At 37.2% G+C, this 72,089-nt stretch overlaps 2 protein-coding genes across 2 annotated transcripts in view; both read right to left on the reverse strand.

Moving 5' to 3' along the window:
* Positions 1–21,873: 21,873 nt before the first annotated feature.
* On the reverse strand, positions 21,874–47,621 carry LOC141550460 (eukaryotic initiation factor 4A-III-like). The gene is given in 16 exon segments (XM_074281141.1): positions 21,874–22,085; positions 23,859–23,986; positions 24,076–24,183; positions 25,597–25,627; positions 25,630–25,708; positions 32,756–32,894; positions 33,285–33,426; positions 35,514–35,594; positions 37,611–37,743; positions 43,631–43,693; positions 44,035–44,101; positions 44,909–45,004; positions 46,430–46,567; positions 47,059–47,141; positions 47,254–47,336; positions 47,390–47,621. Coding segments are annotated over 16 exon segments (1,635 nt in total). The 3' UTR covers positions 21,874–22,053.
* A 24,091-nt stretch (positions 47,622–71,712) lies between these two features.
* The window catches only part of LOC141550310 (eukaryotic initiation factor 4A-III-like), a 1,756-nt gene continuing 1,379 nt past the window's right edge, over positions 71,713–72,089 (reverse strand). The window contains exon 1 of the mRNA XM_074280823.1: positions 71,713–72,089. This exon is cut by the window's right edge and continues 1,379 nt beyond it. The gene's annotated coding sequence lies outside the window, so the exon portion shown is untranslated.

Genomic DNA, 72,089 nt, shown 5'->3' on the forward strand with positions numbered 1-72,089 from the left:
AGGCAAACAGAGGGTAAGTATCTTGCCTAGGGTCATATAACTGGTAAGTGACTGAGGATGTCTGACTCTAGGCCCAGTATGCTCTTCACAATGATTTGTGGAAAATAATACTTAACTACCTACCTCATAGAGTTGTTTTGATGAAAGTATTTTACAGACCACCAAGACTAATATGAATGTGAGGTTATTATTGTCATCACTACTGCTCTTTGAGGGCAACCTGTGCCAGAGGTGTCAGAAGCATAAAGGTCCCCTTTTGGGTGCCAGAAGGGTCTAAGAGTTGAAGGCACAAGTTTACATATATCTTTCAGAGACATGGCTTCTTCCCAATGTAAAACTCACTCTAGTATAATTAGTTAACTTGGACTCACACTCTCAGTTTGAATTCCTGCAGGCAGCTGATACCCTTTATTTCTGGTGAGTGGGAAAAGGGATCCTATGGTAACCTACTGCTATTATTATAACTTATTACCTCAATTAGAAGTTTTTGCATTAATAGTCAACAGACACATCTCTTGGAATTATTTATCTTAGTAAATGTGCTAATAAGTAACAGTAGCTATAAAACATTCCTCCCCAGAAATCAGAGATACACTCCCCCACAAAATCACAGTGGCTGTGGGAAGAATTGGCATAAACTTAAAGTACTGTGGTGATAAGGCATGTGGCCAAGACAATTAACAGTTTTAGAACAGCAAAGTCATCATGCTCTTTGCTGATGAAATCCTCATAAAGTATTAGCCAGGGCTAAATATTTCTGTAAACTGGATTGCGCAGATCTCTCAGGATTTCCTCTTTGCAACATTCTTGTCTAGCCAGGGCCACAACTCCCTTGTGTCCATAGTTAGTAGTACTCTTCTTTATGGCCAGAAGTTGTGGCCTCAAATGACTGTCTTTGGACTTTGTATGTCTATTCTCTCAATTGTATGTCTATCTCAAATAGCTATAATGCTTGATTCTGTGGCTTTTTTTTTTTTTTTTTTTTTGCTACTAAATCGGCATACACAGTAATAAGGATAACCACATAACATTCCTTTCCCTCCTATACAAAAATAGCTGACTGCTCTCCTATTCACTCTTCCCCCTTAGGTCTCTGCATAATTTATTATTTTTTAAATTGACTTTTTGTTTTTGTGTCCTAGGAACAAACTTTGTGTCTTAGCAGAGATCCAAAATAATGTTCTGTCTTGGAGTAAAATTAAATTGTGGATTCTGAGGTTGAGGCAGGTTCTCAAGAAGTAATTATGTCTAGTTTTGTGTTTTCATACAGAGCTACAGAAGAAGTTGCCAGAAGGGAGAAGAGCTAGTACTCTCAAAGAGCACTATTTTCTAACTTGATAATAAATAGGACTATTTGACTCCTTAATATCAAGTGGGGAATTGACAACTAAAATAGCACTGTCTTCATAGGCTATGGTCACTGCTGCCTTTTTGATCCCTTTTGCCAACTTCTGGTTTCAAACATGGTAGATGAGGCGTTATACTTGACCAGCATGATTTCTTCTATCTGTAGTTTACTCTACTAGGAAGGATGTGGCCTATTCAAAGTGGAACAGCCTCTCCAAAAAAGTCTGTCACATACCCCAGAGGCCAAAATCCTTTGCAGTGTTCCAAGACTTGAGCCACTACTATTCTTTTATTTTTTGGAAAACAACAAAATGGTTGATTTCATAGCTATAAGACTCCAGAGGACAGCTGAATTGTTCACTTTGGAAACATTCTCCTAGTGTATATAGGTACTCTCGGATTCCTCTGTTTTCCTTAAGATTCCCCCTGGCTCATACCCCCTGGATGAGCTATCTTAATAGAAAATCTTGTTCTCTGTCTGGCAGGCTGAATACAACTATTGGACCCTGTTCTTTGCTGACAGAATTTCCAGATTATTATTTCTCTCCCATTCCAGTTCATCTCTGGTCTTGGGGAGCATCAGATCTCTCTAATACTCAATACCAACTAGAACAACATCACCTTCTGGAACAGACATGGCACATATGGTGAGTGGGGAGGGCTGTGAAAGAAAGACTTTTTTTCCTTTTTCTTTTCTTTCAGTTTGACCAGAAAATAGGAGGGAAGAAAAGATAAAATGTCTATTGCTTAATGACTTGTAAACACTGTTTCTCTAAACTATTAAGATCATATTGTTTTCATTATTATTTCTCACTGTTGCCTTAAATTGAGTCTACTAAAAGCCTCTGCTCTCTTTTACATGAATTGTGTTTTTTTCTTTTCTTCTTATTAAAGCTTTTTCTTTTCAAAACATATGCACAGATAATTTTTCAACATTGATCCTTGCATAGCCTTGTGTTCCAAATTTTCTCTTCCTTCCCCCCACCCCCTCCCCTAGATGGCAAGTAATTCAATATATGCTATATATGTAAAATATATGTTAAATCCAATATATGTGAACATATTTGTATAATTTTCTTGCTGTACAAGAAAGATCAGATCAAAAAGGAAAGAAAATTTATAAGAAAACAAAATACAAATGAATAATAACAAAGAGTGAGAATCTTATGTTATGATCCATACTCAGTTCCCACAGTCCTCACTCTGGGTGTAGATGGCTTTCTTTGTCACAAGCTCATTGAAGAATCACGTTCATCAGAAATGATCATCATATAATATTGTTATTGCCGTTTCACATGAAATGTTATCTAGCCAAATATTTCCCCATCCATCATTTGTATTTCATGGTAACTGGTATAATCTGGGAGATGATTTCCATTTAATAAAAGAATAATGGCAGCTTTCTCACACTAGCCCTCAGAGTACACATCTGGATGTGGTTCAAGAGGGCTTGAAGGAAATAGTAAAGTAAAACTGAGTAGAAGTAGTCCCTCTTCCCTTCACTAGGGCTAGGCTTTTTTTGTGTGTGTAATGGATTCCTTTGTCTGGTGAAACTTATATATACCCTTTCTCAGAGGTAATCTAAGTAATTCTCGAACAGGAATCATCTTCATATTCTTGTTCACTGGTGTTAGTGAGCCCAATACCAATTCCACTTTTGGATAATTCTAATTGTTAGAAAGTATGCAAGGCCCCTGTATCCCAAGAACTAGCACAGTGTCTCCCACACAATAGGAATTGGTTCTAAAAATCTGCCTTTCTGCAACAATAAAGCTATCTATCCCTCCTCTATTTGACAGTTCTTCCCTCTCCCTCTGCCAAGTCATCTCTTTCCTTGGGTCTCAGAGCTTTCATCTTGTAAGGAGCTCCTTATATAGCATAATCTCTAGTTCCATTGCCATCCCAATCACATTTCTCTAGATGCATCCAGTTAATCAATGATCATATAACTTCTGAGTTATATATAATACTAAGTATTTGATTGGACTCAGGAAAAGTGGAGCAACAATTTTCCTCTTTCAAGAAACTATGTTTCTATTAATGCTGCATTTAATTAGAGGATGTATAGAGGAAATTCCCCTCCAATCCCTTTGTCCTTTCTTAATCCCTCACCAGACACTCATAGGGTTTGGGGTTTTGGTCTCTAAGATAACCATTTATGTCATCTAACTAACTGCCATGTTGAAAAAGATCCAGCTTTTGAGATCTGGATCTCGAACCCAGGTTCTCTAATTACACAGCCAGAATCCTTTCCGTTGTACCCATGGGCTGTCTCTGGGTGAGAAAAATTTAGAATTGTATGCCTACCCATTCCTTAGTAGGGTTCCTTATTGTTGGAGCAGGAGTTATATTTCTTAGTTTCTCTCCCTAACTTCATCACTGCTTTGTTCTAATTGGCCAGCACATTCTTCTCTACCCCATTTTCTTTTGTCAATTGAATATGAGCCTATTACCAGTTAGCTGCTTTATGATGTTGAAGATCAATAACAATAAATGTATCTGAAGATTCCAGGCCTTTATAAGAGAAGGTTCTTTTTCTTAAAGATAAGAACTGTGCTCAGTATACCCAGGAGTAGAGGGAGTGTTCATTTGTGATATATTATTAGGAAATGAAGTTTTGGTTATGATGGAGACACTCAAAGAGTATGGCCATTTCTGATCCTTTATTCCTCATTCTATCTAGGAAGACAAAATATTCCACTTACTTAACAGACCACTGATCCAGTGAAATTCATATCACCCTCTTTTTCTTATTTCTCTGTATTTCTGTCTTTCTCCTGAAGAGTTTCTCAGTTTTCTCTTCAAGAGACTAAGTACACCAGGAAGGTGATGACCATGGCTTCAGGGCACCATAAGGTGTATGAATATATTTGGAGACAAAACAATTCACTCCAAACCCAAAGATTGAACTCTTATCTCAGCTATACATCTGGAGTAAATAACTTATCCTTTTCTAGACCTGCAATGCCTTGTTTGATGTTACTTTGTGAGTAAAGCCTAAGTTGAAATGTGCCAGGTAATCATCTCTCCTTCCTGCCCCAGCTGAGGATCCTTAGGTGCCCAGACAAAATCCATCTAGAAAATTGTTGTTTTTCCACTCTTATCCACTGCCCCAGATGCCAACCTAGTTGAGTTTAACCTACATTGGATAACCTGGGAATAGTCCAAGTGATTGAGACCTATGAGATCAGAGAGCTAGGAAAGGTGGTGAAAGCTTTAAAATGCTCATCCACAGAATATGCTTTTGGTGGACATGAATTGCTGAGTGAAGGTAGCTAAGTACCATAGTAAATAGAGCCATCTATCTACAAAGAACAAGTATTTTATTAGTAATCATTGGGGAGTGGGAAATGAAAGAAGGAGAGAGAGAAATTGAGAGAGAATGAGGTCATACTTTGTCTTTTTTTGGTAAGTCTTAAGGAAGTTTAATTCATCAGATAAACATTCTTTAAGTATGTTTAGGGGTGGGAAGAGCCTGAGGTAGTCTACAATGGAGATTCTTGGGGATAAGTCAGTTCTTCCCTTGAATAGCTCAGGCATCCTGTCTTAGTTGTTGTTTTTTCTCACTCCCTAAAGCAGTGCTACTCTTTATCTTGTATAAGGTACCTTTGGTGGCTTCTTGAACAGTAAGAATTCTCTGTGATGGACCTAGCTAGGGGGTCTTCTATCCCTTCATGCCAAACCACAGTAACATATAACCGAGTAGGGAGGATAAGGGCAGCTAGGTGAGGCAGTGTGCCAGGTCTGAAGTCAGGAAGGCTCAACTTCCTGAGTTCTAATATGGACTCAGACACTTAATCTCTGTGTGATTTCTGTTTGTCTCAATTCCTCCTCTGTAAAATGAGCTAGAGAGCAAAGTGGCAAACCACTCCAGTGTCTTTGCCAAAAAAATCCTAAACTGGGTCATGAAGAATAACAAAAGGGAGGATATGGCCTGAGCCAAAAGACTTTCCTATGCTTTATTCCTTCCAAGAGTTTACATTACATGCTCCTGCCTGATCTCTATACCCTGTTCCACAAAACCCATTCCCAAGGAGACATGGCTTGGCTACTGTTTTTGGAGTAAGTATTCCTGAGGAGGGTAGGAAATAGATTGTGTGAGACACTGATTTCAAGGCAATCCTGTGTTCTGGAGCCCTGTTATACCATTTTAGGTTCCTTTCCACGTCTAGTAGAGTTGATGACCATTTTTACAATGTGGTATGTTCCTGGTAATCATATTAGAAGGTTGATCACAGCACAGCAAGCCACTGGTTTGTATAGCTATGTTCATATACCACCAATGAATGGTGGTATCATTGGCAAATTACTGAATGAGCAGGTAAAGATCATGAGATGTAATTTACAAACACTGAAAAGGCAGATTCAGTGAAACAGGAAAGTAGAACTGCATAAAGCAAGGACTTCTCCAATTCCCCATTTCCATTTTAAAAATTTAGGCCTAGAAACATAGAATATCTTGTGTACCTTTTATATATTCATTCATGCTTTGGGTTTTTTTTCTCCTCATTCCTTCCACAGCATATTTTAAACCCTTCTTTGTTAAAAAAAAAAAAAAATTAAAAGCCCATCTGATAGAGCAACTGTTTTTGACACTGCACCAGTGTATTTGACAGATACACTAGTGTACCTACTATCCTTGTACCTCCATCAAATGGAGGCAAATTATATTTCCATAAAGACTAAATTCATCAAGGCAATTGGTATGATACAGCTACATTGTATTATTGTTTTTATTTATATTTTTATAGTCATATTCTTTGCTCTGCATCAGTTCATATAAATCTTCAGGTTCCTCATTTTCATTGCTTTTTTTTGTATTTATCTGGTTATAGCATTTTAAAATAGCCTATTTTTCAATTAAAAAGAATTTTTTTCTCTCTTCTACCTCACCTTCCCACTTCTACCTCACCTCTCCCACTAAGGAAGAAAGCTTTAACATTCTGATCCCAAGTTTTACTTTTTGATACTGCTTTGCTTTTCGGAACAAAGAGTCACCCTCCTGTAATTAAGGACCTTACCTGGTACAAATATCACTGGTATAATATAAAGAGTTAATTAAACAAGAGGAGATAATCAGGGAAGGCAATCTCTAAGATTATATGTTTCATCTTCCAATCTGAAGTGATGCTAGAAGATTGGCTCTTACATATACTAAAAGGTATGTTAGATGGATTTTCCTATTATTAACTGTTTTCTAGTCTTGTAAAGGTCATGGCAGGCATGAAATCTAGCCACAGTTGTGGCAGTGGCTCTTATAGCTGTTTGTTGGACTTTGATTCTAAACAACTATGTGATGTTATACAGTTCATGGAACTCAGGGAATTCAGTTTAATTTATAAGATACTGGTCATCAGAAGCAGGGCTGAGATGGCAAGAAAAAAAAAAAAGGTAGTGACTGGCCCGAGTTCTTCTCCCAAACCCCTCTGAGGTACCTTTAAATAATGCCATAAAACAATTCCAAAAGCAGCAGAACTCACAAAAGGAAGGGATAAAATAATTTTCCAGCCAAAAATAACGAGGATGGTCTGCAGGAGAGGACTGTTGCACCTGGATGAGAGCAGGGTACAATCCATGCCATGCCAGTATCACCCAGCCCTAACCAACCAGGAGCAGAAATTGAGAGCCACTGCATCAGCAGCCCCAGTTACTGCTCCTAGAGCTCTCAGCCCACAGATAATAGAGAGGTTGAATGAGCAGAAGGAGAGGGTCCCTTTCCTTGCATTGGGGGCAGGACTCTGTTGCTTATCTTCAGATCCAGATAATAGTACTGGGTGGCAGTCCCAAGGCAAGGACTTGTTTACACTGTATCTGCAGTGGAGCAGTAGACCCTCAACACAGTTCTAGTGTAGAAAAGTGTGCTTGTGTGGATCACTCACAGACCAGAGCACAAGCCAGGAGACTAGTAAATGCACCTCTCCTTAGATCACATCATCTTGGAAGAATTAAGTACTTAACATGTCTCTAGAAGTATTTCTGAAAATACCTTCACAAAACCCCTGAAGATTGAGACAGTGTGCCCTCCAACCTGGAAACAGAGCCTGGAAACAGATAGTTAAGCTAAGAAATAGATTGAAAACAATGAGCAAGGGGTATTATGGTAACAAGGAAGAGCAAAACACAATTAGAAGATAATAAAGTCAACCCCCAAAGCCTCCAAGAAAGATATGAATGGTGATTTTGAAAATCAAGTAAGAGAGGCCGAAGAAAAATTGAGAAGAGAACTAAGACTGATGCAAGAAAATCGTGAAAAAAACAGCCAAGTTTGGTAAAAGGAGATCAAAAAACACTGAAGAAAATAACACCTTAAAAAATAGAATTAGCAACAATTACTATCTCTATGATCCTGGACAAGTCATACACAAGTAGAATTGGCCTAGTGGCAAATGAGATACAAAAGCTCACTAAAGAAAATAATTCCTTAAAAATTAGAATTAAGCAAATAGAAGCTAAGGATTTTATGGGGGGAGGAATGCCACAAAACCAAAAGAATGAAAAAAAAAAGACAATGTGAAATGTCTCATTAGAAAAACAACTGGTCTGGAAAAAAGATGCAGGAGAGGATTTTAAAATTTAAAAAAAAAAAATTAAAAAGTATTGGTCTACCTGAAAGCCATGATCAAAAAAAAAAATCTAGATGTCATCTTTCAAGAAATTATCAAAACAAACTTTCTAAACTGAAACTGAAAAGACTAGAGCTAAATAGAAAATTTGATTGTCAAATACAAGATTCAAAAAGAAGCATCAAAAAGTAATCAGGAATACCCTTTGATCCAGCAGTATTTCTACTGGGCTTAAATCCCAAAGAGATCTTAAAGGAGGGAAAGGGCATGTGCAAAAATGTTTGTGGCAGATGTTTTTTACAGTGAAGAGGAAGATTGGCTCAAAGACGGAATAATGCACACACTCAAATGAATATATAATTTATCTTACATGGAAGTAGGATAGGAAGGGTCTAAGAGAAAGGAATGTATGTGATAGAAGGGAGGGCAGATTGGGAGAGGCAGTAGTCAGAAGCAAACCAAAACACTTCTGAGGAGGAAAAAGGTGAAAGAAAATAGAATGAAATAAATGGGAAGAGATTAGGATGGAGGGAAATACATTTACCAACTGTAAATGAAAACATTTTTGAGGCAAGTTTCTCTGATAAAGGCCTCATTTTTCAAATATAGAGAACTGAATCAAATTTATAAAAATAGAATCCATTTTCCCCTTGATAAATGATAAGATATTAACAGCTTTTAGAGGAAATATCAAAGTTATCTATAGTCACATGAGAAGATTCTCAAAATCGCTATTGATTGAAGGACTACAAATTGCAACAATTCTGAGATACTACCTCAGAATTGTCTTCAATCACTGTGTGCTGAGAATATTCAAGTGATTTACAACTGATCATCTTAAAATATTGCTGTTACTTTGTACACAGTACATTTTACTGTACATCAGCTCATTCTTTCTAGGTTTTTCTGAGAATATCCTACGCATTTCTTATAGCACAATAGTATTCCATCACAATCAGCACAATTTATGCAACCATTTCCTAATTGATGGGTATCCAACCCATTTCCAACTCAAAAAAAGATCAGCTATTAGTACTTCCATATATGCAGGTCCTTTTCTCTCTCTTTTTTTTTTTTATTACCTCTTTTTGAATATAGATCTAGTAATGGCATTGCTAGGTCAGAGTATATACAGTTTTACAACCTTGTGGGCATAATCCCAAATTGCTCTAAAGAATAATTAGATCAATTCACAACTCCAATAGTGTATTAACATCACATCCCTGCCAACATTTGTCATTCTCCTTTTCTGTCCTATTAGCCATTCTCTCTTTTTTCATTTAGTTTGATTTTTTTTTTAATTAAAGCTTTTTATTTATCAAAACATGCGTGGTTAACTCTTCAACATTAGCCCTTGCAAAACCTTGCATTCCACTTTTCCCTCCCTTCTCCCATGCCCTCTCCTAAATGGCAAGTAGTTCAATATGGTAAACGTGGCAGAAATGTTAAATCTAATGTATGCATACATATTTATACAAGTATTGTGCTGCACAAGAAAAATCAAATCAAACCAATAAAAAAAAGAAGCAAAATAAAATACAAGCAAGTAACAACAAAAATGAAAATGCTATGTTATGAACCACATTCAGTTCCCACAGTGGATCTGTGGATGTAGATGGCTCTCTTCATTGCTGAACAATTAGAACTGGTTTGAATCATCTCATTGTTGAAGAGAGCCATGTCCATCAGAATTGATCATGGTATAATTTTCTTGTTGCCACGTATAATGATCTCCTGCTTCTGTTATTAACCAATCTCAATCTGCAAAGTATCAATATTTTTCACTGTTGTTTATCCTTCACTTTTGAAGAGGATCAGGGACATCAGGAGGATGATGTCTTGAGTTGTAAATGAATTGGATTTAAGTGAGGCAGGGCTGTGCAAAGTCACTCTCCTCCAAGGTCATTGGAATGCAATGACAAGATATAGATCAGTATGACTGGAGATGGCCCTGAATGCAGTGAGAGACCTTGGTCTTCTTCGAAGCTAAGGTCTTGGCCAGGTTTCAGTTTGTCTGAGACAACACCTATTCAGTAAATAAAGGCTAGGTAAGCAAAAGGTGGCCTTCTTTGCCTTCATAAAACAATCAGCCTGGGAGGGTAAAACCCTCAGAATTTCTAGTCAGAAATATACCCAGCTGGTTGAAAAGTGGTTAGATGTAGAATGTATTATTCTAGCATAAGGCAATGACAGAAAACTAGACTTGAGAAAATGTATATTCCTGTTTGGATACTATATGCACTTGGTAAATTTGTTTCTAGGCTTCGATTTCCTCATTTGTAAAAATTAAAGGATTGCAGTAGACCATCTAGCTCTATGATCACATAAGACTAAAAGTGAGTTAAAAATTCAAAGAATTCTCTCCTCTATCTCGGAAATTAGTCATTAAAGGTAATTGTTGTTTCCTTTAGGCATCTTTTAGAGCATTTCATTCAATAACAGATTTAATCATCTCCCTATGAATAAAATACTGATGATAAATAGCAATTGCTTCACTCTATATATAGCCATGATCAGGGCAAATTATACGGCTCCATATTCACCAACAGATGTATTAATTGGCATTTTATTCACCAGCATGTTTATAAATTAGCTCTGGAGTACTAGCTTGTCGTTATATCATACAAAGTTCTCTTTGTCAAAGAAGACTATCTTCTGAGAAAGCAAGGAGTGAATCATTTGAACGAAGTTTAAAATCAGTTCAAATCCCATTTTCTTCAGGAGGCCTTTCCCATTCCCCCTACTAGTGTCTTCCATCTGCTGTATTATAAAGTTATTTATATGTTATCTCACTCAGGGAAGGGTTTTTTTGTTTTGTTTTGTGTTTTTTGTTTTTTTTAAACTTCCTTTCTATCCTTAGTGCTGAGCACTGAGCTGTTATTTGTTTCTAAACATGTTCCTTGTTCAGCACAGAACCATTGCCCAAAGCAGTGACTGCTTTTCTCTGTCCTTCCCAGGCATAAATTCTCTTCTGTCCTGGATTTGTGTTCTGGAATTGGGTGCCAGAAGCATCCATTTATGCTCCATGTGCTAGTTCAAAGATCCCCTGGAACCTCCAGTCCCTTGTCCTGATGCCCACTAGAATATTCCAAAAGCCTGGAAATTCTGCCAGATGGACTGTACGGTCCATGACCTTACTTTTGTCTCCTTAAGCCATTATGGGCTGTATACATATACACATACATATGAATCAAAATTTATGGAGAAGGTATGATGAGAAGCTGGCCTATACTTCCTTCCACTTTCTACCATCTTGATTCCTTCCAAATCCAATTTTAAATTGCTTTAGTTCTTATAAGTACAAACATATCTCCATCCTACCTGTTTATCCTTGAACTTATTCTTCTCCATTTTTATCAGATTTCATTTCTCTTATTTGACAGAGAAGTTTTTCTTTCTCATTTTTCTTTCCTATTCAGTATAAAATTTGATGTCACTTTCTTCCCAACACCACCAACTTAGACGCTGCTGTTTATAAATAACAATCAAGAGAACAAAACCCTCTCACAACATTTTTTTTTTTTTGGGGGGGAGAGTGAGGTGGGAAGTTCCCTACAAAATATTCCTAATTTCCTAATGTAGATTCTGTAGGTGTTAACATGGAAATTATGTCCCTGTGGCACCTGAGATTTGGAAAAGCTTCTTGGATGGTGTATCAAGCAATAGTTATACAGGCACTTGGAGAGGTCAGAGAATCATAGTTGAAGAAATACATATAGTATGTGACAGGGCTAGAATATGAATCTAGGATTTCTCTGATTCCAAAAAACCTGCTAGCACACTTTCCATGGTATTACAGTGCCTCATCAAGCCTATTTTGCTTGATTTCAGGAATTAGCTAAACCATAGAAACATAGATTTAGACCTGAAAAATCTCAAGAGGCCACTCAGTCCAAGCCACTTATTTTACAGATAAAGAAACTGAGCCCTTACTCAACCTCCTTCCTGATCCATATATCAGAAAAGGAAGAAAAATAGGGAAGAAGGTGTAGGGCCTAATAAGCTTGAGTGACAGCTGTACTGCCAGCTGCTAATCTATTTCCTTAGAAGGGTTGAAGGAAGGATTGATTGTAGGCAATATTTTTTAAATAGGTGAAGATTGTAGCCTTCCATTACCCTGTCTATGCTTAGCAACTAAAAGGTGCATCTATGTTCCTTGCAGTTATAGTTCACAATGTCACATGCTCCAAAATTATTTGTATCCATCCTTTATTTCCACATTCCCTGGGGCACTAATTTTTACTTTTCTGCCTAGCTCTGTATTCCTGATTTTCCCTTTCCCATTTTTTGGCTTTCTTCTTTTCCCCCTTACTGGACTCATCTACAGTTTTAATCATCTCACTGGTAACCAAAAAATTAGTCCTTTCATGATGCTCAAATCCCCAAGTCAATTAATCAGGAAGATCAGGCTTCAATTTTAGCCTCAATTACTTACTAGGTGTGTGATCCTGGCAATTCTCAATCTCTGCCTGATTCAAGTTTCCTCATAAAAACAGGAATGGTTGTTATAATTATAAAATTAAAAAAAAATAAAACAAACAAACAAACAAAAAAAAACAGGAATGGTTGCTGTGAGGATTAAATGAAATAATACATAAAGTATTTGCAAATTTAAAGAACTATACAACTGAGTGCCATAACTCAGAAGTGAGACTTGATCCAGGTGTTTTTTGGCTGGTTCTCGCTATATATGTATGTATGTAATTCCTGAGGCCTTTTTCTTGTGAGTAAACACTTTCCTTCAATATTTAGGGAAGTAATCTGATTAAAATAATTTGCACCAAATAGCAAAGAACCCATATTTGGTAGACTTTCATGCAGTATAATTTTTCTGTAAGGGAATTTTCCTAGTGTCCCTTAACCATCATTCTTCACTTAAACATTTATATGTAAGCTTATGCCTTAAATTGGACATACCTAAGTGGGTGCTGTATTTGAGGGTTTACTTCCATCAGTTTCCTGGCTGGATTTTTCAGACCTGACCTATCTTAACCCGGATCCTTCACAAAATGAAGTTGATTCTCATAGCAGAGGGTCCTCTCCTTAAAATACGAAGAACAGATTTCAGTTTGTTTTCAGACTGAAAAAAAAAAAAACCTCCCTTAATTAAAGCCAGGTCACTCCTCTGAGGGTATGAAAATCATAGTATAAGACTGAGCAACTGTATCAAATTAAAGATGAATTACAATTATAACCACATTCTATTAACTATTTCCCTTTTCCATCTTATTCTTTTTACTTTTCACAGAAACCTGTTTTCCTCTATGAAGATACTGTGTTCCCTTCTCCAATTCTAGAGATGCTCTCATTCTCCAAACCCTGGACACAATGGGCAAGGACAAAGTCATGCTCCTACATTGTTACCACTTCCAGATCTTCCTTCATCCGTCAGCAACTTTTCCTTCTTTCAAGTTCTCTCCATTTATCCACATCACCAACTCTAAGTGAATACCTAGTCTCTAGGACATTATTATACTTTAAAGAATTTAGTATTTAATTTGATCTTCTCCACTCCTGTTTTTTTTTTTTTTTTACTTGGACCTTGGTACATAGAAAACACTTAAACCATTTGCTGACTGGAGGCTTAAAATACACATGCTGAGATTTGGAATTATGCTCAAAAAATTATCAAACTCTCCATACCCTTTGATCCAGCAGGGTTACCACTGGTCTTATATCCCAAAGAGATCTTAAAGAAGGGAAAGGGACCTGTATGTGCAAGAATGTTTGTGGCAGCCCTCTTTGTAGTGGCCAGAAACTGGAAACTGAGTGGATGCCCATCAATTGGAGAATGGCTGAATAAATTGAGGTTTATGGATATTATGGAATATTATTGTTCTGTAAGAAATGACCAGCGGGATGATTTCAGAAATGCCTGGAGAGACTTACGTGAAATGATGCTGAATGAAACGAGCAGGACAAGATTCTCATTATATACTTCAACAACAATACTGTATGATGATCAATTCTGATGGACGTGGCCCTCTCCAACAATGAGATGAACCAAATCAGTTCCAATAGAGCAATAATGAACTGAACCAGCTACACCCAGTGAAAGAACTCTCGGAGATGACTATGAACCGCTACACAGAATTCCCAATCCCAATCCGCCTGCATTTTTGATTTCCTTCACAGGTTTATTATACATTATTTCAAAGTCCAATTCTTTTTGTACAGCAAAATAACTGTATGGACATGTATACATGTATTGTATTTAACTTATACTTTAACATATTTTACATGTATTGGTCAACCTGCCATCTAGGGGAGGATGTGGGAGAAAAGAGGGGGAAAACTGGAACAAAAAGTTTTGCAATTATCAATGCTGAAAAATTACCCATGCATATATCTTGTAAATGAAAAGCTATAATAAAAAAAAATTTCCTTCACCCCCCCCAAAAAAATACACATCCTGATTGATGCCCCTTTAAACATGCTAGTCTCCCAGTTTATTAACCTCTATTCCCATTATCTATATTCCATTTAAACTGCAAAGGAGTATCTATCCATACCCTGCATGGTGAAATGGAGATAGGTGTGTTGAATCTGGAGTCATGAAGTTCTGAACACAAATCTGGCCTTAGATTCTTACTGGCAAGTTATTTAATCTATGTTGTTTCACAAATTGGGATATAAATAGGCATTTATGTTTTACCCAGGTAACATAAATCTTTATAAAATGCTAAATAATTGCTATTATCATTACTATCTCTTAATCTTACCATCATCTACAATTCACTACCCTCTATAATCAAAACATATCTCTCTCTCTTACACTTAAATATGTTCTTCATTCTATGTCGTCCTCAAGTTAGTTGCTTTACACATCCCTGTTCTCCCAGGTTCTGTTCTTACTTTTCCCATGGCCCTATTTAGTCAAGCACTTCAATCATACAGTTCTCAAATCTCTTGTCCCATTGCTGCTTGTCTCCTGATTAGGGATTGTTCCAACTCGAGTGAGGCAACTGACTGTTATAGCTCTAAGTTGTAATTACTACAGCCTTGAGTCCTATTCAATAAAGAAGTTGGAGGAGGGGGGGCGAAGCCAAGATGGCGGAGAAGATACACGCCACTGTGTAAGCTCCTTTCTTCCCTCACAACCAACTAGATTTAATCAGCCTCAGAAATAGCACTGGACTGATAGAATCCACAAGGACTGGAAGCACAACTTACCAGCTGAAGAGAATCTGGAGTTTCAGCAGGAAAGGTCAGCTCCCAGGGGAGGAAGAAGAGAGGCCAGCACAGACGGTGGGGTAGTGGCACACTGCGCCGGTCGCGCTGGGGAGGGCTCTGGGATCAGAGAATCCACTGACATGAAAGAATCTGGCACAGGCTGTTAGCTCTTCTCTGCTTATAAAACAGCAGTTCAGAGGAGAAATATAAGCCACTCTAAAATTTAAAACTATATTGGATCTTCCCAGATCCCAGGGGTGACTCAGCAGATCTCAGGAATGTGTGGGTGTGGCCAACATAGGCAATCCAGGCTTTCACCTCGGGGTAGTTAAGAGATTGAAGAGTGGGCGGGGCAGTAACTCCTAGTGCCTGGCTTGGCTGGCTGGAGGCTGTGGAACAGAAGTCCCAGAGAAGCAGAACCTTTGAACTAGGGACCGTGGTTTCTGGCAGACACTTCCCAGTTTGAGCTCAGGGGCTTTTCACGTCACCTGCTGCAGACATCCACGCCCCACCAGGACGCATAGGCTGGGCTTTGAGTCGCCTTTAATGTTCAGTCTCAACCTCAGGGAAGCCGCTAAAACACAGCGCCCTCAAAGCACAGCAGTGCTAGTCACCTCTGAGGCACTTCTGGGGAGGGGGTGGGGAACTCTCTCCCAGAGCTCTCTCTTCGCTCAGGCCCAGGGGCCCCTGCATCCATCCTGTAAGGGAGGAAGCTGGTAAAGAAATAAATAAATAATTTCCTACCCTAGTATTTCTGAATTGGAGAAGATAAAAAAGTCCCAAGAAAATAAGATTTCTGAATTGGAAAAAGAAAATAATTCTCAAAAAATAAAAATTAGGGAAATGGAAAAAAATTCAATAGAGCAAAATAATTCATTTAAAAACGAAATTGGGCATTTACAAAAAGAACTAAAAACTGTGAAAGAAGAAAATAACTCCTTAAAAGTCAGGATGGAACAAATAGAAATGAATGATTCACAGAGAAACCAAGCATCAGTCAAACAAAACAAAAAAAATGAGAAGCTGGAGAACAACGTCAAATACTTACTGGGAAAATCTATAGACCTGGAAAATAGATCTAGGAGAGATAATCTGCGGATCATTGGACTTCCCAAAAATTATGACCAAAAAAAGAGCCTAGATTCTATTTTACAGGAAATCATCAAAGAGAACTGTCCAGAGATAATAGAAACAGAAGGGAAAGTAGATGTGGAAAGAATTCATCGAACTCCTTCTGAAATAGACCCTAAAAAAAGAACACCACGGAATATTGTGGCTAAGCTGCAGAATTACCACACAAAGGAGAAAATCCTGCAAGCAGCTAGAAAAAAACAATTTAAATACCAAGGTGCCACAATAAGGGTCACACAAGATCTGGCTGCCTCCACATTAAAAGATAGAAGGGCCTGGAACCTGATATTCCGAAAGGCAAAAGATCAAGGATTGCAAACAAGAATAAACTACCCAGCTAAGTTTAGCATCTTTTTCCATGGAAGAAGATGGTCATTCAATGAAACAGAGGAATTCTATATGTTTCTAAGAAAAAAACCAGACTTAAACAAAAAATTTGATCTACATCCACAAGACTGAAGAGAAACAGAAAAAGGTACACAGAACCCTTGAGAACTGTAACTGTTGTGGGTATATAGAAAGTACGCATGGATAATTTGATTTTACTAATATAAAAGAAAAAAAAAAGAGTGGGTGCAGTAAAGGGAAGGGGATAGTATCAGAAAAAGGGGAGGGAGTGATAAAAAGAGGGAAACTACATCCTAGGAAGAGGCATAGAAAATACACCATATCTGGGAATTTAGATAGGGGGAGAATCATTGTGTGAATCTTACTCTCATCAGAAGAGGCTCAAAGAGTAAATAATTGTCATATTTGTTTTTCAGAGAATTCTCTCTCACCTCATTAAAAGGGGGGAGAGGAAAAGGGAAAAGGAAAAGGAGAATAAGGGAAGGGACGTGGAGGGAGGGGGGAAGGATACTAAAAAAAAAGGGAGGGCTGTGCATCACAAGTGGGGTCTATAAATTGAATATTGGGGAAGGGGTTCAGGGGGGTCAAGGGAAAAAGCATAATCTGGGGATAATATGATGGCAGGAAATACAGAATTAGTAATTTTAACTGTAAATGTGAATGGGATGAACGCTCCCATCAAACGGAGACGAATAGCAGACTGGATCAAAAATCAGAACCCTACAATATGTTGTTTACAGGAAACACACTTAAAGCAGGGAGATACATATAGACTAAAGGAAAAAGGTTGGAGCAGAATCTATTATGCTTCAGGTAAAGCCAAAAAAGCAGGGGTAGCTATCCTTATCTCAGATCAAGCAAAAGCAGAAGTTGATCTAATTAAAAGAGATAAGGAAGGAAACTATATCCTGCTGAAAGGTAGCATAAATAATGAAGCCATATCGATACTAAACATATATGCACCAAGTGGTAGAGCATCTAAATTTCTAAAGGAAAAGTTAAGAGAGTTGCAAGAAGAAATAGACAGTAAAACTATAATAGTGGGAGATCTCAACCTTGCACTCTCAGATTTAGACAAATCAAACCACAAAACAAACAAGAAAGAAATTAAAAAAGTAAATAGAACATTAGAAAAACTAGGTATGATAGACCTTTGGAGAAAACTGAATGGCAATAGAAAGGAATATACTTTCTTCTCAGCAGTTCATGGATCCTATACAAAAATTGACCATATATTAGGACATAAAGATCTCAAAATTAAATGTAGGAAGGCAGAAATAATAAATGCCTTCTTCTCAGACCACAATGCAATAAAAGCTACATTCAGTAAAAAGTTAGGGATAAATAGACCAAAAAGTAATTGGAAACTGAATAATCTCATCTTAAAGAATGACTGGGTGAAAGAGCAAATTATAGAAACAATTAATAATTTCACCCAAGATAACGAAAATGATGAGACATCATACCAAAATCTGTGGGATGCAGCTAAAGCAGTAATAAGGGGAAAATTTATATCTTTGGAGGCTTACTTAAAGAAAATAGAGAAAGAGAAGATTAACGAATTGGGCTTTCAACTTAAAAGGCTAGAAAAAGACCAAATTAAAAACCCCCAACCAAAAATTAAACTTGAAATACAAAAATTAAAAGGAGAAATCAATAATATTGAAAGTAAATAAACTATTGAATTAATAAATAAAACCAAGAGTTGGTTTTATGAAAAAACCAATAAAATAGATAAACCTTTGGTAAATCTGATCAGAAAAAAAGAAAGAAGAAAATCAAATTGTTAGTCTTACAAATGAAAAGGGGGATCTTTCCACCAATGAAGAGGAAATTAGAGAAATAATAAGGAGTTACTTTGCCCAACTTTATGCCAATAAATTTGATAACTTAAGTGAAATGGATGACTTCCTCCAAAAATATAGGCTTCCTAGATTAACAGAGGAGGAAATAAATTGCTTAAATAGTCCCATTTCAGAAAAAGAAATAGAACAAGCTATTAATCAACTCCCCAGGAAAAAATCCCCTGGACCAGATGGATTGACATGTGAATTCTACCAAACATTTAAAGAACAATTAGCCCCAATGTTATATAAACTATCTGAAAAAATAGGGAATGAAGGAGTCCTACCAATCTCCTTTTATGACACAGACATGGTACTGATACCTAAACCAGGTCGATCAAAAACTGAAAAAGAAAATTATAGACCAATTTCCTTAATGAATATTGATGCTAAAATCTTAAATAAGATATTAGCAAAAAGACTTCAGAAAATCATCCCCAGGATAATACACTATGATCAAGTAGGATTCATACCAGGAATGCAGGGCTGGTTTAATATTAGGAAAACTATTAGTATAATTGACCATATTAATAATCAAATTAATAAAAACCATATGATCATCTCAATAGATGCAGAAAAATCATTTGACAAAATCCAACATCCATTCCTACTAAAAACTCTTGAGAGTATAGGAATAAATGGATTATTCCTTAGAATAATCAGGAGCATATATTTAAGACCTTCAGTAAGTATAATATGCAATAGAAATAAACTGCAACCTTTCCCAGTAAGATCAGGAGTGAAACAAGGTTGCCCACTATCACCATTACTATTCAATATAGTACTAGAAACGCAAGGCAATAACAGCCGAGAAAGAGATTCAAGGAATTAGAGTAGGAAATGAGGAAATCAAACTATCACTCTTTGCAGATGACATGATGGTATACTTAGAGAACCCCAAAGACTCTGCTAAAAAGCTATTAGAAATAATTCAGAATTTTAGCAAAGTGGCAGGATACAAAATAAATCCACATAAATCCTCAGCATTCTTATATATCACCAACAAAATGCAACAGCAAGAGATACAAAGAGAAATTCCATTCCAAACAAATGTTGAGAGTATAAAGTATTTGGGAATCCATCTACCAAAGAATAGTCAGGAATTATATGAGGAAAAATTACAAAACACTTGCCACAAAAATAAAGTCAGATTTAAATAATTGGAAAGACATCCAGTGCTCATGGATAGGCTGAGCGAATATAATAAAGATGACAATACTCCCCAAACTAATCTATTTATTTAGTGCTATACCAATCAGACTCCCAAGAAACTATTTTAATGACCTAGAAAAAATAACAACAAAATTCACATGGAAGAATAAAAGGTTGAGAATTGCAAGGGAACTAATGAAAAAAAAGTCAGAGGAAGGTGGTTTAAGTGTAGCTGATCTAAAGCTATATTATATAGCAGCAGTCACCAAAACCATTTGGTATTGGCTAAGAAATAGACCGGTAGATCAGTGGAACAGATTATATACAAAGGACAAAAAAGGGTACATCTATAGCAATCTAATCTTTGACAAACCCAAAGATACCACATTACGGACAAAAATTCATTATTCGGAAGAAACTGTTGGGAAAACTGGAAATTAGTATGGCAGAAATTAGATATGGACCCACACTTAACCCCATATATCAAGATAAGATCAAAATGGGTCCATGATTTAGGCATAAAGAATGAGATCATAAATAGATTAGAGGAACAGAGAATAGTCTACCTCTCAGACCTGTGGAGGAGGAAGGAATTTATGACCAAAGGAGAACTAGAGATCATTATTGATCACAAAATAGAAGATTTTGATTACATCAAACTAAAAAGTTTCTGTACAAACAATACTAATGCAAACAAGATTAGAAGGGAAGTAACAAATTGGGAAAATATTTTTAAAAGGAAAGGTTCTGGCAAAGGTCTCATTTCCAAAATATATAGAGAACTGACCCTGATTTATAGGAAACCAAACCATTCTCCAATTGATAAATGGTCAAGGGATATGAACAGACAATTCTCAGATGATGAAATTGAAACTATTTCCACTCATATGAAAGAGTGTTCCAAATCACTACTGATCAGAGAAATGCAAATTAAGACAACTCTGAGATACCACTACACACCTGTCAGATTGGCTAAAATGACAGGAACAAATAATGGTGAATGTTGGAGGGGATGTGGGAAAACTGGGACACTGATACATTGTTGGTGGAGTTGTGAAAGAATCCAGCCATTCTGGAGAGCAATTTGAAACTATGCCCAAAAAGTTGTCAAACTGTGCATACCCTTTGACCCAGAATTGCTGTTATTGGGATTATATCCCAAAGAAATACTAAAGAGCGGAAAGGGACCTGTATGTGCCAAAATGTTTGTGCAGCTCTTTTTGTAGTAGCTAGAAATTGGAAGATGAATGGATGTCCATCAATTGGAGAATGGTTGGGTAAATTGTGGTATATGAAGGTTATGGAATATTATTGCTCTGTAAGAAATGACCAGCAGGAGGAATACAGAGAGGCTTGGAGAGACTTGAATCAACTGTTGCTGAGTGAAATGAGCAGAACCAGAAGATCACTATACACTTCAACAACAATACTGTATCAGGATGTATTCTGATGGAAGTGGAAATCTTCAACATAAAGAAGATCCAACTCACTTCCAGTTTACCAATGATGGACAGAAATAACTATACCCAGAGAAGGAACACTGGGAAGCGAATGTAAATTGTTAGCACTACTGTCTTATCTACCCAGGTTACTTATACCTTCGGAAGCTAATAATTAATGTGCAACAAGAAAATGGTATTTACACACATATATTGTATCTAGTTTATATTGTAACACATGTAAAATGTATGGGATTACCTGTCATCGGGGGGAGGGAGTGGAGGGAGGGAGGGGATAATTTGGAAAAATGAAAAAAAAAAAAAAAAAAAAAAAAAAAAAAAAGAAGTTGGAGGAGCAGTCCCAGCAAAAGTATATGGTGACCCACATACAGGAGAGGGACTTTTTGGAGGACTGCTCTCGAAGGAAGTCAGCAGGGTGACTCTCAGAAAAGCACTATAAAGTAAGGTTGTTTTATATGAGTGGATTCACAAAATTGGATGAAGACATGGTAGGAATTAAAGAAAGCTCTCAAAATCTTTTTGCCCAATTATGGCTCAGGTAGAATGTTTGATGATTTTAAGGGAGGAAGGGTACCTTTGGAGGATGAGTGAAGGGGGTAAGGGAAGTGTGCTAGGACCACTCTATAGGGGTTTCTTTGTTAAGAAACTGTGTATTTCTTTTTGATATTCCAGTTCTGGGTAATCATGCATCATCTTTAGATGCTGCTCAAAGCACTGAAGGCAAATCATTTTCTTTGATAGCAATCATTATCCATGGTCCACCAACACCAGGAGTAGTTCTGGGCTTTCATCAGGTAACGTTGATTAATTATCATTTCTATGCAATAGATCATGAATTCATTCTTTCCAGCCAAATCCTTTGCCCCCTTCCTTACATTCATTCCATTCACACTTCTATCTTAACTTTATCTGTTGAAAGTGAAATTCACAACCTTAAAATCATAATCAACTTTTACCTTTTATCCAATAAGTTCTGAAGTTTTGTTGATTCAATCTTTCACTGCCATTCTCTCATCTCCACAATCACTCTAGTACTCAGGTATTCATCATACCTCTCAGCCTAGTCCCTGCAATCATCATACAGGAGAGTAAGCTCTGGACAACAGGTTCAATACTCCAACATCCCCAATAGGCAGTTAAGCCCAAGTCCTAGGAGTAGCAATATCACCCTGCCTTACCCCAGAGTATCAACTTTATCACTAAATTAGTCTTCAAAGCCAGCATGCAGGTGAATACAAATCCTTGTGAACTTGGGACCTATCAACTATTTCTGTGCAGGTGCTGCAATACGCCTTTTGCAGAAGTAATACCTGTTTGAAGAACTGGACAAAAAAGTTCCTATCACAAAGTCCTTGACATAATCAAATGTTTATCATCAAAAATTGATAAAATTTTGTCAATTGAAATGATACTGAAGATGCAGCAGTATCTGATTTGCTGCAGTTCTCTAAAGACCTTTGGATCTTTCCATATGACTTCTAGGTTGATATCCATTTTACAACTTCCCTATTAGAATGGGAGTTCCTTGAGTAAAGACCATTTTCCCCCTATTTCTATCCCTAGCACTTGATATAGAACTTTGCACATATTAAACATTTAACATACTTTTTTTTTATTCATTCATCATCTTTTCCTTGGACCATTACAATAACTTCTTTTAATTAATCTCCTTGATTATGTTATTTCACTCTGAAGAAGCTCCCAGGGTTTCCTCCCTTCTCTAGGAGAAAACATATAAACAAACTCCTTTGTTTGGCTTTTAAAGTATTTCACAATCTTGCTAATCTACTTCTCTATGATTATTTCACATTATTTTTCTCTATAAACTCTATGTTCTAATTAAACTGGCTATGACCTAGATTTAAATTCTGCCTCTGAAACACAATGAAATCATTTAATTATCCCATGTACCAGGCAATACTTCAAGATAATAGAGCAGATCATGATCTCAGAAGAGTTAGAAAAAAACGGTAATCTTGATTCAAATACTCATGTGATACTTGAGCAAAACACTGGGTTTTGAGTTGAAAAACCAACAATTTTTTTCTAAGAAGCTTTACTGGTTATTTAGGGAAGTTCCTTGTCTGGCTAGTGGAATAAGAGATTCTTCTCAGCAGAGAGACCCTCAACTCATGAGAACTCAGGGTACAGAGATTAGAAGACTTTAGAGAGAAATGACTGAGGGACACTGACAAGGTGATCTTCATGAGGAAACTCAAATCTAAAGAAGCTAAATCTTGCCTGAGGTTACAAAGACTGCAAGTCTATGGGAAGACCAGCTCCATTTTTTTTTTTAAATTACCAAACCAACCAAAGTAGTAGAATTCCATACTGTGTGTAGCAATCATCATAAAAGGTATAATGTGTACTTTTATAATACATCTTCTCTACTACGATAATTGCTAAACCTTAAAAGAAGAGAAGTCAACTGGAGTTTATGTGAATATACTTAATGCATAATTTACACACAGGCAGGCAGAAATTTCACAAAGCAGTTTGTGGGACAGGAGCTGGGTGAAGAGAGTTTAATACAAATAAACCCTCTTATTAAATAAAAATTGTACTTATATGGCAGACAGTAAGTTTTCCAACTTCCAAATATAATATAAAACTAAGAAAATAGACTCCAACTGGTCTTCAAAGTTGTTTCCTCAGATAAGATCAGCAACTAAAATAAAAATGAGATAGAAATGAAATAAAGCTACTAACATAAAAAGTGAATAAAATGTATAATAATTAGATATCAGTACTACATTTTTCTAAAAATCTCAAAATAATATCCTACACCATAAATCAGGAATACAGAATTTATATTGAAGTTGACTTCATGATATACTTACCATTCATGGGCATTTCATCAATTTGTGTCGAATAGTACTGTTCAATATCTCTGAGAATACGGATATCATCATTCTTGACAAAATTAATTGCAACACCCTTTCGGCCATATCGACCTGATCTCCCAATTCTTCAAGAAGAAAACAAAAAAGAATTAGTTATAATTATTCAGTAAATGTATCAATGAGAAAATAATTTTTTAAAAGCACATTCAAGTACCTGTGTATGTATAATTCTCTGTTATTGGGTAAGTCATAGTTAATGATTAGAGAGACTTGAGGAACATCTAATCCTCTGGCCCAGACATCTGTAGAAATGAGTACTCGGCTACAAAAAAAAGAAAAAAAAATTAGTCACGTAAAATATTATTAGCCTTAACATAAACATTGGTTGATCTGTACTACTATTACTTGACAAATAGTTTAAAAAAATAACTCTTCCACCACACTCCTACAATATTGCTAACCTTAATTTGGTGAAGACATGCAGCACACTTGAAACTAAGTTTTAGAAAAAGTGGAGAGAAAGCTATCCAAGTTTTTGTTTTGTTTTGTTTTGTTTTTTTTACTATGCCTCTAGAACATCACCTAACAAATTCTTATTTGCCTATTCCTGCTCTATGACATATTAGATTCCTTTTGAATTTAACTATTCAGTACCAGTCTCCTTTTATTTCCTGATTGTTTTTACTAAACAATGGAAAAACAGGATTTTATTTTGTTTCTTTCAATCCATCACTACAGATATATACACAAACTGTCTCCTAATTGTTTTTCAAAAATTCAAATCCTCATGATCCCTTCACATAATTTTCTGCTGGTTACATCATTTTGAAGGAAAACGGAAAAATAACTTTCAAAAAGTATAAAAGTTGAGAATTAAAACACAGGCAATTTAGGCAATAAAGGAAAAAAATAACAACATGTACTGGTCTTAAGCGTAATTTTCTTCTTCATCATCATAGCAATTTTATCATGCTTTTAAAGTTTACAAAGATCTTTACAAATATCTCACTTGATCTTCTCACAACAATCCTGGGAAGTAGGTGCTATCATTACTCATTTTATAGATGAGGAAAGTGAGACAAAAGAGATTAATTGATTTGCCCAGAGTCACACAGCTATTTAGTGTCTAGCACTAGATTTGAATTCAACTCTTCCTGACATCAGGTCAAATTATGAAGTTTAACATTCTTCTATTCTTTTTTATAACCTTACATCATGCCAAGGTGTCAAATTGATCTCATGGTATCCTTTAGTACCTCAAGGACTTCTTATTGCAAAATTTCCACCTTACTAGCTCTCACCCTCAAATTATTAAATCCATGTTTCCCACAGGGACTAGCATGTTTTCCTGCTAATTCCTGACTGATTTTTATCTTGCAGATTTTATTCCTCATTTCACATCCATACTTATTTGTGGGCCTTATTTGTGGTATGCATTTAAAATTTATTGAATAACAACCTAGGATATAGCATGAACAGATTTGTGACTTTATCCATCTTTGTTGCTGCAGAGTATCTTAAAAAAGGATTCCTGAGCACATCAATGTGTTAATCCAAAAGACAAGGCAAAGAGATCTCCTGAACTGAAAATATTAGATACTGTGATATGTTGGTAGTATTCTGAAACATTAAGAGCTTCTTAGGAGGTGCCTTAAATCACACTACATAAGCAATGACATTATACCCTACTTTTAAGGTTGCCCTAATCACAGCATTTTTATTGAATTATGCTAACCTTGCACCAGATCTAAACTCTTTCATGATAGACTCTCTTTCTGGGGCATATCTCCATGCATCGATGAAACAGTGAAGTTGGCTTCTCTCATCTTTTCAGTCAGCCAGTCTACCTATAAGCAAAATAATCAGAAAAAGATTAGTAAGTTACTAGATATATGGTTTAATCAAATCTGAGGTTTTAAATCAATGTTAGTTTAACAAGCAGCAGAATCATTAAAAGAACAGTAGATAAAAAAAATCATTCCTTACAAATAAAACTGTATTCAAATTAAAAATGTCATTTTGTCCAGCTATTGCCAATTAGATCATTATTTTGTGAAACCTGAGACCTCATGTAAGCGCCACAGAATTTTGTGGTCTGATAATTTATTTTTTACAGAAAAATAAAACTGACTTCCGGCCAAGATGGCGGCGTGGAGGCAGACAGCTGCTTGAGCTCCTCGTTTTCTCTCAGAACTTACTTCATGACAAGCCTCTGACTTAATGCTTGACCCAGAAAGAAATCCACAAATTATCACCAAGAGAAGACATCCTTGAAAGTCGCCAGAAAAGGTCTGTGTTTGTTCGGGGGAGGGTCAATCAGACTGGGCGCAGACTGAGGGCAGACAGCCAGAGCAAGACAGGCAGCTCACACAGCTCAGACCGGAGGGGGAGGGGTGTGATCTCTGTCGTTTTTGTGAAAGGGCTTTTGCCCCAGTGTGGATGCTCCGTCTTGGCAGCAAGCCAGGAGCGGTGGAGAGGGTGTAAACACTGGAGGTGAAGATTAAAACCCCAGAAAGCCAGCGTCTCTCAGAGCCCGGCCACCCCCAACCCCCACCTGGACTGACTCGGTGCGTTCTCGGAGCCTCAGAGCGCAGACTCAGTACAGTCATTGCTGTTCTGTTAGTGGCTCTCTGCTGCCCTACCCCCAGTCTGTAGAGGAAGCCCATTAATACCATCCAGCCCTACCCCCCGCAAAACAGACCAATTGTTTCTCTTGTCAGTTTGTTTTCTTTGATTCCTACTCTGACAAAATGAACAAAAAAATCAAAAGGGCTCTAACCATTGACAGCTTCTGTGTGGAGAGGGAGCAGACTTCAAATGCTGAAGAGACTAGGAACAGAATGTCCCCAGATGTATCCCCTGGGAGGGATATAAGCTGCTCCTCAATACAAAAGAACCTCATAGAGGAAATCAAAAAGGCTCTCACAAGAGAGCTGGAAGAGAAATGGGAAAAGGAAAGGGAAGCTTGGCAAGAGAGCCTGGAGAAGTCATCCCATGCATTCAAAGACAGAATGGATAAAGAAATCAAATCATTGAGAAACAAAATTAGTGAGCTGGAAAAGGTAAACAACTCCAAGGAAAACAGGATTAGAGAGCTGGAAAAAGAAATCAGCTCTCTAAAAAATACAATGGAAAAAAATTCCATAGAAGATAAAAACTCAATTGGACAATTACAAAGAGATATAAAAAAAGTGAGTGAAGAAAATACATCATTGAAAATTAGACTGGAACAAGTAGAAATGAATGACTCAAGGAGAAACCAAGAGGGAGTCAAGCAAAACCAGAGAAATGAGACAATTGAAAAGACTGTCAAGTACCTTACCAGAAAGACAACAGACCTGGAAAACAGATCCAGGAGAGACAATTTGAGAATAATCGGACTCCCTGAAAAATGGGAGGAAAAAAAGAGCTTGGACACCATTTTCGAGGAAATTATCAAAGAGAACTGCCCAGACGTTTTGGAAACAGAGGGTAAAATAGACATTGAGAAAATTCATCGATCACCTACTGAAAGGGACCCTAAAATCAAAACGCCAAGAAATATAGTGGCCAAGTTCAAGAACCATCAGACAAAGGAAAAGATATTGGAAGCTGCTAGAAAAAAACAATTCAGATATGGAGGATCCACAATAAGGATAACACAGGATCTAGCAGCGTCCACATTAAAAGAACGCAGGGCCTGGAACATGATATTCCGAAAGGCTAAGGAACTTGGTATGCAGCCAAGAGTGACTTACCCAGCAAGAATGAGCATCATTTTCCAGGGAAGAAGATGGACATTTAACGAAATAAATGAATTCCATCTATTTTTGATGAAAAAACCAGACCTACATAAAAGGTTTGATCTTCAAATACAGAACTCAAGAGACTTCTAAAAAAGGTAAAAAGAAATCTTGAGAACTATACTTCTGTCAAAAAAATATGTAAAGAACATATGTACAATTTGTCTTAGAAACTAGAGGTGGAAAGGAGATTATATCATAAAAAAGTATAAAGTGGTGGTACTACATCTCATGAAGAGGCAAAGGTAACCTATTATATCTGAGAGAAAGAAAGGAGGGAGATGAACATAGCGTGTATCAATAGACATATTCGATTTATGGTGAAACTTCTTCCACTTCATTGAAAAGTGAAAGGGAAGGAGTAAGCTAAGGGGAAGGGAATACAGTAATTTCGAGGAAAAGGGATAAAATAAGGGGAGGATCTTTAAGGTGGGGAAGGGATCCTAAAAAGGGAGGGCTGTGAAAAGCAAGTGGTGTTTACCAGTTTAATACTGGATAGGAGGGTAAAAGGGAAGGAAAGGGGAAAAGCATAAGCAGGGGTTAATAGGATGGCAAGCAATATAGAATTAGTCCTTCTAACCATAAATGTGAATGGGGCAAACTGCCTCATAAAGAGGAAGCAGTTAGCAGACTGGATTAAAAGTCAGAATCCTACTATATGTTGTTTACAGGAAACACACCTGAAACAGGATGAGACATTCAAACTAAAAGTAAAAGGGTGGAGCAGAATCTATTATGCTTCAGGCAAAACCAAAAAAGCAGGAGTAGCCATCCTCATCTCAGATCAAGCAAAAACAAAAATTGATCTAATTAAAAGAGATAAGGAAGGGCATTATATCCTGCTAAAGGGAAGCATCAATAGTGAAGCAGTATCAATATTAAACATGTATGCACCAAGTGGTGCAGCATCTAAATTCTTAAAAGAGAAATTAAGAGAGCTGCAAGAGGAAATAGATAGCAAAACTATAATAGCGGGAGATCTCAACCTTGCACTATCAGAATTAGATAAATCAAACCACAAAATAAATAAGAAAGAAGTCAAAGAGGTAAATAGAATACTAGAAAAGTTTGATATGATAGATCTTTGGCGAAAGCTAAATGGAGACAGAAAGGAATATACTTTCTTCTCAGCAGTTCATGGAACCTATACAAAAATTGATCATATACTAGGGCATAAAAACCTCAAAATCAAATGCAGTAAGGCAGAAATAGTAAATGCATCCTTTTCAGACCATAATGCAATCAAAATAACATTTAATAAAAAGCCAGGGGAAAATAGACCAAAAAATAATTGGAAACTAAATAATCTTATACTAAAGAATGATTGGGTAAAACAGCAAATCATAGACATAATTAATAACTTCACCCAAGAAAATGACAATAATGAGACATCATACCAAAATGTGTGGGATACAGCCAAAGCAGTAATTAGGGGAAGTTTTATATCTCTACAGGCCTACTTGCATAAAATAGAGAAAGAGAGGGCCAACGAATTGGGTTTACAACTAAAATTGCTAGAAAAGGAACAAATTAAAAACCCCCAGACAAACACAAAACTTGAAATTCAAAAAATAAAAGGTGAGATTAATAAAATTGAAAGTAAAAAAACTATTGAATTAATTAATAAAACTAAGAGTTGGTTTTATGAAAAAACCAACAAAATAGACAAACCCTTAGTAAACCTGATTAAAAAAAGGAAAGAGAAAAAGCAAATTGATAGTCTTGAAAATGAAAAGGGTGAACTCACCACTAATGAAGAGGAAATTAGAACAATAGTTAGGAGCTACTTTGCTCAACTTTATGCCGATAAATTTGATAACTTAAATGAAATGGAAGAATACCTTCAAAAATATAGCTTGCCCAGATTAACAGAGGAAGAAGTAAGTAGTCTAAATAGTCCCATCTCAGAAAAAGAAATAGACTAAGCTATTAACCAACTTCCTAAGAAAAAGTCCCCAGGACCAGATGGATTTACAGGTGAATTCTACCAAACATTTAAAGAACAACTAACTCCAATGCTATGTAAACTATTTGAAAAAATAGGGATTGAAGGAGTCCTACCAAATTCCTTCTATGACACAGACATGGTACTGATACCTAAACCAGGTAGATCGAAAACTGAGAAAGAAAACTATAGACCAATTTCCTTAATGAATATTGATGCTAAAATCTTAAATAAGATATTAGCAAATAGACTTCAGAAAATCATCCCCAGAATAATACACTATGACCAAGTGGGATTTATACCAGGAATGCAGGGCTGGTTTAATATTAGGAAAACTATTAGTATAATTGACCATATTAATAATCAAATTAATAAAAACCATATGATCATCTCAATAGATGCAGAAAAGGCATTTGATAAAATCCAACATCCATTCCTACTAAAAACTCTTGAGAGTATAGGAATAAATGGACTATTCCTTAAAATAATAAGGAGCATATATTTAAAACCTTCAGTAAACATCATATGTAATGGTGATAAACTAGAACCTTTCCCTGTTAGATCAGGAGTGAAACAAGGTTGCCCACTATCACCATTACTATTCAATATAGTACTAGAAACTCTAGCCTTGGCAATAAGAGCCGAGAAAGAGATCCAAGGAATTAGAGTAGGAAATGAAGAAATCAAATTGTCACTTTTCGCAGATGACATGATGGTATATTTAGAGAACCCCAAAGACTCTGCTAAAAAGCTATTAGAAATAATTCAGAATTTTAGCAAAGTCGCAGGATACAAAATAAATCCACATAAATCCTCAGGATTTTTATACATTACCAACACAATCCAACAGCAAGAGATACAAAGAGAAATTCCATTCAAAATAACAGTCGATAGTATCAAATATTTGGGAATATATCTACCAAAGGAGAGTCAGGAATTATATGAGCAAAATTACAAAACACTTGCCACAAAAATAAAGTCAGATTTAAATAATTGGAAAGACATTCAATGTTCTTGGATAGGCCGAGCGAATATAATAAAGATGACAATACTCCCCAAACTAATCTATTTATTTAGTGCTATACCAATCAGACTCCCAAGAAACTATTTTAATGACCTAGAAAAAATAACAACAAAATCCTTTTGGAAGAATAAAAGGTCGAGAATTGCAAGGGAACTAATGAAAAAAAAGTCAGAGGAAGGTGGTCTAAGTGTACCTGATTTAAAGCTATATTATAAAGCAACAGTCACCAAAACCATTTGGTATTGGCTAAGAAATAGACTAGTTGATCAGTGGCATAGGTTAGGTTCACAGGGCAAGATAGTGAATAAAAATAGCAATCTAATCTTTGACAAACCCAAAGATCCCAAATTTTGGGATAAGAATTCATTATTTGACAAAAACTGCTGGGAAAACTGGAAATTAGTATGGCAGAAACTAGGCATGGACCCACATTTAACACCACATACTAAGATTAGATCAAAATGGGTCCAAGATTTAGGCATAAAGAACGAAATCATAAATAAATTGGAGGAACATGGGATGGTTTACCTCTCAGACTTGTGGAGGAGGAAGGAGTTTGTGTCCAAGGGAGAACTAGAGACCATTATTGATCACAAAATAGAACATTTTGATTACACCAAATTAAAAAGTTTCTGCACAAACAAAACTAATGCAAACAAGATTAGAAGGGAAGTAACAAATTGGGAAAAAATTTTTACAGTTAAAGGTTCTGATAAAGGCCTCATCTCCAAAATATACAGAGAATTGACTTTAATCTATAAGAAATCAAGCCATTCTCCAATTGATAAATGGTCAAAGGATATGAACAGACAATTTTCAGATGATGAAATTAAAACTATTTCCACTCATATGAAAGAGTGTTCCAAATCACTATTGATCAGAGAAATGCAAATTAAGACAACTCTGAGGTATCATTACACACCTGTCAGATTGGCTAAGATGACAGGAACAAATAACGATGAATGTTGGAGGGGCTGTGGGAAAACTGGGACACTGATGCATTGTTGGTGGAGTTGTGAAAGAATCCAACCATTCTGGAGAGCAATCTGGAATTATGCCCAAAAAGTTATCAAAATGTGCATACCCTTTGACCCAGCCATACTACTACTGGGCTTATACCCCAAGGAACTACTAGAGAAGGGAAAGGGTCCTGTATGTGCCAAAATGTTTGTGGCAGCCCTTTTCATAGTGGCTAGAAGCTGGAAGATGAATGGATGTCCATCAATTGGAGAATGGTTGGGTAAACTATGGTATATGAATGTTATGGAATATTATTGTTCTATAAGAAATGACCAACAGGAGAAATATAGAGAGGCTTGGAAAGACTTACATCAACTGATGCTGAGTGAAACGAGCAGAACCAGAAGATCATTATACACTTCAACAATGATACTGTACGAGGATGTATGCTGATGGAAGTGGATTTCTTCAACATAGAGAAGAGCTAATCCAATTCCAATTGATTAATGATGGAAAGAACCAGCTACATCCAGAAAAGGAACAATGGGAAATGAATGTAAACTGTTATTTTTACCTTCTGAATCCAATTCTTCCTGTGCAACAAAAAATTCGGTTCTACACACATATATTGTATCTAAATTATACTGTAATATATTTAACATATATAAGACTGCTTGCCATCTGGGGGAGGGGTTTGGGGGAGGAAGGGAAAAAATCTGAATAGAAGTAAGTGCAAGGGATAATGTTGTAAAAAATTACCCATGCATATGTACTGTCAAAAAATGTTATAATTATAAAATAAAATAAAAATAAATATAAAAAAAAAAAAAAAAAAAAGAAAAATAAAACTACTGCCCCTCAATATTTTCCTTATTCTGAAACGAAGTAGAATACAGTTCACTTCATTGAATGCCTCTCAAATGAGTATTTTCAACTCACTAGGAAAAGAAGATTGGAATCAACTATCACACAGCTCACAAAGCAAAGGTTAATGGATTTTTCACTGCAACATTGCTTTTAGGATAAATACTGAATCCCCACACCTCAAAGTTAGATAAAATTGGATGCATTTTATAATAGCAAACTAAGAAACAATTTCCTATTCCTCTGCACATCATAATCTAAATTAGTAATGAACTCCACTCCCATTTTTTCACAACTACGCAAGATGTGATTACTATACCTTCCTCTTGGTATTACAAAAGATGACTGCTTGAGTGATGGTCAAGGTATCATAAAGATCACATAAAGTATCAAATTTCCATTCTTCCCTTTCCACTGCCACAAAAAATTGTTTGATTCCTTCAAGAGTCAATTCATCACTTAAAGAAGAGTTTAAAAAAATTTCATAAAACTTTTTAATAACTGATTTAATTCTGCAAAAATCTCTTATCAATACACTACCATAATATGAACTGACCTTCACCTCGCTAAGTAGCAAAAGAAAAATGTCAATATCATAATAATTTTTACTATTGTATATTTTACTACCTTATATAAAGGTGCAAGATTAACTATTTGACATTAGAACTAGATTAGATGAACAACCAGGAGAATTCTCCCAATTTTAATTAAAAAAAAAACAAAAAACAAAAACAAAAACGCCAATGAATATTACACAGTTAATGGTAATAATTATAATAAATGACCTAAATCATTAATGGATTTGTATACTGTACTAACCCAGGAAAATTAATTCCAAGATCACTTACCGTTTTACCAAGATTCGAATTGGATCAGTCATGAATTTGTTAGTCATTTCTAAAATTTCGTGAGGCAATGTAGCACTGATTAAAACCACCTGAGTAGCTGGAGGCAGGTATCTGTACACATCATAAATTTGTTCCTTGAACCCTATTAAGAGAAATAAAATTATTCAGGAGTAATATTTCTTCTCATATTTGTTGAGTGTAATGATTTTGAGTTCTTTATCTGCTACATCCTAACTGTTTGTGACCTATGAACAAATCACCTCTTTTCCCATGGTACCCCAAGAGACTCTCTAAAGATGAATTGATCTCCATTGGTTAGAGTTCCCCAAACTTGTAAAACTAGATAGAGATCAAAAACTTTGTGAGGAGATAACCAAGAATAATATACGCAACAGATTGAGCATAAATGAACTTTTACTAGTTTTATAATACAAATGGAAGAAATTATATATGTAAATAAGCACCATAATTGTTACTGTGCTTCATGGTGCATCTATAGACCTGAAAGGGACTTTGAGGACTTCTAGGCCTATCTCATTATTTTAAAGATGAGGAAACTGAAAGCCAAGGAGAGGTAAGTGATTTAGCCATGGTAATGTAGCAGTAAACATAATAAGTACTTGGCATAACCAGATAATTCTAGGGTCCCTTCAAGGTAAAAAGCTAAAACAAATTTTTACATCTTTCACTTCTGATATATAATTTGTAGAAGAGATAAGAGAGCCAAGTCTCTTAAGGCAGACTGAGGTAAAAGCACTTAAACCCAGATTATAATCTTAAGTGTGTGACCACCAGCAATGCACATAATCTTTTGAGGCCTAACTTTTCTCAACTGTAAAACGATAGTTAAGCAGGCATTTTGAACTGGAAAGAAAGAGAGGTCATCTATGATAGATAAGTGATTTTAGTGGCAGAGCTCAGATTTGAACACAAACACCCTAAATGCCTATCAAGCATTTTTTCCAAAACAGGCCATGTAACCTATCTAAGGTCCAGGGAGGTTAAATGTCTTTTAAGGTAAAAAGATATTCAGGAGCAGTACTTAGACAAGAATACTACCCTTCTTCCCTCCCTCCCCCCAACTTTAAGTCTAGTACTTTTTCTACAGTAAGCAAAATGAAATTTTTTCTTAAGCAAATGTACAGTTGAATCTTTACCAAACATCACCCCCTCCCCCCAACCATCATTTACCCAAAGATCCTATATCTGATTCTTAGAGCCAATGTTATCTGAAATGCAACAAAGTAATAGCAACAAAGCTCTTCCATGATTCTGAATGTTCTAAGTGCCCAAGATCTAGAGGAAGTGAAAACCATTAGTCTTGGGGCTGGTTGACTGAATCCACCACAAATTTATGCTCTTTAACCTCAGTTGGGTTCTACGTGACAAATTCTTTTATCTCTTGTTAATTCTCTAGTAACTTCCTCACTACAGGACATCCAATCTTTTCCCACAGTCTTAAAGCCCTGCAATCCTATTGCCTTCATTCTTAGACTAACATTTCCTTCTAGAGGCATTCCTAAGGAAGCATCTTTCTTTTTTGCTAAGATTATGATTCTCATCCCATTTTCTTTCACTTCTTCTGAGACTTTTCCATTATTCTTCCTTTCTCTATTTACCTTTAGTTAGGTATAAATAAATAAAACAGAATCATAAGAGCTATTTTTGTCCTGAGGTAAAGTAGCAAAGTTTATTGGGAAAAATGTTAAATAGATGAATTTGCAAGCCAAAAACTAAAATAGATACTAAAAATACCTAAATATAGATTTTACTATATCCCATTAGGGTAAATCAACAAAATTAAATGTGTTGTCCTTCACACTGCAAGATAATAATACTATGACCAACTATCACCAGGGAATCTGTTAAGTTGTTCTTCCAATATTTATACCAATCTCTATGTACTCCAAAGCCCAATGACTCTTTTGGAATAACATTTCCAAAAAGACTAGCTAGCATTAGGGGTATAACATACAGGATTGAAATAAAATGCAAGTAATGTAAATCCGAATTAAAATGAAAACCTCTATGTTTTTAGCCACCTGAGGTAACAAAACTAAATCTGACCAGAAAGGACCATATATTTCTGGTATGACAGTCTCATCCCCCTCCAAGTAACCCAAGGATTTATTTCCCTAATTAACCCATACTACTTTTCAAGATGTAAGTTATTAAATACTTGTTCAAATTCAGAGTAAAGCATAGTTTTTTACCTTTGACCAAGCATACCTTTATTAAGCATTTCATCAGCTTCATCCAAAACCAACATCTTGATAGCACGGGTTCTTAAACTTCTGCGACGAATCATATCTACAATATCAGTATAAAAAAGATACTGAGAAATAATTTTGTCCTTGTTATTCCATGTAAAACCATATATAAACATAACATTTTAGCTGATTAACCAATAAGTTCATCTGTGAAATAATTAATCAATCAATTAATAAGCACTTATCAATGGCCTATTATGTGACAGGCACTGCATAGGTTACTGACAAGACAAAGGTAGGAAATAGTCTCTGCCCTCAGGAGGTTTATGATTTATCATGGGAGACAACATACAAAACATACACACAAGGGAGGGAGAGAGTGAGGGAGGGGGTGAGGGACAGGAGGAGAGAGGAAAAATGTTTTTAGGGGAATACAACAGTTTAAAGATATATAGGAAAGATTCCTGTAGAAGTACCTCAGTAGAACTCAGAAAGAAACTAGGGATTCTAGGAAATGGAGGTAAGAAATGAGTGCATGCCAGGCAGTCTGTACAAAGGCATGGAGAGAAGAAATGGAGTTAGCTGGACTGAACAGTGCTTGAAGGAGAGTAATCTATAAAAGGCTGATGTTAAGTTTAAGTTAGGTTGTAAAGGGTTTTAAATGCTAAACAAAAAAGAAAAACATTAAGTAGAAGAACCAATTATAGATGTTATCAGTAGTCCAGATTATAAACGACAAGGATTTGAGATAGAGTAATGAATGCCTAAGTGTAAAAAAAGACATGAATTATATTTGAGAATATTGTGGGAATGGATAGATTTGATAACTGAATGGATATATGGAGTGAAGCATGACACAAGAATTGATTCTGAATTTGAAGTTGTGAACTTGGTTGACTAAAAGAATGGTAAGATTTGAAGGAAGAATAATTTTCTTTTGGACATGCTGAGGTATGTATGTATGCATACATACATATTTCTGTGTAGTGGGTTCTCTTGTCTTTCTTTCCTTAGTTCCACAGTAGAGTACCTTATCCTTTCCATTTTTGTTTTCACTCTCTGGTTACCTACTTTCTCTTGGGTCAAAGGATATAAAAATTTTTCTATAACAAGAATTTTAAGTTACTAAAAATCTATGAAAATTTGTTTTAAAACATTAACAATAGATTAAGTGCAAATCAAAACAGTGGAGGCTTAACTCAGACACATTGGCCAAAATAGCAAAAAACAAGAATAATCAATGTTGGAAAGATAGGCACAATATAGACTCAGTGAAACAATTATTTGAGGCAAATAATCCAGAAAGTAATTTGAAATTGTGCTTAAAAAAAGAAAGTAAGTAGAATGGCTACTTTCCTGATGTAAGATCCCACTGCTAAGCATATACCCAAAAGAGATTAGATAGAAAGGTCAAAATATCTTTATTACTACTTTTTGTAACAGTACTTAAAACAGAGCCCATTGATTGGGAAATGTCTATAAACAAATTATTAATGTTTTAGGCTTTTCTTATAATGATTTATTGAAATTTTGCACTAAAAAAACATAAGAGCTTAGAAAAACATGAAATGATACAGAATAATCAGAAAAAGGAAATCACTTAAAATGATTACAAAAATGTAAGTGGAAGGGGAAAAAAATCTGGTAAATTGAACAGTATAATTATAACTATCAAACTTAGTTCTGAAGAAGAGATGAAGAGCAGGGAATGGGGATTTGGAGGAAGGGGGGAGGGGTAGTAACATCATACATAAGCTGCCACTCAGGTGATAATCTATTTTGATAAGTATTTTTTGGTCCCATGAGTTGCTAGTAGGAGAATATATCTGTAAATTTTAAACGATGATATAAAATCAAAATACTACTAAAATTATTTTAAAAACAAATTGATAACTTAAAAAAAACAACTTCAATTTTCTGATTAGTTGGGAAAGAGTTTATAAAGGTTGTAATATGAATGAGAAGAGGCAACAAATTATTTTTCTAGGAGTTTGGCTTTGACAAGAACAACAAAATAAGATGACAGCTTCAAAGGATGGTAGGGATCATGAAAAGATTAAAAAAAAAACAACAACCACTACCATGGAGGAAAACTGGAATGGTATGACATGCTTACCAAATACACGACCTGGTGTACCAGGAACAACATGCTGCCCATAATCCAATTTCCTGATATCTTCACCAACATTTGTCCCCCCAATACAGGCATGACATTGGACATTCATGTAATCACCTAGAGCAAGCAGACCCTGAATACAAGAGAGAATAAGATTAGCTTAACTGCTTTATATTTCCAAACAACCTCTATAAAGATAAACTTTTAAGTTTACTAAATTCAAAAATAGATTGTTCCTATTCTAGAATAGTAGAGCTGGAAGAGGCCTTAAAAATCATCTAGTTCGATTGCTTCACTTTTAAAATTTTTGTGTGTGAGGTAACTGGGGTTAAATGACTTGCCCACGGTGACACAACTAGGAAATGGTTAAGTGTCTGAAGTTGGATTTGACCTCTAGCTCCTCCTGACTTCAAGGCTAGTGCTTTATCCACTGTGCCATCTAGCTGCCCCAAAATTGCTTCATTTTACCAAAAAGGAAACTGAGATCAGAAGACTTGTCCAAAATCACACAGAAGCAGAATTCAGATTCAAACTCAAACACCATGACTTCAAGTTCAGCAGTCTTTCCAGTATAACACACTGCCTTGAAATTATTACATCATTATATTGTGAGGTCCTTAATATTATGAGCCAGAACTCTCAACCTGAAACAAAGGATTCTTACAAGGCACTAAGTCAGTGGAAATGATAGAGACAATAGTTATCTAATTTAGCATGGTTCAGTACATTTGATTTAATCCTACAAGGAGATGTTATGGGCCAGAACTTGAAACAAAGTACTAAGTGGAATTGAGGAGACAATGGTTAAGTCTAGTTTAGCATTGATTTAATCCTACAACAAATAATGATTTCCTAGTGATATAATGATTAGTGTATACTCAGTGTGGAGCATATAAGCTAGAAGTTCTCAGGGCCAGAAAGACAGGTGCACTAGAAGCTCTCAGAGGCTAAGACAGATTCATTCCATTGTCCACCTTTATTGTGGCTGGAGGCTGTAGCACAAACCCTTGGGAGTCAAGGAGATTCAGAAGCCAGAGAAGGCAGGCCTCTCAGAATCAAGAAGAGAGATAGGCCTCCAGAAAAACTAGCAGAGCCCCAAGTGAAGGAGACAAGACTTTGAAGGATACAATAAAGGATTTGGACTTTAATCCCTGCCTGCACTTGTGATTACTGAACTGAAACTAAGGCTGCCTCCAGAGACCCCAAGGAAACCCCAATGAGAGATTATATTTTAGAGAAGAATATTACACCTTAAGAACAGACTTTTTTTTTTTGGCTCTTCTAACACCTAATAAATGCTGACTACCTCTAAAGCAGTAGCTATTTAGTCTTTATGATGCATCCATCTCACAAACCACCTAGTCCAACACCATATATAAACAAGAATTCCTTCTACAACCTATCCAGTAAGAGAAAATCCACTGACTCAACAGGAATCTCTTTATACTTTTGGTAGCCCAATTCTTATGAAGGTTTTTTCCCCCTCCTTACATCAAACCTAAACTTACTACTTTAAAACTTCTACCCATTGCTAATTCTGTTCTCTAGGACCAAAAGAAGAAACTTAATTCTCCTTTCTTTCAAATACCTTAAGACAATTATTACTACTCCTTTCCTGTCCTTCCCAAGTAAACTCCTCTGCAGACTAAGCATCTTAATTTCTTTTAACCCATCTTCATATAGCATGGCAATGTCAAGATGCTAAATTTGAAGACAGGAGGCTGGACCCAAATGCTTTCTTTCTTACTACCAGTATGCCCTATTTGTGGCTTTGGGAGTTAACATCTCTGGGCCTGTTTTCTTACTGTGAAATGAGATGGTTTTAGGAGCTCATGGCCCTAAATCAGTAGCCTCAAGAAATTCTCTTTATTAATGTACTTCCTAAAAATATGACACAGAAATGAAAATACTCCAGAAGTTGTCTGTCCAAAGAAAGAAGAGCACCCCTCCTAGTTTTAGACTCTATATCACTCTTGAAGCAACCAAAAAATGCAAATAGCATTTTTTAAAATTGCTTATCAATTTGATTTTTCAATCTAATGAAACCTCCAGTCTTTCCCCAGAACTGTTATCTGTTAGGATTACTAGGTGCTAACTCAGTTGTCTTCATGCCCCACTATCAATATCTTGGAGCTGGACTCAGCCTCTCATTTCCCTGGATCAATCTACATTCTGAGGCCCAGTGGAAGTCCTTGTGACATTTTGGACATGGAGTTTTAGGTCTTCTCTCAGCCTGTTTTCTCACTCTATCTCCATATCTACACTGAGCTCTTAGATGTCCAACTTTTCCACATTGAAAATATCAACGAGTTTCTCTAGACCCTTGCCAGAAGGGACCCTGTCTTTCCATGTTCATCATAGTCTGGGTGTAAAAAATATTTGTCCCCAACTGAAGCACAATCTTATGATCTCCTCTAAAGGAGCATCTTTGTCTAGTCCCCATATAATTCTTTTGCAACTCTCATTGGCATTTTCCATAGCCAAATGTCTAGTCATTATTTCTGTAGCTGCATTTTCTCCAATAGTTCTTTTGACAGCAGTTTGCAGATGTCCCACAAAATTCGCAAAAGGTTCATTGGGACCTTGTTCTATTTTTGTGAAAGCTTCCCCTTGATCTTTCTGTCCGGGGACATACTGACCTTCACCTGCTAGTTGGTCAAAAGTGAATTGTGTGTTAACTCCTGGTTCCATATTGTGTCTGTCTTGAATCCTGCATAATTCATGAAACTCTGCAAGCCACAGCATGTTTTGTCCAGGTTCTAGACATGTCCTTGCTATGGATTTCCAATCATTCAGGGTTATGACTTCATAAGACAAACTATCTAGTAACATTTTAACATAAGAGGATGTAGCCCATAAATAGTACACCCTTTTTTCAGATCCTTAATTTTATTCAAATCTAAAGGAGTAAATAATCAATCTCTTCAATCACAGGATATGCTTGTATAAAATCACTTACATCCTATCCCTCTCTCTTAGCCTTAACCGATGCTTTTTTCTAATCTTGTCATAGGCTGCTTAACAGGTGATTCTGTTTGTGTGTCTGCCTCTTCCCCTACTCCTTCTCTCTCCATCCCTGAAGGGTTAATTGAAGGAGGATATGGGAAATGCTCCTATTGCTCAGAACTGTACTTAACTCCATTGCTATCTGATTCAACCTTTTCACCTAATTTAGCTGACACCTCTCCCTTTTGCTCCTCCTTATTTTTCCTTATTCTATAACTTATATAATTTCCTAAAGCCAGTTGAATTATATTGTATGTTTGAAATGTGTCTTTGGAAATTGAGTTAGGCCCATTTTGTTCCTCTCCTACTAATTTCCATTCCTCTAGATCCAATTCTTTTTCCAGAGAAAAACAAGGACATATGACCTGCACAGTTTTTAAAAGTTCAGTGATCTCCTCCAAAATTATAATCAATCCTTGGCTTTTCATAGCATTGACAATGCTCTCTAAACATTTTCCTTGAACAGAAACAGAAGGCTGTTTTCTAAAAATTTGCCCCATTTCACTGAAATTCTACTTTAGCTCTTTAACAAAGTTTCCTTATTACTCACGCTTATTTCTGGGTCAGAGAGACTTTTCCACTGAGCTCTGGATTGGAGGCTTTTCCACTGGAATGAGGATTGTGTCTGTCCCTGTTTGGGTGCCAAAATGTCAAGATCGGGCTAGCTCCCTTAAGAGCTTAGAATCAGCCAGAGTCAGGATAAGCAAAAGTCCTTGCCCCACGTTGGGCTCCAAAATATTATGTTCTGTTGTCTCTAGATTTGCGATTGTTCTCTGGGAGATCTCTTGGGGAGCTTCTAGGGAGGCAGTCTTGGCTTTAGTTCTGTATTGGCTCTTTCAAAGTCTTGAATCTTTTCCTGTCAGAATCTTTCCAGCCAGCTTCAGTCTCTAGCTACCTCTGAATCCAAAGCCTCCAGTCAGCACAAAGATAGAATCTCGAATCCCCTTCTTCCTGAATGTTGGCTCTGAATTTCCTCCAGCTTCCCTGAAGTTCTCCTGGGAAGTCTTGTCCTTGACCCAATCCAGACTGACCCTTCCAGACTCTAACTTCTTCCAGAATGCCTCTAGACTCAATGTTGGCTCCTTTTATCCTCCCAGAGAATGGGCTTGTGGGTATTTCCATGGGCTTGTGAGAATTTCTTACAGACCAATGAGCAAGCTCCTTTTAAAGGTGTAAACTCCTTTAAAGGTTTGAACCAAAGGTGTGAACTAAAGGTGTGAGCTAGAGAATTGTTAAGTACCATGCTAAACTACACAACCGAGTTAGCACCTAGTAATCCTAACTGCTGGAACGCTGTCTTCCCAGAAATCAGCCAGAGTCAGGCTAATCAAAAGTCTTTATTCTAGTAATCTCCACACCACCTTCCCCTCTCTCCACCGCCAGGAGAATGCCTCAGTTTCCTCCTCCTACTCCACCTACATAAGTCACTTCCCCTTCTTTGTCCCATCAATCAAGTCAGCACAGAATAGTTGGGGAGGGTCAACCTTCAAACATGTTAATAGAGAATTGTCCAACTGGCAATTAGTCTCACATGCTCCATTATCCAAGTGCATTTTTTCAGTACTAGCCCTTTACACCTAACATCTCTTTTCATAACCTTGCCTTCTTTTTCATTTGGTAGATCAGCAGCAGGACCAGGAAGATGGCAAACAGGAGCCCTACAACACCACCAGCAATCAGAGCTGCCAAGACTTCTGTCTTCTCAAAGATGCTACTCTGGGCAGTGCTAGACATTGACACTTTGTTACTTAAAGTTTCTTCCTCAATAATACTTTCCATCTTACATTTATGAAATTGTTTAACTCATATGTAAGACACTTATCCCAATTAAATTTCACCATTTTCTGTTCGGTTTACAATGTCAAGACTTTGCATTATCTTGACTGTCACACAATGATTAGCTAGCTGTACCTTCTACTTTGGCATCAATCTACAAATTTAATACTCAAGCTATCTATTTTTTTATCTAAGTGTTTAATTAATCAAAATGTTAACTGCTATAGGTCTAAAATACAGATCCATTCATTATTTCATTAAATACTTCTTTCCAAGGTGACAACAAATCATTAATTGCTCTTTGGAGATAGTCAATCCATCAATCCAAATTTACCTAGCTGTACTAGTTTATCTTTCTATTTTATCTATAAGATTAGCAGGAGACTGAAAGAATACTGAATTTTAGGAATTATGTAAAATCTTCCTCACATAGCCAAGAAGAATGGATAGTCTGACACAAACTCTTCCTCTTCACCAATGACTGTTTTAATTATAAGTTCTAGAATTTTTCCAGAATTTGAAGTCAAGCATACTGACCTCTTGCTTGAAGAGTATATTTTCCTCAATTTTAAGTTATATTATTTGTCCTTCTCTGGTTTAGCAGCATCTTATTTTCCAAGATATTTCAAAGATTGTGGAGAATTACATAAATTTCATCCACAAAAAGCAAAATTTTTTGTTTGCTTTTTAGAATTCAACTTTTAATTATAAATAGCATGGTGTTATGCCAAGTATGCACACACAGCTATTTTAAAGACATAAATACAACACATTTTTCGTTTAATAACCATTTGACTGGGGCCACTAGGTGGTGCAGTGGATAGAGCACCAGCCCTGAAGTCAGGACGACCCGAGTTCAAATATGGTCTCAGACACTTAACACTTCCTGGCTGTGTCACCCTGGGCAAGTCACTTAACCCCAATTGCCTCAAAATAAACAAACAAAAAAACAAACAAACAAATAAATAAATAACCATTTGACTTTACTTTCCACACTCCCATTTTTTTATGGGAAAAAAAAAAAACCCAAGGCATTTTATGAACTAGTAATATAAAACAACAGGCCTATTGATAAATGCATAATAATATATAGCAACTGATAGGGATCACAAAAAAATTAGATGTTCTTTTTTGGGGAAAGAAAAGTGCAATTGGAAGATAAATTTAGCAGCTACATTTATAACCAGAATTACAAAAAACTTAATTGCTTATTTATTGACTTTTCTCAGAGTTCTCACCTTTTGAATTTGGACAGCTAATTCCCTAGTTGGGGCTAATATCAAAGCCTGGGTTTCTCGAACCTGTTAAAACAAAAACTTAACTTAGAAAACACCATAAAGCTCTTAGTACTCTGAATGCAGGTTTTAGAATCTCAAAACCCAGATGTCAACATTTTAGCTATGTGCCTTATTTTATATTTTATTTCCAAAAGAGACAAATTTTACAAATATAGAATAACAGATAACATATTACAAATATTTTAATTCCAATTACCTAAAGTAGAACAAGAAATTTTTAAAAAGCTTCTTGTTCTTTCCTGGAAAACTGTAAATTAAGAAAAAAAGTATTTAATTTTTAAGTCTGAAAATGTTTTGTTATATTTTAATAGATAACAGAATATATTTAAAAGGTGATATTCTACCTGAATATCCAAACATTGGAGAACTGAAATGCTAAATGTTGCTGTTTTGCCTGTACCAGACTGAGACCTGTAAAGGCATAAACATTTTAAGTCAGTTTTTTGTGCATAAGAAAATTTTCAATTATTTCAATGTTATTCCAATAACAAAAAAAAGAAAGTTCAACATTTCAGTTTTCTTATTTCTGTATTTAAATAACAAATTTTAAAGTTAGAAGTGACCTCTCAATGACCATTTACTTCAATCCACATTGTAAAATAATTACCATTAAAACATATTCAACATACAATTCTATTGGGTAATAAGTATTATTCTACATATACTATGAGAAGTAGTAAATTGCCTTAAATATCTTTTTTAAAATGTAAATTTTTTTATACTTTATAACCCAAAGCTATATAAAATGTCTGGGGACTTATACCTTTTTTTTTTTTTTTTTTTTTTTTTTTTAAGCTAAGAGAATTGGCAAAATAAGTTAGCATCAACTACTTATGCACAAACAATGAATGGTTATGGTTCTAAAATAGTATCTTTGTTTTCAACATATGAATGAAAATCCTCTTGAAATAAAAGTTACATAAAAGTATTTTGTTAATAAATTAAGCAAACAAGAAATAAAGATTTTAGAAATTAAATAGTTGGAATTGCCACTTAGGAAGTGCTAAATAAAAACTAAACAAATCTTGTGGAAGCAAACATATAAAAATCCTTTACCAGAGAGTAATTAGAAAAGTAAAATAAATCTGTAGTTAAATTAAAAAGAGAAAGCTGGCTAAAATTTTATCAAAATTGAGTAAAACTTTTCTCAAAAGTGAAGAAGTTAACAATTCTCTCCTAGAATGTTTCTTTCATTATTAACCATATAAATTAACTTACTGTGAAATGACATCTCTTCCTTTAATAATTTGTTTGATAGCACGCTGTTGGATAGCTGATGGTTTCTCAAAACCTGTAAAATAGTTTTTAAAAATGCTTCAGACTTTACATTCATCCAATGATTATCTTTCTGTTTTCCATGGCTTCATATTCTTTTTAAAAAGCTAAGTTTTTATTTATACCTGTTTGTATATCACAAGAATTTCAAGAAACAAACCCTCAACTTACCCCCTCCCCCAAAACATCATTTTTGTAACAATGACAAAAATAGTTATCAGGTTCTTTATTTGTTATTTCTTGGCTTGGACTAGTTATAAAGATTTCTATCTGTCAAGTATTTATTTGTTTTTGCTAAGCTAACAGGTTAAGTGACTTGCCCAGGGTCACACAGATAGAAAGTATTAAGTCTGAGATCAGAATTGAACTTCCTGACTTCAGGGCTGCTGCTCTATCTACTGCACCACCTAGCTAAGCCATTTGCCAATATTTGATGTTGCTACCAATCAAGAATAATTTCAGTTATCTGCCATTACTAAGCAATGAATCATTTAGGATGGGTAATGTTCTAAATAAATGAAATTAATTTCCCTTTAAATATCAACATTTAAATTTTATTATTTTCATAGGAAACTTTTTTTTTCTTTTAAATAGTATTTTATTTTTCCAATTACAGGTGAAGACAATTTTAAACATTTTTTAATAAAATTTTTAATTTCAAATTTTCTTTTCCACTCTCTATAAGATAGTGAGCAATTTGATATAGGTTATATATAAGCAACATGTAAAATACATTTCCATATAGTCATACTGTAAAAAATTAAAGTTTAAAAATATTATGCTTAAATCTGCATTCAGACTCCTAATAGTTCTTCCATCATGGGTCTGAAATTGTCCTGTATTACTATACTGCTAAGTGTTAAATCATAGTTCATCACGGTATAATGTTAGTGTTAATGTATGTGTGTGTGTGTGTGTGTGTGTGTGTGTGTGTGTGTGTGTGTGTGTGTACCAAGTATGAAGTAAGGATATGGTAAAGAACTTACAGCAATGTTAAATTCCTTTTCTGTATTCTATCTTCTCTAGGTCTCTGTGACCTGCATAGGTATGTTCAATGTTTAGGCTACTAATTGCTTAGACTTTGAGATATATGATGACATTTATGTCTGTCCAGGCTGTCAATGTTTAGGCGACTAATTGTTTAATGTATGTTTCTTCCCTGAACTGGAGAATCTGTTATTTTTGACATGAATGATAACATTCAATTAACTGGTGGGGAAGGGGGGGGGTACCTATCCGTTAATGTTCCCCAAACTCATGATGTAATCCTTTTGCAATTGAACCTATAAAAACTGTGTATCTTCCCTTAGTTCTTTAGCCCTTCTACCGTGAGCTTTCTTTCTTTCCCTCCTCCCGGTGTAATTGCTCATTCTCATGGGAATTTGTTAAATAAACAACTTTTCTGCTTTTTACTTCAAGAGGTCTCTGAGAAGTCATTTTTGGATAGGATTTTCTATCCCTCACAGTTTGGGGGCTCGTCCGGGATGAGTCTTTGGTGGAGACGGCTGCACATCCTGAACAGGGATAGGCGCGCCCACAGATAGTTTTTCCCGTGATTCCTGGCTCTGAGTGGGTAGCCTCCCTCCCTCTCTGGCAAATGACCTGAGGCAAAGATACTCAGTGAAAAGCAGAATTGAAGACGAAAAGGAGAAATAGAGTCCTGACAAGCCAGCAGTGATCTAAGCAAACACGTGTTTCTCGAGGTGAGCTTGGAAGTCTGGGGGCCTATTGGCTGGGTCAAGGGAGACCCAAGGGATTAGCCCTCCTAAAAATTGCTTTGTTCAGACTGCTTCTTTGGCTCCAAGGAAAGGACTCTCTAAGACAATTCTCTCTCAAGTAACCACGCAGCAAGACAGGTGGTCTCCGCTGACAATTTGGTTTGAGACTAAGTTGTAAAAATGGGATAGAAGCAGTCCAAAGATGTATGTCAGGACATTAGTCAGGGAATTCCAGCCGACAGCCCACTTGGGAGTCGACTCAAAGACTGGGATAAATTACCCAGGTATAAAGGGAAAGACAAGAAGATAATGTGTGAGGAGCTCTCGACCTAGGCCTCCTGGGTGGAAAGGAGACGCCCTGGTGTCAGGACCCGCCTGAACCAGGAACTGCCATGAAGCAGGAACTGGGCAGGTGCAGGGGAGGCACTAAAGGGTTTGGCTCCGCCCTCGGGGAGGAACTAGGGAGGAACCCCGGAAGAACCCCAAACATTATAAAAGAGCGAACATGGAAAGGCTCGAGGAGACACTGCTGACTTGTAACTTCAATAAACATCACTGTGTTCTATCCACCTCGGCTCTCTGTCTGGTGATTCCCTCCTCCTGTCTCAACGAGGAGGGCCGGAGACGTCCAAAGCCCCGTCGGGTCGGGGAAGCTGGAAGAGGCAGTCACCGTTGAGGTTTCCTGTGACCGGTCCTGGCCCCTAACAACTGGCGCCCGAACAGGGACCTGAATGAAGGCGAAGCCGGACCAAGAGTCTACTCATCACAGGAACCAGGAAGAGGTAATTGCTGTGCTCTTTCACCTCATATTGCTGCTGGTCAGCAATTGAGAAGACCAGATAGCCTAGTTGAACTAACTCAGAGAATAGTTCACTAGAAGGCAGAAGAATGGGACAGAAACAAGTAAAAACCCGTATCGAGCCGGAGGATGCAGGCATGCTCGCCTGTCAATTGTATAAATTATGTAAGAACAATGGGGTAAAGATTAATATAAGAGCTTGTAGGGAGTGGGTCGGAAAAATATTTCAAGTCAGCCCATGGATAGAACACACCGGTATAGACCCTGACCAGTGGGGAGTGGTTGGCCAACAGATGGCCTCCAACCACAAAGAAGACCCATATTTTCTTTCAAAACAAGATTTTCTGATGTACACGGTGGTTGGAAAAGCTTTACACCCTACACCTCTGCCATTGAAAGGTTCACATTCACAAGAGACTCAGGTAGGAGATTCCCTCTGTGGTTTGGACAGTGAGGATGAGCCTTCCCAGGGACCCCCACCCTTGTACCCGTGGGAGAGTTTGAAAAGAATAGATAAGGAAACCACAGAGAGGCCCGTTGATGTAACAAGTTCCGGGCCTGAGATAAGAAGAATAGAAGATGACCGTGAGAAAAAAAGAACGTTCTCAGGCCTCGAGTCTGAGAAAGATGGAACACACCCAATTCCCAGGGACAAAGATGTAGATAATGAACAAACACACAAAAAGGAAGGAACACTGTCGCAAGAAAGGAAACCCGCAGGGAGGGGCGAGGAGAAAAAAGGAACTTTCCCAAGAGAAAGATTCACCACCAGTACAGTAGGGATAAATAGAGACCCACCCATGAGAGGAGGAAGTTATCAAAGCGTGCTAGCGCAAAGTCTCAGGACAGCTGTAACAGAGGGGGAACATGTCGACCCTGAAGAGTGGGGTCTATCATTAGGCACTTTTCCAGCATTCACGTAAACACAAGCCGACAGTACTGTGGCGACCACGCACAGGTCTCTCCCATATAAATTTCTAAAGGATATGAAAGAGGCTGTAGAGAAGTATGGGGCAGGTTCCACCTACGTAAAGAAATGTATTTCTGCCTCTGTTTCAGTAGCCCCCTGGCTCCCCTATGATGATGCAGAAATTATGCAAACAGTATTGAAGCCTGCTGACTATGTTGCTTACCGAGCATATGTCCATAGATGTGCTCGGGTTTATTTAACTAAGATCAATGTAAATGACCTTGAGGAAGCAGTCCAGATGGTTATGGGAGAAGGAGAATGGGCTGCCCCAGAAAGACAAATCCGATACAATGAAATAACTAGAAATGCTGTACAGATTTCTCATATTAGAGCCCTTGACAGAATGGGAGTTCAAGGTGGGACCCGAAGAATATCCAATTTGAAACAAAAAAAACAATGAAAAGCCTCTACAATTTATTTCTAGAGTACAAGAGACAGTAGAGAGTACTTTTGGAAAGACAGGGGCTGCCCCTCAGTTGACATTACAACTAGTAAAGGAGGGACTCCGACCAGAACCAGCCTGTTCTTACAACCCTCCCATCAGATCCTACACTGGAAGAGTTAATTGATAAACTCCTAGATATTCCAGAAAGAGACCCCTTAAGTGCTTTTATGGAAACAATGACAGCGATAGTGAAAGAAATAAGGGGACAACCCATAGAGAGAAAATGTTATAACTGTGGAAAATGAGGACATTTTAGATCGGCGTGCACACAACCAAAAAAGGGAGTACAATGTCACTCCTGTGGAAAACTTGGTCATATTGCAAAATACTGCAGATCAGGACAGAAACAGAAGGTGGGAAACGGGAGACCGGGAGGCCAAGGGGGGATGAGCCATCCCGGCAGACTCTGCCCCCAAGCAAAACCTTTTCAACCCAAGCCAGAGGAGAAATAATTGCATTAAATGAACCTCTGGTTGAGCTCTCCCCATGGAGCACGATAACAGTAAAAGTAATTGAACAAAACTACCCTCATTTAGTTATTGGGTCTGAATATTTTCCTTCTATTATAGTACACAGCCAGTTATTAAATCCAGGGGAAAAAGATATCTGGATTACGAATCCCCATGCATGGCCGATTGAGATTACATTTGAAAGGGAAATAGCAAAGGCTATCCCACTCCCGTGGATAGATAAGAATTATATAAAGACAACTCGTAGAACTCTGATAAATTGGGCACAGCAAATAACAGCAGACCGCCCCATGATCATATTAGGGGTGGAAGGACATTATTTAGAGGGCATGTTGGATACTGGAGCAGATATTTCAGTAATAAGAGAGGAGGATTGGCCCTTAGAATGGGAAAAGAGACAGAAGCCTCAGCCAATAACTGGGGTGGGTGGTCTCCAGGCTGCATATACAATGCCAAGATATTTGAGATGGGAGTATGAGGACAAACAGGGCGTTTTCAAACCCCTTTGTGTGGCTGGGCTCCCTGTAAATCTATGGGGACGGGATGTCTTGAATAGTATGGGGGCACAACTATGCACTTAAGATCACTATTTAAACTGATTGGGGCCACCTGGGAAGCGAGGGCTATCCCTTTGAAATGGAAGCATAATCAACCTATATGGGTGGACCAGTGGCCCCTAACACAACAGAAATTGCAAGCCCTCCACGAGATAGTCAAAAAATTATTGAAGGAGAAACATACTGAACCATCAACAAGCCCCTACAATTCTCTAGTGTTTGTCATCCATAAGAAATCAGGGAAATGGAGAATGTTAATAGACTTAAGGAAAGTGAATGAAGCATTAGTGCCATTTGGTGCACTTCAACCTGGCCTGCCTTCGCCCACTGCCATCCCAAGGGGATGGAAAATAATCATAATAGATATAGCAGACTGTTTTTTCTCAATTCCCTTACATCCTACATCCGGATGACTGTGAAAAATTTGCATTCTCTGTTCCTTCTACTAATCTTGAATCCCCTGCAGAGTGTTACCAATTCAAGGTACTCCCTCAGGGAATGGCTAACAGCCCCACCTTGTGTCAAATGTATGTAGCTACTATCCTTAATCCTATTAGGAAAAGATTTCCTACAGCGAGAATAATTCATTATATGGATGATATACTAATTTCACATCCACAACAAAAAATTACAGAAGAAATATTAGAACAAACTATTATAGCATTAAATAATAACCACCTTCAGGTGGCCCCAGAAAAGATTCAGAAAGGATCGCAATTTCAGGACTTAGGCCATCAAATTAATGGGAACCAGGTATCTAAGCAAATTCCCAGATTAGCCCCTGAGAAGATAAAAACACTTAATGATTTTCAAAAATTAATAGGTTCGATCTAGTGGATAAGAATCTCCATTCCTATAACAGATCAAGAGATGGAACCCCTCTATGAAATCCTTAAAGGAGACCCCCAACTAAATTAGCCCCGAGAATGGTCTAAGGACGCCTTAGAGGTCCTGGACATCATAGCACAAAGAACTCCATGAACCCTTATGCGTGTTGATATATATGAACCTATAGGGCTAACTATACTCAATAATGAAGGAATGATTGTTGTCCTTTTTCAATCATGGGGGGGGTTTAGAGTGGGTAAATGGAAATAAAGTAAAGAAATGTCTAAGAGAGCGCCATGAATCACAAGCAGCAATAGTAATGAAAGCTAGTGAAAGATGTGTACAACTCTTTGGGAAACACCCAATCATTTACTCATCAACTCCTCAAGAGGTCCTCAGAGAGTTGAGCCAAGAATATGAAGCTTGGGCTATGATATATACCACCCATACATTCACCTCTTCACCTCTTCCCCCTGTCATTCGGGGATGGAAAGAGATGCCCATAAACTTATCTAGAAGCCCTCTTTCACAGTACCCAGTAGATGGAGTAAACGTGTTTACAGATGCCACTAAGGCTAATAGGGCTGCTGTGTACATCCCTGAAAAGAAAATACTAGAAGTAATGCAGACCCCTTTCTCTTCTGCTCAGAAGAATGAGCTAGCAGCCATTTGTTTTGCATTGAGGTTATTACCTCATGATCCCTTTAATTTAATCACTGACAGTCTATATTGTGCCAATGCTCTTCAACACATAGCTGATGCTGAGTTGGATATGTCAAGCTCTTCTATTAAGGAACTGTTTGAACAAGTTCAAAGTTTACTCCTTGCCAGAAAAGAACTTGTGTATGTCCTCCATGTCAGATCTCACACCTCGCAATGTGGGCCTATATTCCAGGGCAATTCTATAGTTGACTCCTCCCTCTCATCTCCTATAACAACTATATGGTATTTAGCCCCTGAGTTAGCTCATTCTCAGTTCCACCTATCCACTCGCTCGTTGCGTCGGTTACATGGTATTTCCCGGGATCAAGCCCGCCGGATAGTCAAACGCTGTACTAGCTGTATTCCCTTTAGGCCCCCTCCCCAAGAACCCACCTCTAATCCTCGAGGTGATCGACCTAACTCTCTTTGGCAGATGGCCGTTACTTTCAATCCTCTTTGATTCATGTAACTGTAGATACATTCTCTGGATTTATAATGGCAACTTTACAGTGAAGCCATAAAAAGTGTAATACAACACATGCTAGAATGCTTTGCAGCCATTGGAGTACCCCGCACTCTAAAAACGGATAATGGCCCTGCATATACCTCTCGAGGCTTTAAGGCCTTCCTAAACGAGTTTGCCATTCATCATATTACAGGCATTCCTTATAACCCTACAGGACAGGCGATAGTGGAACGTGCTAATCGATCCCTAAAATACACCCTCATTAAACAAAAAGGGGGAGTTGCAGGAAGGTTAACTAGAGCACAAGTAGCCAAAGCAGTATTTACTCTGAACTATCTACAAGTCAGAGAGGAAGGCACAACACCAGCCATGAAATTTTACATTAATTCCCCAATTAGAAATGAAAATCACAAAAAACAAAAGAATGATCTACACCCACAGACATGCTTGGAGGATAGCACTGTGTGGTGGAAAGATGAGAGAGGAAATTGGAACGGCCCTCACAAGGTCCTTGTGAGAGGCAAAGGATATCTTTGTGTCTCCACAGGAGGAAACGAAAGAGATGGAGGACGATGGATCACGCTGCGAAACGCGAGAGAAATCCCCGAGACCACCAAAGAAACCTGCATATCGCGGACGGAGAGGGAAGCCAAAGAACGTGACAAGAAAGAAGATCGACAGACTTTTTCTTCTGACCCTGCTTAACCTGATGACCGATGCCACCATCGCCGCCCCCAACATCACTCCTGGCTATCCCCATAATTTAAAATGGAAAGATATTATAGTCACAAAAAATGAGGCCACCTACTGGGCAGTTACACATAACCTGCCCATATTTCAAATGATGAGCTGGCATCATCAACCCCTCCCTTTAATAGTGCGTGGCAATGCTTCTTTCCTTGATGGCCCCTGGTTACATTTCCCGATAACACCCATAAACAAGTCACATAATGGAACCCTTACCTTTCGTACACGTTATGCCCCTATCTGTATAGATTATGATGCAAACGGAACTAATGCAACAGGGTTTCAGTATTGTATTCCTTTAACACCATGGAAGACTTCCCAAAGGTCTCATACAGATACATAATATACAAAATCAAGTGAGTTTTGTAGCCTCCTCATTACAAAGATTCATGATTGAAAACAGGCAGGCATGGAGACATCAAGAACAAATAGATAGCGCCCTTTTGGCTAGGATAGCTCAAACGACTGAGGTTTTACAAGTGGTAGTACATCAACAAGTGTTAATGCTCCGGTATATGAGAATGCAACGTCATTATAAATATTACCCTGTGTGTGTTACTCCTGTACCTTTTAATTCTACACTGTATAAATATCTAGAAGACGTATTGAAAAATGCTACTTATGCCACAAATGCCAGCAGTGAGTTGAGAGCTCTAGATCTTATCATTTCTGCTATGCAAAATGCCTCCACAGCCCTTACCAAAGAATGGGAAAATAAAACTTCAAAAGGGCTCATCTCCTGGTTGGAGGGTATAAAAGTAACAGATATATTTCATTGGCTTGTGATTGGAATGATTGGAGCTGTATTATTAATGCTCATGTTTTGCTTTTTACCTTGCTTACTATCTGTAATCCTTAGAGCCATCTGCAATGTCCTTGAGGCTATAAAAGTAGAGGCTCGTTATCCATTAAACAAAAAGGGGGAGTTGTGAGGGGCTCTGGACCTAGGCCTCCTGGGTGGAAAGGAGATACCCGCCCGAACCAGGAACTGCCATGAAGCAGGAACTGGGCAGGTGCAGGGGAGGCACTAAAGGGTTTGGCTCCACCCTCGGGGAGGAACTAGGGAGGAACCCCGGAAGAACCCCAAACATTATAAAAGAGCGAACACGGAAGGGCTCGAGGAGACACTGCTAACTTATAACTTCAATAAACATCACTGTGTTCTATCCACCTTGGCTCTCTGTCTGGTGATTCCCTCCTCCTGTCTCAACGAGGAGGGCCGGAGATGTCTGAAGCCCCGTCGGGTCGGGGAAGCTGGAAAAGGCAGTCACCATTGAGGTTTCCTGTGACCAGTCCTGGCCCCTAACAATAATGATTAAATATTGTTTTTTGTTTGGGGCAATCAGGATATTGGTGGGAGAATAATTTGGCCAAAATATGGTTCTGCTGAGGATTGGATATGCCAACAATTGAATATATATGTGAATAATAGATCTGTATAATCTAGAGGAATCTGCTTATGCTAGCCTCTGGCTGCCAGGAGTTGCTAGAGCTATGAGAATTTTTCTGAGTGAAAAGAAAGAAGAAAGCTAGCCTGATAAGGGAAAAGGGAAAGGAGATAGCAACCTGGAGTCTGCAGCTAGACAGTGGGATCCCCTTGAAGCCCTTCCCCTCCTTATGTTTTGCCTCCTCTAGCACCCCCAGAAGAAGATCTTTGCCTCCTCCTCCCCCTCATATAAATATCTAAGAAAAGAATTAGAGCAAATAAGACAGGAGGTTCAGAACCTCCCCTTTAGAGAGAAAGCTGCCCCAGAGCCAGTAGCTAATAAAGTACAGAACCTGTATCCACTTAGAGAAGTCCCGTTAGGTGGGATTCAAGGAGGTACTGGATTTGTAAATGTACCTCTGTCAGCTAATGAGATTAGAAAGTTTAAGAAGGGATCGGGGGTGGAGCCAAGATGGCAGAGAAGATACACGCCACTGTGTAAGCTCCTTTCTTCCCTCACAACCAACTAGATTTAATCAGTCTCAGAAATAGCACTGGACTGATAGAATACACAAGGACTGGAAGCACAACTTACCAGCTGAAGAGAATCTGGAGTTTCAGCAGGAAAGGTCAGCTCCCAGGGGAGGAAGAAGAGAGGAGCGCAGACAGTGGGGTAGTGGCACACTGCGCCGGTCGCACTGGGGAGGGTTCTGGGATCAGAGAATCCACTGACATAAAAGAATCTGGCACAGACTGTTAGCTCTTCCCTGCTTATAAAACAGCAGTTCAGAAGAGAAATATAAGCCACTTTAAAATTTAAAACCAGATTGGATCTTCCTGGATCCCGGGGGTGACTCAGCTGATCTCGGCACTGGTGGGTGTGGCCGACATAGGCAACCCAGGCTTTTACCTCAGGGTAGTTAAGAGATTGAAGAGTGAGCGGGGTGGTAACTCATAGTGCCTGGCTCTGCTGGCTGGAGGCGGTGGAACGGAAGTCCCAGAGAAGCGGAACCTTTGAACTAGGGACCGCAGTTTCTGGCAGACACTTCCAGTTTGAGCTCAGGGGCTTTTAATGTCAGGTGCTGCAGACATCCACACCCCACCGGGACCCATAGGCTAGGCTTTGAGTCACCTTTACTGTTCAGTCTCAACCTCAGGGAAGCCGCTAAAGAACAGCACCCTCAGGGCACAGCAGTGCTGGTCACCTCTGAGGCACTTCCAGGGAGGGGGTGGGGAACTCTCTCCCAGAGCTCTCTCTTAGCTCAGGCACAGGGGCCGCTGCATCCATCTGGTCTGGGAGGAAGCTGATAAAGAAATAAATAAATAATTTCCTACCCCAGGGACAGACCCCAAAAGATTTTTTAAGTATGAGCAAGAAGCCCAAAAACACCATAGATTCCTTCTACACAGAGAAAGAGCGGGTATCCAACCCCGAGGAAGTTAACAGCAGAGAGTCAGCAGATAACAACCTAAAGGGGAACGATTCCTGCCCCCCATCACATAACTCTCTCCATGAAGAGACTATTAAAAAGTTAAGAGAGTTTGAAGAAAAATGGGGAAAGTAAAGAGAAGCTATGATAGAGAATAACAACGTTCTGAAATTGGAGTTGGAAAAAATAAAGAATTCACAGGATATGCAGGGAAACAAAATTTGTGAATTAGAAAAGGTTAAAAAATCACAGGAAAGTAGGATTTCTGAATTGGAGAAGAAAAAAAAGTCTCAATAAAATAGGATTTCTGAATTGGAGAAGATAAAAAAGTCCCAAGAAAATAGGATTTCTGAATTGGAAAAAGAAAATAATTCTCAAAAAAAAAAAAAAAATTAGGGAAATGGAAAAAAATCCAATAGAGCAAAATAACTCATTTAAAAATGAAATTGGGCATTTACAAAAAGAACTAAAAACTGTGAATGAAGAAAATAACTCCTTAAAAGTCAGGATGGAACAAATAGAAATGAATGATTCATTGAGAACCCAAGAATCAGTCAAACAAAACAAAAAAAAAATGAGAAGCTGGAGAACAACGTCAAATACTTACTGGGAAAATCTATAGACCTGGAAAATAGATCTAGGAGAGATAATCTGCGGATCATTGGACTTACCGAAAACTATGACCAAAAAAAGAGCCTAGATTCTATTTTACAGGAAATCATCAAAGAGAACTGTCCAGAGATAATAGAAACAGAAGGGAAAGTAGATGTGGAAAGAATTCATCGAACTCCTTCTGAAATAGACCCTAAAAAAAGAACACCACGGAATATTGTGGCTAAGCTGCAGAATTACCACACAAAGGAGAAAATCCTGCAAGCAGCTAGAAAAAAACAATTTAAATACCAAGGTGCCACAATAAGGGTCACCCAAGATCTGGCTGCCTCCACATTAAAAAGATAGAAGGGCCTGGAACCTGATATTCCGAAAGGCAAAAGATCAAGGATTGCAACCAAGAATAAACTACCCAGCTAAGTTTAGCATCTTTTTCCATGGAAGAAGATGGTTATTCAATTAAATAGAGGAATTACATATGTTTCTAAGAAAAAAACCAGACTTAAACAAAAAATTTGATCTACATCCACAAGACTGAAGAGAAACAGAAAAAGGTACACAGAACCCTTGAGAACTATATCTCTGTTGTGGGTATATAGAAAGTAAGCATGGATAATTTGATTTTACTGATATAAAAGAAAAAAAAAAAAGGAGGGGATATAGTAAAGGGAAGGGGGTATTATCAGAAAAAGGGGAGGGAGTGATAAAAAGAGGGAAACTACATCCCAGGAAAAGGCATAGAAAATACACCAAATCTGAGGGAATTTAGAGAGGGGGAGAATCATTGTGTAATTCTTACTCTCATCAGAAGAGGCTCAAAGAGTAAATAACTGTCATATTTGTTTTTCAGAGAATTCTCTCTCACCTCATTAAAAGGGGGGAGAGGAAAAGGAAAAGGAGAATAAGGGAAGGGACGTGGAGGGAGGGGGGAGGGATACTAAAAAAAAAAAGGGAGGGCTGTGCGTCACAAGTGGGGTCTATAAATTGAATATTGGGGAAGGGGTTCAGGGGGGTCAAGGGAAAAAGCATAATCTGGGGATAATATGATGGCAGGAAATACAGAATTAGTAATTTTAACTGTAAATGTGAATGGGATGAACGCTCCCATCAAACGGAGACGAATAGCAGACTGGATCAAAAATCAGAACCCTACAATATGTTGTTTACAGGAAACACACTTAAAGCAGGGAGATACATACAGAGTAAAGGTAAAAGGTTGGAACAGAGCCTATTATGCTTCAGGTAAAGCCAAAAAAGCAGGGGTAGCTATCCTTATCTCAGATCAAGCAAAAGCAGAAGTAGATCTAATTAAAAGAGATAAGGAAGGAAACTATATCCTGCTGAAAGGTAGCATAAATAATGAAGCCATATCGATACTAAACATATATGCACCAAGTGGTCGAGCATCTAACTTTCTAAAGGAAAAGTTAAGAGAGTTGCAAGAAGAAATAGACAGTAAAACTATAATAGTGGGAGATCTCAACCTTGCACTCTCAGATTTAGACAAATCAAACCACAAAACAAACAAGAAAGAAATTAAAAAAGTAAATAGAACATTAGAAAAACTAGGTATGATAGACCTTTGGAGAAAACTGAATGGCAATAGAAAGGAATATACTTTCTTCTCAGCAGTTCATGGATCCTATACAAAAATTGACCATATATTAGGACATAAAGATCTCAAAATTAAATGTAGGAAGGCAGAAATAATAAATGCCTTCTTCTCAGACCACAATGCAATAAAAGCTACATTCAGTAAAAAGTTAGGGATAAATAGACCAAAAAGTAATTGGAAACTGAATAATCTCATCTTAAAGAATGACTGGGTGAAAGAGCAAATTATAGAAACAATTAATAATTTCACCCAAGATAACGAAAATGATGAGACATCATACCAAAATCTGTGGGATGCAGCTAAAGCAGTAATAAGGGGAAATTTTATATCTTTGGAGGCTTACTTAAAGAAAATAGAGAAAGAGAAGATTAACGAATTGGGCTTGCAACTTAAAAGGCTAGAAAAAGATCAAATTAAAAACCCCCAACCAAAAATTAAACTTGAAATACAAAAATTAAAAGGAGAAATCAATAATATTGAAAGTAAAAAAACTATTGAATTAATAAATAAAACCAAGAGTTGGTTTTATGAAAAAACCAATAAAATAGATAAAAAAAAGAAAGAAGAAAATCAAATTGTTAGTCTTACAAATGAAAAGGGGGATCTTTCCACCAATGAAGAGGAAATTAGAGAAATAATAAGGAGTTACTTTGCCCAACTTTATGCCAATAAATTTGATAACTTAAGTGAAATGGATGACTTCCTCCAAAAATATAGGCTTCCTAGATTAACAGAGGAGGAAATAAATTGCTTAAATAGTCCCATTTCAGAAAAAGAAATAGAACAAGCTATTAATCAACTCCCCAGGAAAAAATCCCCCGGACCAGATGGATTTACATGTGAATTCTACCAAACATTTAAAGAACAATTAGCCCCAATGCTATATAAACTATTTGAAAAAATAGGGAATGAAGGAGTCCTACCAAACTCCTTTTATGACACAGACATGGTACTGATACCTAAACCAGGTCGATCAAAAACTGAGAAAGAAAATTATAGACCAATTTCCTTAATGAATATTGATGCTAAAATCTTAAATAAGATATTAGCAAAAAGACTTCAGAAAATCATCCCCAGGATAATACACTATGATCAAGTAGGATTCATACCAGGAATGCAGGGCTGGTTTAATATTAGGTAAACTATTAGTATATTTGACCATATTAATAATCAAATTAATAAAAACCATATGATCATCTCAATAGATGCAGAAAAAGCATTTGACAAAATCCAACATCCGTTCCTACTAAAAACTCTTGAGAGTATAGGAATAAATGGATTATTCCTTAGAATAATCAGGAGCATATATTTAAGACCTTCAGTAAGCATAATATGCAATAGAAATAAACTGCAACCTTTCCCAGTAAGATAAGGAGTGAAACAAGGTTGCCCACTATCACCATTACTATTCAATATAGTACTAGAAACGCTAGCCTCGGCAATAAGAGCCGAGAAAGAGATTCAAGGAATTAGAGTAGGAAATGAGAAAATCAAACTATCACTCTTTGCAGATGACATGATGGTATACTTAGAGAACCCCAAAGACTCTGCTAAAAAGCTATTAGAAATAATTCAGAATTTTAGCAAAGTGGCAGGATACAAAATAAATCCACATAAATCCTCAGCATTCTTATATATCACCAACAAAATGCAACAGCAAGAGATACAAAGAGAAATTCCATTCCAAACAAATGTTGAGAGTATAAAGTATTTGGGAATCCATCTACGAAAGAATAGTCAGGAATTATATGAGAAAAATTACAAAACACTTGCCACAAAAATGAAGTCAGATTTAAATAATTGGAAAGGCATTCAGTGCTCTTGGATAGGCCGAGCGAATATAATAAAGATGACAATACTCTCCAAACTAATCTATTTATTTAGTGCTATACCAATCAGACTCCCAAGAAACTATTTTAATGACCTAGAAAAAATAACAACAAAATTCATATGGAAGAATAAAAGGTCGAGAATTGCAAGGGAACTAATGAAAAAAAAGTCAGAGGAAGGTGGTCTAAGTGTACCTGATCTAAAGCTATATTATATAGCAGCAGTCACCAAAACCATTTGGTACTGGCTAAGAAATAGACCAGTAGATCAGTGGAACAGATTAGATACAAAGGACAAAAAAGGGTACATCTATAGCAATCTAATCTTTCACAAACCCAAAGATACCAACATTAGGGACAAAAATTCATTATTCGGAAGAAACTGTTGGGAAAACTGGAAATTAGTATGGCAGAAATTAGATATGGATCCACACTTAACACCATATACCAAGATAAGATCAAAATGGGTCCATGATTTAGGCATAAAGAATGAGATCATAAATAGATTAGAGGAACAGAGAATAGTCTACCTCTCAGACCTGTGGAGGAGGAAGGAATTTATGACCAGAGGAGAATTAGAGATCATTATTGATCACAAAATAGAAGATTTTGATTACATCAAACTAAAAAGTTTCTGTACAAACAATACTAATGCAAACAAGATTAGAAGGGAAGTAACAAATTGGGAAAATATTTTTAAAAGGAAAGGTTCTGACAAAGGTCTCATTTCCAAAATATATAGAGAACTGACCCTAATTTATAAGAAACCGAACCATTCTCCAATTGATAAATGGTCAAAGGATATGAACAGACAATTCTCAGATGATGAAATTGAAACTATTTCCACTCATATGAAAGAGTGTTCCAAATCACTACTGATCAGAGAAATGCAAATTAAGACAACTCTGAGATACCACTACACACCTGTCAGATTGGCTAAAATGACAGGAACAAATAATGGTGAATGTTGGAGGGGATGTGGGAAAACTGGGACATTGATGCATTGTTGGTGGAGTTGTGAAAGAATCCAGCCATTCTGGAGAGCAATTTGGAACTATGCCCAAAAAGTTGTCGAACTGTGCATACCCTTTGACCCAGCACTGCTGTTATTGGGATTATATCCCAAAGAAATACTAAAGAGTGGAAAGGGACCTGTGTGTGCCAAAATGTTTGTGGCAGCTCTTTTTGTTGTAGCTAGAAACTGGAAGTTGAATGGATGTCCATCAATTGGAGAATGGTTGGGTAAATTGTGGTATATGAAGGTTATGGAATATTATTGCTCTGTAAGAAATGACCAGCAGGAGGAATACAGAGAGGCTTGGAGAGACTTGAATCAACTGTTGCTGAGTGAAATGAGCAGAACCAGAAGATCACTATACACTTCAACAACAATACTGTATCAGGATGTATTCTGATGGAAGTGGAAATCTTCAACATAAAGAAGATCCAACTCACTTACAGTTGATCAATGATGAACAGAAACAACTACACCCAGAGAAGGAACACTGGGAAGTGAATGTAAATTGTTAGCACTACTGTCTATCTACCCAGGTTACTTATACCTTCGGAAGCTAATAATTAATGTACAACAAGAAAATGGTATATTGTATCTAGGTTATATTGTAACACATGTAAAATGTATGGGATTACCTGTCATCGGAGCGAGGGAGTGTTCGGAGGGAGGGGATAATTTGGAAAAAGGAATTAAAAAAAAAAAAAAATTTAAGAAGGAATTAGTCTCTTTCATGGAAGATTCGGTCAGGGCATACAAACAACTGGATCAATTTTTAGGTCCAAGCCTATACACTTGGTAAGAGTTGATGCATGTCTTATCCATATTATTCACTCCCAATGAGAGGTGCACAATTTGAGCACAAGCTATGTGGGAATGGAAAAGGAGACACCCACCCCTGAATGAGGGAGAGGTCCTAGCAGAGCAGAAATATCCAGTGAATGGCCCAGGGTGGGACAATAATAATCAGGCACATAGGCAAAATATGCAGGATTTGAGGGAGTTAGTGATTGTAGGAATAGGGGATGCCTTCCCTAAGAGACAAAATATAAACAAAGCACTGACTGTCCTTCAGGAAAAGCATGAGTCACTAGCCCAGTATTTAGAAAGGTTCAAAGAAGGAATGAGGAAATATTCAGGGGCTGACCCTGATAGCCCAGAGAATGAACAAATATTGAAGGTGCAGTTTGTATCCAATTCTTGGCCAGATATTAATAAGAAAATACAAAAGACTGAGGGCTGGATGCAGTCCCCACTGAGAAACCTTTTAGAAGAAGCCACCAAGGTGTATGTAAGAAGGGATGAAGAGAAGGAAAAACAGAGAGAAGAATTAAGATGTTGTTACAGACAACACAGCAGAAAGCTGATAAGGAAAGAGAGATAAGAAGGAATGCAAGAAAGCCCTGTCAGGAGAGAAGTGACGGGAATGGAAAGAGGAGATTGGATGTGACTTCTTGGTCTTATGGAAAACCAGGCCATGTCTCTAGGAGTTGCCCGCAGAGAACTGAAGAGGAGCGGGTATTGTTCCTGGTAGAGTTGGAAGATTAGGGGTGTCAGGGGCTCCAGGGACCTCAAGAACCCTTGATAAATTTGAAGGTGGGGTATAAAAGGGAAGAAATGTTTTTTCTGGTTAATTCGGGTGCAGCCCGAACCTCTGTGACACAATTACTGGCAGAGGAAAAATTATCATCGAAGTGTATTTCTGGAGTTAAGGGAGAAACTTTCTCAGTTCCTATGACTGAAGCATTGCCCATAGAATATGAGGGAGTTAAAAGTATTTGGGCAATGTTTTTAGTGGTTCCCCCAGTGGGAGTAAATTTGTTAGGGAGAGATTTGATAACAAAGCTTTCAATTAGTCTTGTGCCTCAGGGCCCCATCCTGGTTCCTATCTGAACTTTTGTGATGAGGGAAGTAGACAAACAAAAGATTAATCCTGAGGTTTGGGCAGGTCCTGAGAATCCTGAATTGTTGTCTATTTCCCCCATACAAATAATTTTAAAAGATCCCCAGGCCATTATAAAGGTCAGCCAATACCCAATTCCGAATGAAGGGAGAAAAGGACTAAAGCCAATAATTGGAAGGTTGCTGAAAACTGGACTAATTGAACCCTGTATTTCACCATTTAATACTCCCATTCTTTCTGTAAGGAAGAAAGATGGGACATATAGAATGGTCCAGGATTTAAGGGAAATAAATAAAATAGTATTGTCATTTCATCCAGTAGGATGATATGATCTTGGGACTGATTCCAGAGGGAAGTGCATGGTTTAGCATGATAGATTTAAAGGATGCATTCTGGAGCTGTCCCTTAACTGAGAATAGCCGGAATATTTTTGCATTTGATTGGGAAGATCCAGATACGGGGAGAAAGCAGCAATATCGATGGTGTGTACTACCGCAGGGATACACAGAATCCCCCAATTTGTTTGGACAAATACTGGAAGGAATAATTGAAAATTATAAGAATCCAATCCAAGGAGTAAAAGTGTTACAGTACGTAGATGATCTTCTTGTGGCAGGACAGAAAAGAAGTGATATTGCCCAAGTTACTATCAGTCTGTGAAATTATCTAGGGGCACAGGGATTAAGAGTGTCCCAGGACAAATTGCAATTTGTAATTTGTGGAACGTGAGGTAAATTATTTAGGTCATTTTATAAGTGAAGGTAAAAAGAAATTAGACCCTGTATGGGTGGAGGGGATTCTTCGAATTACTAAGCCTAAAATGAAGAAGAGCCTCCGGAGATTTCTAGGACTGGTGGGATATTGTAGAACCTGGATTGATAAATATGCATTATTAACTAAGCCTTTATATATTCATTTATTGCAAGAGAAGCCTGATATAGTGCAATGAGACTCAGAAGGGGAACAAAGCTTTGAACACCTTAGACAGGCCATGATGTCAGCCCCTGTATTACTTTTGCCATCTTTAGAAAAGCCTTTTCATTTATATGTAAATACGGAAAATGGGGTGGCTTTAGGAGTACTAGCACAATTAAGGGGGGGCAGAGACGCCAAGTGGCCTTTTTGTCAAAAATTTTGGACCCCGTGGCAAAGGGATGGCCTACTTGCATTCAAGCTGTAGCAGCCACAGTACTTCTGGTAGAAGAAAGTCAGAAATTAACCTTTGGGGGTAGTTTAATAGTGAGTGTCCCACACCAGGTTCGATCAATTCTGAATCAAAGGGCCAGGAGGTGGCTAAGTGCTTCAAGGATTTTAAAATATGAAGCAATTTTATTGGAAAGAGATGGTTTGATACTCTCAGCAGACCATAATCTTAATCCAGCCATGTTCTTATCTGCTTCTCCTGAGGACCATGTGTCCCTTGAACATGATTGTCTTAATGTGATTGATTACTAAACTAAGATTAGGAAAGACTTGCAGGAAGTCCCTTTGTTGAAAGGCGTTCAATAGTTCATAGATGGTTCCTCATGAATAGTTAATAGTAAAAGGAAAAATGGATATGCTATTGTTAATGGGGAGGACTTGACTCTGGTTCAAGTTGGATCCTTGCCAAAAGAATGATCAGCTCAGAGTTGTGAATTATATGCATTAAATCAAGCCTTAAAATTGCTTAAAGGAAAGAATGGAACCATATATACAGATTCAAAATATGCCTGGGGAATTGTTCATATATTTGGGAAAATATGGGAAGAAAGGGGAATCGTAAATAGCAAAGGAAAGGGATTGGTACACAGGGCATTGGTCACCGAAATTTTAACTAATCTTATGTTGCCTAAGAATATTGCAGTGGTTCACATGTAAGGACACCAGAGAAAAGATTCATTTGAGGCTAGGGGAAACCACCTTGCGGATCAGGAAGCAATCAATACAGGGTGGAGAAAAGGAATCTGTAAGTACAGAGGAAATGATGGCATTTCCACATCAATTGCCTTCACCTTCCTTTACCCCTGAAGAAAAGAAAAAGATACAGAGCCTTGGTGCTCAGGAAAATAAAGAAGGGCATTGGTTTCTACCGGATGGCAGAGAGGTACTGACCACAGCAGGTATGAGACATGTACTCCAACACTTACATCAGGGCAGTCACTGGGGTGTCCAGAACCTGTGTGATGCAGTGCTGACTAAGTTTATAGCAACCGGCCTGTATACAATAGCACAGCAGCTTGTTAGTGGTTGTCTTGTTTGTCAAAAGACGAATAGGGCAGCCCAACGGCAAGTTCAGAAAGGGGGGAGACCCCCTGGTATTAGGCCCTTTCAATGTGTACAGGTGGACTTCACTGAACTGCCATCTGTGGGGTGTCTCAAATACTTGTTGGTTGTAGTGGACCATCTGACCTCCTGTGTGGAGGTTTTTCCCCTTGCCTGGGCAACAGCCTCAGTGGTTGTAAAAATACTTCTTGAACACATTATTCCGAGGTATGGGTTGGTGGAGCGAATAGATTCAGACCAGGGCACTCATTTCATGGCCAGAGTCCTCCGATCTATAGCCCAAGATTTAGAAATATCCTGGGACTTGCACAGCCATGGCATCCACCCTCATCAGGCAAAGTGGAAAAGATGAATCAGGAAATAAAACGGCAACTAACTAAATTGGCCTTAGAGACACAATTACCTTGGACTAAGTGCCTTCCCCTTGCCTTGCTAAGGATTAGAACAAAACCCCGAAGGGATGTGGGACCTTATGAGTTATTATATGGTCACCCTTATCTTAGGGAAATACAAAACTTCTCCTTAGACCCAATATTTGAAATTAAAGATTTGTTTTTGAGAAAATATGTCATGTCTTTATCACAACATTTAAAGACTTTACAATTGAAAGGGATTATTGTTCAGACTCCTCCCTTAGGTTTCTTGGTTCACAAGTTCCAGCCTGGAGACTGGGTCCTAGTTAGGACATGGAAGGAGAATAAGCTGACACCAACCTGGGAAGGACCATTCCAGATCCTCCTAACATCAGACACAGCAGTGGATGGACTCATTACACCAGAATTAAAGGACCAGTGGACACTCCTGGGGTGTGGACTTCAAAGCTGAATCCAGAAGATCAGTTAAAGCAAACACTAAAAAGGACCTGATGAATTGTGCATGTAAAATCTTGATAGCAGTATTAATCTGGGGTACTGTACTGGGGCTTTTTCCAACGGTGTTAGATGTTATTTTCTGTTGGACAGTGTTACTTCAACTCAGAAATTTGACTTATTATTCGGTAGAATGGGGGCCAAACAAAACATATACGGAAGGGGATTATGCTTTCTATCCTTATATATAACATTACCCCTTACTGGAACAACCTCTAATCCTTTACTGAAGGAAGGCAATATCTTCCAGAGCTTGATTCAGATTATTGCTGATACATTTTATCTCAGAAACTGCTGGATATGTGGGGAGCCTGAACAACTCACACGATGGCCCTGGGTACCTGTCCCTTTACTTCCAGCCTGGATATTGAGTAATAGATCAGTTGTACATGATGGTACAGGATTTTGGTCAGACCAGGAGGAACATCAGTGGAAACTAACTAATGCTGTCCCAGGAGGACATTGTTTAAATTAAACAGGCACAGAGCTGTGGATGGGAGAAAGCGAATGTGAGTGGACTTTTACCCGCTGGCCAGAGGAGGTAGATATTATAGATTGTAGTAAATATAAAAATAGATGGAGTGAAACAACTATTGTTTGTGATGATGGGTCAGTGATTAAAAGTACTCATCAACATGCGATAGAGGGCAGTGAAGAATGTTTGAAGGAATTTAAACTTGTCAAACACCCCAAGATTTATGGAGATGTTTAAGGTTAAATAGTATGGAGCCAGGTACTACTAGTACTGTAATGGGATGGAAATGGGAAAACAGAAATGGACCTATTAGAAGAATGTTTGGTAACTTTTGGAGTAATATAGATTTCACTGGGGAAAATGATTGTGATTGTACTTGGATGCCTGGAAAACAACTTTGGAGGTGTGATTCAAAAACCATGAAAGGGGGACCATTAGGCCCATGGGATGTTAAATATTTCCCACCCTCAATAGGAACTTTTATTTTCTGTCATGAGAAAAACCCAGTTTTAAGGGGACATTACTGGATTTGTGGCCAAATGGCATATACTCATCTCCCAAGGAACTGGACTGGGAGTTGTTATATAGGTACAATAAGGCCCAAGTTTTTCTTCCTTCCAGAAGATAGTGACAAACAACTAGGAATACAACTGTATGATAATTTAAAAAGAGGGGAACGAGGCTTAGATCGTTCTCTAACTAGTATAGATACTTCACTGACTCAAACAGGTGATGCTAATGGATGGGGAGATACATGCCCCCCAGAGAGAATCATCAAAGAGTATGGGCCAGCCACATGGGCTCAGGATGGAAGCTGGGGATATAGGACACCAATATATATATTGAATAGATTAATTAGATTACAAGCAGTCCTGGAAGTAACAACTAACAAGACTACTCAGGCTCTTGATTTGCTAGCTGATCAAGCCACTCAAACACGAGAAGCTGTTTTACAGCATCGACTAGTTTTAGATTATTTGCTAGCAGAGGAAGGAAGGGTCTATGGGAAATTAAACTTGTCTACTTGTTGCATGCAAATTGATGACAATGGACAAGTGGTAAAAGAAATTAAAAAAGGTATTCGCAGAATAGTTCATGTGCCTGTACAGGTATTGAAATCCCCTTTTTCTAATGGTGGTCCTGGTTTGATGGTAGCTGGTGGAAACAACTTTTATGGTATGGACTAATTGCTATCAGTGGTATTATATTATTACCATTATGTTTACCTTGTATAAACTAATAACCAAAATAGTCCAACGATCCCTTTCAAAATTATTGCATCCAGAGGATGCTGTTAAAATTATGATTCTTCAGAAAAGAGGCTGGAGAGTGTTGGAAGGGGATAATTCTGATAGTGAACTTGATAAACAATGTGTGAGCTTGTTAACTGACTTTGAGCAATGTGTAAGTTCTTCATAGAGCATGTGATAAAAATCACTTACATATTAGGAATGGGGAGCTGTGTGGAGCAAGTATGAAGTAAGGATATGGTGAAGAACTTACAGTAATGTTAAATTCCTTTTCTGTATTCTATCTTCTCTAGGTCTCTGTGACCTGCATAGGTATGTTCAATGTTTAGGCTACTAATTGCTTAGATTTTGAGATATATGATGACATTTATGTCTGTCCAGGCTGTCAATGTTTAGGCGACTAATTGTTTAATGTATGGTTCTTCCCTGAACTGGAAAATCTGTTGTTTTTGACATGAATGATAACATTCAATTAACTGGTGGGGAGGGGGGGGCACCTAATCCCTTAATGTTCCCCAAACTCATGATGTAATCCTTTTGCAATTAAACCTATAAAAACTGTATATCTTCCCTTAGTTCTTTAGCCCTTCTACCGTGAGCTTTCTTTCTTTCCTCCTCACGGTGGAATTGCTCATTCTCATGAGAATTTGTTAAATAAACAACTTTCCTGCTTTTTACTTCAAGAGGTCTCTGAGAAGTCATTTTTGGATAGGATTTTCTATCCCTCACATGTATATGTAAGTATATATGAAAATTAAATGCAATGTGGAAGAAGGAAAACCAGCAATTAATAGTACCCAAATAAATTTCACATAGGAAAAAAAGTTTTGACATAACTATTCTCTGCAATACAATGATCTAAAGGACTTAAGAAAAATCTACTCATTCCCAGAGAATGAATTTACAGCATCTGAATGCAGGTCAAAGCATACATTTTCTTTGGTTTTTTTTTTTTTTTTTTTTGGTCTGTCTTTCACATTGCTAAAGGAAAAGAGTCCAGAATCCATGCCATAATAATCAGATAATTAAATAGTGAGACAGACACTTACATCTGTGACGTCTCTGTACCCTCAAATTTTTCATCTGCAAAATGCGGATAGTAGCACCTATCACATTTGTTGTGAGCATCAAATGAGGTAATATGCAAAGTGTCTCACAAACCTTAAGGGTTACATAGACACAGGTGATTTGATTACTACTAGAAGAGAAAAATGGTGACACACAGCTTAAGAGTTATGTCATATATGAAAAGAAACTAGATTTGTTCAATTTGGCCACAGAGCAGAACCAGGAACAGTGAGTAGGAGGTACAAAAACATATTTGGACTTGCCATCAGGGAAAACTTTCTAAATATTAGAGCTATTAAAAAGTGGAAAGGGCATTGAGATGAGTTGAACTAGATTACCAATGAGATCACTTCTTTCAAATTTTGCAATTTAATTTGGCTGGTACACCAATATTTACACATGTGAAAGTGAACAGTGTAAAATAAGTCTGAAAGGCGAAATTAAAGTCAGATGACTTTCATTTAAAAGTCACCTTGACTTTACTGGTGGAAACTTTTGATTCCAAAATTCTTTGGATGACAGGTTGAAGAAACAATGAAGAACCACTCAAAATTTGGGGGCAGATGATTTGTATTAGTCAATAAGCATTGACTAAGTGCCTATAAATAAGTGCTGAACTATTCACAACAGTGTGAACAATTAGAAGGAGAGTCAATAGGAACTGGGGAAAAGGGAATTCTAGAAATACTACAGGGCAGACTTCATAGATTTTCTGAGGAGGAACAATAAGGGAAAAGGTAGAATCAAAGATAATTAAGATGACAATGTCTTTAACAGAAAGAGAATTAAGGAGGGAAGTTTGTAGGAGGTATGCTCAAAAGACAGTAATTCAAAATGCTAGTGAAGAGCAAGAAGCTAAAGAAAATCTCTTTCCTAGTGCAGGAAAGGGTAGCTGCTAGTTGCATATGTTGTAGAGAAGTCATTCAGTTGTGGATTGGACTACTAAGCCTCTGAAGTCCCTTCCAATTCTGAACTTTAACTGTAAATCTCTTAGGTCCTAGCAGTGTGTTTTGTACACAGTAACTGCTTAACAGATGTTTGTTATTTTGTGCATTAATCATGTCTGCCCACCAGACTAAATCCCATGAAGGAAAAAATTTTGTTTTCATCTACACATTTGTGAATGTACCACAATGTTCTGCACATAAGAAACATAATGCTTGCTGAAATGAACTGGTTACAATACTAAAGATCATCAAAAGCCTTTAATTTTATTCTTAGCTTTGCCACTACCTTGCTGTGTGACTTTATCTTACAGGTATACAATTGTATAATTTGAAGGAAAGAACACTAAAAAATAGAAGACAGAGGTCATAAAGAAATAGGATGTCTCCTGAGCTGAACTACAAACGAAGTTAAGGGCTTTAAAAGGCAAAGATAAAAAGGGAACACATCCAAATGTGGGAAAGGAGTATATATGTGAAGTCATAGAGAGGAGAAACAGCATTGTTTTGGGAAATCTAGGAGATCAGTAGGACTGGAAATGTAGACTTTCATAAAGAAGAGCGATATAAAATGTGTCAGCCTAAGTAGTTCAATAAGGGCTTGATAGTCTAACTAGGAGTCCAAATAAGGGTTTGATGACCTTACTGCAATGATTCTGAATGGCAGGAAAGAATAAATATGAGATACTGAGGAGGCAGAATGTTTTTTTTGTTTAAATGAAATTTTTTAAAAACAAGGAAAAATATATTTTGTGTTCATAATTATTTGTTGATAAAATGAAGTCAGAAAGTTAAAGACACTCAGTTTACCATACTCATACATAAATACAACTCCTTTTCCACATATTTCCAAGCATTTATTATTTTCTACTATCTGAAACATAGATATTCATGTATATTCATGGATGCTGAAAGAACAAGTGATTCTTCAGGGATTACCTATTTCCATAGTTAAGCTAGCCACCTTTTGCAGAGTCCAAATAAGAATTTATATGAGAGATCCAAAAAACAGTCCCTTATCATAGCAGATGCTGTAGGTCAAGAAAGCCTGGAGAAATTAAAGAGCCCTGAATCACCATGATATCTCAACTAAACATTAGAGCTGCCTAAGTTTTAATAAAGCATTTTTTTATTTATTCATTTTCTAATAGTATTTTTTTCCCCAAATGCATGGCAAAGGTAAGTTTTCAACATTCATCTTTGCAAAACTTTGTGCTCCAAATCCCCCCCCCCCCCATACACCATTAAGACAGCATGCAATCAGATACAGGTTTAACATGTGCAATTTTTCTAAACATAGTTCCATATTAATCAAAAGCATGAAATTATTAAATGAACTGTCAGTTAAAAGACTTAAAAGTTCATAATTTAGCTTTTTCTGAAAATAATACTTTGGAAAATTTTCAATAATCCTTCACTTTTAGACTTAATTTTTTACTTTTATTTAATGAGATCACCATTGTGACTATCCAGACCTCCCTTTTCCTCACTTGCATTCTGTGGCTCCCGTAATGTAAACATTCTTTATAGAGATATAAATATTCTTTACTTACTAAATTATTCTTTACTTATGTTCTGTTTCTCAACTAGACAGATATCTTAAGGTCAGAGACCATGTCACTCACTCCTCTGATATTCTCCCACAGAGATAATAGATGACATAGTGTCTTAAAATTTTCATAGTACTTTGCATACATGATTTCATTTGAATCCCACAAAAATTTGGAGATAGGTATTACAGGTATTCATATGCCACTAAAGATAAGGAAAATTCAATAACTTAGCCATAGTTAGACAACCTGTTTTAAGTTCAGATTCAAAGTCAAGTTTTGTCTCATCCCAAGTCTAATACTCTTCCCACGCATGCTCAGAATAATTGTGTTCAAAACTGAATTTACCACTGTAAAACAACTCACATAGGCACATAATAGGGAGAAGACTATGTTTGGTTTGTAAATGTTCATTACTTTGACTTCCAATAATCTGTCATTTCTAATTCAACTAATATACTTTTAATTAAGTGACTTTTAAGTAAATGTGAATTTAAATACACAAATTATGTGTACTTTTCTAGATACAATACTAAAAATTAGTCAATCCATAAACATTTATTAAGTACAGGTATGGTGTGAACCACATATATAAAAAGAAGTAAAAGATAGTTCTTAATTTCAAGGAATTCAACAATTTAATGGATGAGACAATATACAAACAAATGTATATAAAGCAACCTATAAATAGAAGTGATTTATAGAGAGAAGTCACCAGAATTAAAGAGGGGCTAATTCTAGCTTTTAGTTTAAAAAAAAAAAAAAAAAAAAAAAAAAAAAAAACAACAACAACTTGGTTTGGACTTTAAAAAACCTAGGTTTAGCAAAGGAAGGGAGAGTTCAGACCAGAGCAACAGCCAGAGAAAATGCCCAGTGCTAAGAGGGAGTGTCTTATTAATGGAAAAGCAAAGAGATTAATATCACTGAATGGAAGAATTGGTGATGGGGAATAAGGTATGAGAAGTCTGGAAAGGTAGGAGGGGGCTAGGTTATGAAGGACTTTGAATGCCAATGAGAGCATCTTTTAGGAGCCACTGGAATTTGAGTGGGGATGCGTTGATAGTGGTGGTGATGGATCATATGGTCATAACTTTGATTCAGGAAAATCTATTAAGTGGTTAAATGGAGGATGGATTGAAGCAGGGAGTGACATGAAACAGGCCTATCTGACAGC

This window comes from Sminthopsis crassicaudata, chromosome 1 (assembly GCF_048593235.1).
Source record: "Sminthopsis crassicaudata isolate SCR6 chromosome 1, ASM4859323v1, whole genome shotgun sequence".
Lineage (NCBI taxonomy): Eukaryota > Metazoa > Chordata > Mammalia > Dasyuromorphia > Dasyuridae > Sminthopsis > Sminthopsis crassicaudata.